This window comes from Schistocerca americana, chromosome 5, assembly GCF_021461395.2.
Source record: "Schistocerca americana isolate TAMUIC-IGC-003095 chromosome 5, iqSchAmer2.1, whole genome shotgun sequence".
NCBI lineage: Eukaryota > Metazoa > Arthropoda > Insecta > Orthoptera > Acrididae > Schistocerca > Schistocerca americana.
Genome location: NC_060123.1, coordinates 163,731,221 through 163,803,309, shown reverse-complemented (window position 1 = coordinate 163,803,309; position 72,089 = coordinate 163,731,221).

Sequence of the window (72,089 nt, the reverse complement as noted above, 5' to 3'; positions counted from 1 at the left end):
AACAAATTAATTACAATTAACATACGTTATTAGCTGAGCGCAATGCTGCTTCATTACCTTGTACAATTTTATACATATCGTCCACCACATTCCTGACCAGACTCGTGGGCAGAGCACACCGCGGACGCATGCCGATTCGCTACACACTAGCACTGACTGAGTACAGCTATCCAACTGTCTACTCCCTCTGCCCACTCGCCACACACTAGGGCCGACAGACTACTACTGCAGACAGAGTGCAACTCGCAACTGAATTCTCGCGCGGTCAAGCGCAGACTAGCAACGATAAATAACTCTCTGGTCAGAGATTCTGTCATGCCTCGCCATCGCTGGTAATGAATACATATGAAACGTACGCGTTTCAAGGTGTAAGACGTGGAAGCAACCTTTCGTTCCTGGTGTTCAATCTCTAATCAAAGCAGCAACGTCGGAAATAAGAGAAGTTCAATAGTGGGATTAGAATTCAGGGTAAACGGATATCAATGATAAGATTCGTTAATGACGTTGCTATCCTCGGTGAAAGTGAAGAAGAATTACAAGTTCTGTTAAAAAAGAATGAAGTTTAATGAACACGAAATATGGACTGAGGTCAAACAGAAGGGAGACGAGAGCTATGGCGGGGACTGCATGAGCCACGAATGTTCTGGCAATGGGAACTGTGCAATGTGACCGAAGGCATTTAACTTTTACGAGATGTTGCACAACTGTAAGCCTCTAACTGCAGGGAAGGAACTTGAGGATCACCTGGAACTTCATTCTCCTCTTTCAGAAGAAGCAAGAATGGTTTCCTTTTATGATGCTTCTCATGACGATGACCCCTTGGTTAGACGCAAATTTTTGAAGTCCATCATCAGGCAAAAAATTGGAGACACGTCATTAATTCTTCGAAGAGAAGCCTCTAAGGCGTCCATCTACACCACGGCAACAAATATGTTTCTAACCTGTAGGATGTTCAGTGCAGTACAAAGAAAAGTATAAATTTTTTTTAAGCGTTTGTCCTGGACGACCTTAATTACGAACAATGAGCTGTTTGCAGGCATCTTAAAATGCTCTTCGTGAGCCTTGACCAACAGGATTCCTATAGCACGTACACAAGGTACCTATGTCAGAGGGACTGTCGTACAAATGGCAAACACTGGTCTGAGGAAAGGTGACAGTTAGAATGCCAGAAGTAGGAAGGAAAAACGCACTGTTACATTCTGCGGTGGTCCCAGAAATAAACATCTGCTTACACTACACATGACACTTCGCATTACGAAACAATTTATTAAAGCCCTACCAAAAGATGGAGACACTCCCTAGAACGTAGCAAGTAAGCTACCGTAACTATCGTAGGCTACTACGAAAGAAGGGGTTTTCGGCGGCCTTGACTTTCGAAAAGTAGAGAAAGATGAAACATTTGAAGATATAGTGGATGAAGTTTTAAGTTCATGTTGAATTTCTTTTAAATCAATTGTTAACTAGTTTCTCAATAATTGCATGATTTTTAATACCTTAATTACGAAAATATAGTAAGAAACCTTCTGGATAACTTTTAAGTATTGGATATCTATGTGAGCATGAAGCAGCAATCTGTAAACTCGCATATCGGATATCTTCCAGAAAATACAGGTGCTGTGTATGAGAATAATGGAGAATGGTTCCATCAAGCTATTAAATAAATGAAGCGGGAGTACAGGCACCGATGGAATTTTATGGTATCTGGCTGCAGGAAGCGTGCACAAGCCAGTGGACAGAAGAAGAAGCAGTGGGGATAGAGAGGAAAGGAAGAGCCATTAAAATTTAAGACGTTGTATTAGCCCTTCATTATAATGTTAGGAGTGCCTTGCATTTTGTTCAGAGAATGTGTTCTATATTAATTTGCTCGTTGTCAATCATTAGTTCGTTGAAAACCTTATCTGAGAGAGCGAAAATCTTAGCACTTCTGAACAGAGCGTATCAAGAAACATGAGGATAACCCCCAATCAGTAGGAATGTAATTGCAAAAGTACATTGTCTCTGTTTTAGCAATACGCAAATCATATTAATTTTTTGAATGTTATAGAATAATTAGATTACGACAGTAATATCATTCGTGATCTATGTTCCACGGGTTACCTACTAAATAAATAAAAAAAGGAACTTTTTATGCAAATATCGGGATTCGTTTACAATTAGAAATATATTTGCATGTTACTACACGTGTAAATAACCTGCGAGTGATTCTTACTCGAAATCTTTACGTGTTTGGGAAAATAATTCCATATTGGCATATTTATGAAATTTCTGAGATATCGAAATTTTCTCTTTGCAAGTATATAAAATACCAGTGGAACCTAATCACAGGTACTTATATCAAAAAGAATTAAAAAGCTATATTCGAAAGTCAGTAAAATTATTCTAGTGCACTACAGGATGCATTATCTTCTTCGTCCTAAAATGGTGCCTTGTGAGGTGAACCATTAGTGAGAAACTTCGAAAAACGTGAGGTGATGAAAGGTCAAACTGTGTAGCACCAGTAACAGAGCTTCAAGTAATTCTAAGAGCGAGGTGTCCATATCTTTATGTATTTTGGCACGTATTACATTCTACACAAAGAAATAGCATTGTCACGCTTCATTTCAGTGTCTGAAGTCATGTTTTAGACATCAATTATGATATTTTAGACGTAGAAACAGTATTTTTACAACAAAGCCTGTTGACAAGTGCAGCTTAACCTCGAAGTTACAGCACTACTACCAAGTTACACCAATACTGTCAATATCGTTTGTAGTATTGATAAATATTCCAGTGCATTTGATCATGGAGCAACTTTTAAGTCACTTCAATTTTACTGAACAAAGGCAAGACAATGGCTATACTCTCATTAGTCTGTTCCATTTCTATAGTCGGTAATCTACTAGGCTGTGTTATGCTGCTTCGTTTGAGTGACTCCTAAAATTCGTAGGAAACATGGATGTCACTCATGATGTCACAGCTAGGTTTTGTGATTTGTTACGTCTTTAGCAGGGCACTGACTTACGTACATGACTTCACAAATCGAAACAAAGTATCATGGAGGCTGCACAGCCAAACTACTATCTATATAACTACCCACATTATTAATACTCTTATTAATCTCCTATTTACCACTGACCTTATCTACATCATCATCTTCTCCGTCAAAACTCTTATGTTCAACAGGAACATAATTTGCTCTTCGTCTTGTCTGTACTTCACCATTTACCTAAACTTATGATGAAGGTTTCTTTGTCCGCAAATAGTTAATCTCAATTGTGGAACATGCAGTTTCTTGTTTATCCCCATCGACATAAAAATGTGACTCGGGCTTCTCATCTACACACAGTTTATATCCATTAAACTGGGATCGACACCACTGCATCCGACAAATCACCAATTTTAACATTCATACGTTCACTCACCTCATTACAGTACAAATTTACTTCACACTGTATAGGAGATGGCTCAGATTATGTTCTCCCACATTCAATTAAAGTTTCGAAGTACGAGAGCGTAATGGAATGGTTCACAACTCAGTCTACCTCGCCGTCACAAAAATGTCGAAAATTTAGCACAGTTTTTCACATCCACTGGCGCGTACAACCAAGTATCCGTGGCCAATAAGATCAAGGCCCTATACAGCTGTAATTTGTATTTAAAAATATCACAAAAATGCTTTTATTGTATACATATTACTACTAAAATAATGCACCTAAATGGGACCTGGATAAACTGACTAAACCAGAGGTTCTACAGGGTTTCAGGGAGAGCATAAGGGAACAATTGACAGGAATGGGGGAAAGAAATACAGTAGAAGAAGAATGGGTAGCTTTGAGGAATGAAGTAGTGAAGGCAGCAGAGGATCAAGTAGGTAAAAAGACGAGGGCTAGTAGAATTCCTTGGGTAACAGAAGAAACATTGAATTTAATTTGTGAAAGGAGAAAATATAAAAATGCAGTAAATGAAGCAGGCAAAAAGGAATACAAACGTCTCAAAAATGAGATCGGCAGGCAGTGCAAAATGGCTAACCACGGATGGCTAGAGGTCAAAAGTAAGGATGTAGAGGCTTATCTCACTAGGGGTAAGATAGATACTGCCTACAGGAAAATTAAAGAGACCTTTGGAGAAAAGAGAACCACTTGTATGAATATCAAGAGCTCAGATGGAAACCTAGTTCTAAGCAAAGAAGGGGAAGCAGAAAGGTGGAAGGAGTATACAGAGGGAAGAGAAGAGAAATTTGTTAACATCGAGTATAGATTTAAGTGTCAGGAATTCATTTGTGAAAGTATTTGTATGGAGTGTAGCCAATATTGTGGACAACATTTTGGAAATGGAAGAGGATGTAGATGATGATGAAATGGGAGATATGATACTGCGTAAAGAGTTTGACAGAGCACTGAAAGACCTGATTCGAAACAAGGTCACGGGAGTAGACAACATTCCATTAGAACTACTGACAGCCATGGGAGAGCCAGCCCTGACAAAACTCTACCATCTGGTGAGAAAGGTGTATGACACAAGCGAAATACCCTCATACTTCAAGAAGAATATAGTAATTCCAATCCCAAAGAAATCAGGTGCTGAGGGATGTGAAAATTACCGAACAATCAGTTTAATAAGCCACAGCTGCAAAATACTACCGCGAATTCTTTACAGACGAAAGGAAAAACTAGGGGAAGATCAGTTAGGATTCCGTAGAAATATTGGAACACGTGAGGCAATACTGACCCTACGACTTATCTTAGAAGCTAGATTAAGGAAAGTCAAGTCTACGTTTCTAGCATTTGTAGACTTAGAGAAAGCTTTTGACAATTTTGACTGGAATACTCTTTTTCAAATTCTGAAGGAGACGAGGATAAAATACAGGAAGCGAAAGGCTTGTACAGAAACAAGATGGCAGTTATAAGAGTCGAGGGACATGAAGGGGAAGCAGTGGTTGGGACGGGAGTGAGACAGGGTTGTAGCCTTTCCCCAATGTTATTCAATCTGTATATTGAGCAAGCAGTGAAGGAAACAAAAGAAAAATTCAGAGTACGTATTAAGATCCATGAAGAAGAAATAAAAACTTTGAGGTTCGCCGATGACATTGTAATTCAGTCAGAGACAGCAAACGACTTGGAAGAGCATTTGAACGGAATGGATAGTGTCCTGAAAGGAGGATATAAGATGAACATCAACAGAAGCATAACGAGGATAATGGAATGTAGTCGAATTAAATGTAGACTGGGAATGGCAAGGAAATCGTTTCTGGAGAAGAGAAATTTGTTAACATCGAGTACAGATTTAAGTGTCAGGAAATCATTTGTGAAAGTATTTGTATGGAGTGTAGCCATGTATAGAAGTGAAACATGGACGATAAATAGTTTTACAAGAAGAGAATAGAGGTTCTCGAAATGTGGTGCTACAGAAGAATGCTGAAGATTAAATGGGTAGATCAAATAACTAATGAGAAGTTATTGAATAGGATTGGGGAGACTAGAAGAAGGGATCGGTTGGTAGGACATGTTCTGAGGCATCAAGGGATCACCAATTTGGTAATGGAGGGCAGCGTGGATAGTAAAAATCGTAGAGGGTGACCGAGAGATGAATACACTAAGATGATTCAAAAGGATGTAGGTTGCAGTAGGTACTGGGAGATGAAGAAGCTTGCACAGGATAGAGTAGCATGGAGAGCTGCATCAAACCAGTCTCAGGACTGAAGACCACAACAACAACAACATCTAAAAATTTTAATATATTTAACAAATTTCCCTTGCACGTTGTTTCGTTTAACATGTGAGATTACGCAAAATCTAATGCAACTGCCAACAAAATCATGCATTCTCTCTCGAAGATAACTCGTGGATCTCCATTTAACATATACTACATTAAAACATATCGCTACTGGAAATGTTACAACGTGAAGCAGGTCAATAATTTCATGAGTGTTTACGTGGAGTCCTTGAATCCTTTGTTAGGGTACTTATTTAGCGATTTATTTGCATTTCAATTATCGGAGCTCCAGATTTTTGCGCTTTCCATGGCCACGTTCACGGCGCTACTCTAATGCGTTTGAAGTGCTGTTCAAATCAGTTAAATACTTTCAATGAGATACGTTTGTGGTGGTTCCAGTTTCTTTGTATATTTTTAGAACGTATATTTTGGACAGTATGTTAAACCACCCTATTATCAGTAACAACAGATCCTGATCATAGCGGATTTTTCTCTTCCGAGTTCATTCTTTTTATATTCTAACGTTAATGCGTATCTCAAACACGGCAGCATAAAGACATGCGAAAGGAGCCAAATTCATTTCGAGATATGGTTAGGAATCGATACACTCACACAGGATAGTTATTTTCATCTCGAATTCTGTCCTTGTGTTTTCAAATAAATTTTACCTTAGAGCCGCTTCACTACATTCACAGTGGGGCAGAAGGCCTTCCTTGAGAGAACTGCAGTATAAAACGACGGTTTATAGTGGAACTTGTTCTATTTTCGTAATCAGGAGGAGATCGCTAAAAATTTCTTGCTTTAATCATCAGCAGATGGTTCTCCATTATCTCCCACAGATTACACTACTGCCCATAAAAATTGCTTTACCACGAAAATGACGTGCTAGAGACGCGAAATATAACCGACAGGAAGAAGATGCTGTGATATGCAAATGATTAGCTTTTCAGATCATTCACACAAGGTTGGCGCCGGTGGCGACACCTACAACGTGCTGACATGAGGGAAGCTTCCAACCGATTTCTCATGCACAAACAACAGTTGACTGGCTTTCCCTGGTGAAACGTTATTGTGATGCCTCGTGTAAGGAGGAAAACTGAGTACCGTCACGTTTCCTACTTTGCTAAAGGTCGGATTGTAGCCTATCGCGATTGCGGTTTATCGTATCGCGACATTGATGCTCACGTTGGTCGAGATCCAATGACTGTTAGCAGAATATGGAATCGGTGGGTTCAGGACGGTAATACGGAACGCCGTGCTGGATCCCAACGGCCTCGCATTACAAGCAGTCGAGATGACAGGCATCTTATCCGCATGGCTGTAACGGATCGTGCAGCCACGTGTCGATCCCTGAGTCAACAGATGGGAGCGTTTACAAGACAACAACCATCTGCACGAGCAGTTCGACGACAACGTTTGCAGCTCGGAGACCATGGCTGCGGTTACCCTTGACGCTGCATCATCACAGACAGGAGCGTCTGCGATGATGTACTCAACGACGAACCTGGGTACACGAATGGCAAAACGTTATATTTCGGATGAATCTAGGTTCTGTTTACAGCATCAGGATGGTCGCATCCGTTTTTGCCGACGTAGCAGCTACTGAGTGTGTTGGGAAAAATCTACTATTATCACCGATATGTTCCACACGCCTCTTCCATTTCAGGGACGACGGAATGCGAACGCGCCTTTCGGCAGTTGAAATCGGCGTTGCTTTCCAATACTTGCCTTACGCCATTTGATCCCCAGAAGCCCCTTTTGCTGAAGGTGTGTGCATCGGATTTCGGGATCGGTGCTGTGCTTGCGCTCAAAGATGGATCGCACGATCGCCCTATTGCCTTTGCGTCCAAATTGCTCTCGTCTGCGCAAAGAAATTATTCACAGATCGAGAAAGAAGCATTGGATCTCGTATTTGGTGTTACAAAGTTTCATGATACCTTGTATGGTCGTCACTTTACCATCATCACAGACCACAAACTTTTGACATCGCTTTATCATCCGAACAAGCCTGTACCTCCACGTACAGCGTAGAAATTCATTCGCTGGTCTATTTTCCTCTCGCAGTACCGCAACGATATCTTGTATCGGTCCTCTGCTAAGCACGGAAACGCCGATGCGTTGTCCCGTTTGCCTGTTGCTGAGGATAGAGCATTCGATTCTTCCGAACTTGCTTGCATGTTCATTGATTCGGAAACCGATGACGTGGTCGAATCGTTTCCGATTGATTTTCGTCGTGTAGCTACAGACACAGCTGCCGACCCTGTCCTTGCTACCGTTCTGCGTTTTGTTGCTACATAATGGCCCTTGTCAAGGTCACGGATCGGGGATCCGTCGGATCGCCGATTTTTTGATCACCAGTAGAGACTTTTTGTACAACGTGGTGTTTTGCTGTTGCGTTCTGATAATGATCAGTCCAGGGTCGTGGTACCACGTTCGTTACAGTCCTCTGTCTTACAGCTTCTCCACCAAGGACATTGGGGTATAGTGAGAACGAAACAACTTGCTTGTTAGCACTGTACTTGGTTCGGAATCGATGCCGCGATTACGAATATGTGCTCTTCTTGCATGGTGTGTGCCGAACAACAATCAGCACCACCGTGGAAATTCTTTGCATGGCCAAAACCCATTTCCCCTTGGCAACGCTTACACATCGGTTTTGCTGATCCATTCTGGAATGCTCGATGCTTGGTTGTGGTAGATTCATCCAGTAATTTTCCTTTTCTTGTCCGGATGTCTCCCACGACGTCATCTGCCACCATCCAAGCGTTATCTGCTATCTTTTGCATTGAAGGTGTTCCACAGACTATTGTTTCCGACAAAGGCCCAAAATTCATGTCCGCAGGATTTCAGTCATTCTGCGAGGCCAATGGTATTCAACATCTGACGTCCGCGCCGTTTTCGCCACAGTCAAACGGTGCCGCTGAACGATTGGTCAGGACTTTCAAGTCACAGATGTTGAAGTTGAAAGAGTCGCATTCTCGGGAGGACGCGTTATTGCTATTTTTGTCCTCGTATCGCTCTCAGCCCCGAGATGGTCGCTCGCCGGCTGAGTTGCTCCACGGTCGTCATCATCGAACCTTGATGTCTTTGCTACATCCGCCCCATCAGGTTCCTGTGCAGCGGCAGACACCTGCTTTTGTTCCAGGCGACGTTGTATACTATCGCCACTATCGAGGTTCACGGCGTTGGCTCGAAGGGAGCATTCTTCGCTGCCGCGGCCGCGCTATGTATCTGGTTTTGGGGGCCTCTGGTGAGGTGCGTCGGCATCTCAATCAGCTGCGCCTCTGTCGTCGCACGGGATCTGCCGCTCCCCGTCTGCTTTCAGCGACGGTGCCGTCCGGTCGGCGCCCTGGGGACTCAACTACTGGCTCGCCTGAGCCCCAGGTGTTGCCGACGCTGCCTTCCATTTTGCCCCATGGCGACGCGGCGCCGCCGCCGCCTGTTCTCCCGCCGGCGACGCCCGCAGTAGACGCTTCGCTGCAGCCGCCGGGCGCCTTCCTGGGTCACGCCCCGCCGATCGCTTCCCGGGAACAGTTGTCCTCCGACATGGAACTCTTGCCCGCTCCGGACCATGTGTCGTCTTCGCCCGTCTGGTGCCCCGGCCCGATGGAGGTCGACCCTTCGGCCCCTCCTGTCTCTCTAAAGGCGCATACACCGCATGTTGGCGTGCACCCTGGAGCAGGTTTTCAAGCGTTTCCTAGCTCACCGCGGTCCGAATGGCAGGGTGCGGGTGGCACAGCCTCGCCTGTTGTTAGGCTCCCCACCTCGTCGCATACGTCAACATGGGGTCCTCCCCACGCCGGGCGGAAGCCTTATACCACAACCGTACGCCGATTTGCGGGGGAGAAATGTGGTGTCACCGCCAGGCACCACACTTGCTAGGTGGTAGCCTTTAAATCGGCCGCGGTCCGGTAGTATATGTCGGACCCGCGTGTCGCCACTATCAGTGATTGCAGACCGAGCGCCACCACACGGCAGGTCTAGAGAGACTTCCTAGCACTCGCCCCAGTCGTACAGCCGACTTTGCTAGCGATAGTTCACTGCCTACTTACGTTCTCAATTGCCGAGACGATAGTTTAGCATAGCCTTCAGGTACGTCATTTGCTACGGCCTAGAAAGGCGCCATTATCCGTTACTAATGATATTGTGAATTATGTACCGTCAAGAGCGACGTTCATCATTAATGGATTAAAGTTAAGTATTCCACCAGCTTCGTCGGTTTTTCTAAATTCTAATTTCCTTGTCCTGTTCCAGACCTCACGCCAGCCTGTGTGAGCTAAAACGCGTGCATTTCGGCTTCCTCTAGTAACACGGTGTTGGCTCTCCTGCCAACATCATTAAATCCAAATAGGCTGAAGGCCTAATACTTAAAACTCCATAACATTAATTTTCTTTAAATACCAAAGGTATTACGTGAAACAGTTCTTTAAATTAGGGTGAAGGCCTAAAGAATCTTACGCTTTAAGGGCAAAACAAGCTTAATTTTTAAAAAAAATCAGCTAAAAGCCATACAAGTACAAACAACTAGAACAAATAAAAAAGGCAGCACACGCAAGACCGCTCAGATGTTAGAGGGTCGGCCAGGAATTCAAACACTAACGCTCACTTAGATGAGACAGGCAGTCGGGCCAACCATTCACGATCCGACGACAACCCTAGTGACCAACAGTCAACGTACCCACCGACAAAATAACTTCCACTTCACCCGACCAGGGCACCGCGGGGAGTTCAACGAAACAACGTAGAATATATTGGCGCCCACATGGGGCTGTCAAACTACACACCGTGCTGAACAGCAACAACACTATGAGGAATCTACACTGCCTGAAATTTACGGCCAGAGCAGGTAACCGGAACGTTAACGGCCACAAGGCAGAAGATTCCCCTGGTCAATTCAAATAACCAAGTGCAGTGAGACTCCACCAGAGGGTGGCTACAATTTTCCAGCTTAAAAACCACGTCGTTGCTCGCGGGAATATCCCAACAGCCGACAACGAAATCCAAACGACACCTAACAATATCTGAAATGGAATGTCCTGTGCTTCTAGTTCCAACTTCCAGTCCGTGGTCAGTACCTCTTAATTTCCGTCATGCGATCGTAATCACGTTGAACACCATTCACAAGTAACATCTGAGAGCAAATAACTACTTCGGCAATGCACTACCTTCTTATACCCCACGCGTTACTACTGTCATCTGTATATTTGCATATCAGTATGACACGATTCTCGTCACCTAACTGTACGCTAGACACAGGAGGTGGTATGAACATACTGGAGGCTGGAAATCTTTATCATGATCTTGAAGGTATTTGGGATGTTACTGAACGGAAGTTAGAGTTTAAAAATAAGGTGTTTTTCGACTATAATCAACAAATGTTGTAATGAAGTAGAGAAGCAGTTGTTACTTATTACTTGTATAATGGGCTTTCATCCTCTTGGATTCCAGCAAAGCTCCAAATAATCGATCATAGCGCCCACATTTAGGCCACCAGCAGTCATAAGCAACAGCAAGGAGCAGTCTGGTGTTGGAAAAGGAAGTGACATCAACTTAGTCATAAATTTCCTTTACTTTACGTTTGTAGTCACGACTTTTTTGTCATCAGTCTACGTTGTCATTATACATCGAAATCGGTAGTATGATGACAAAAAAATTTGTGACCAGAGATAAACTGAAGGAAATTTATTCTATATTCGGGTTATTGTTTCACTCGGGACCGTGTTGCAATTTGTGAAAGTTCGAGCCAGTTCCTGAGAGTATGAGCAGCAGCAACAGTACAGGTCACATGCGGTGTTGGGTCCTGAATGGTGTGCTGACCGAGTATGTTTACATCCTGGAGCGGCTGATTCAGGTAGTTGGCTGGCCACCATTGGTGTATGGGAGGACTGGCGGTAGATGGTGACAGTGGCCCGTGTGTATGGAGGACATGGCGGCCACTTACGTCACAGTGATTGAATGATGACAGAGACACGAACAATCTGCAGACTGCCAGTGGTTTACAGAGGAGTGAGTTGACGCGGCAAGTAGTAGGGGCAGCATGTCAAAGTATGAACCTGAAACAGCAATGACTTAATATGCACGAGGCATCAATTCATGTTCAGGACGAGCAGGCTGTACCTTGCTTCTTAGTTCAGAGAAGATCAGGTTCTTGAGATCTAAGCAGGTGTTAACTCTGATGTGTGATCTTCACCTGTCGTGTGCAAGAGGAGTGGTTTTACTTAATGCAAACACTGATGTGCAGACGCTTTTGTCTGACTATAAATTCATCTTAGGGTGTACTATTTATTCCGATTTCGTGATTGTGGGGATGCTGTAAATTTCAGCAGGAGAGGACTCTATGCAAATTCAAATCTAAAGGTGTACCTTATTTTGTTAATTGTGCTTAACTGATTTATCCTTCCCACATGTGGATTGTAGGTCTTGTTTCGAATTACTTGTCTCATATATTTTGCCTTCAGGGCTACGTAATTGTTATTGGTTGGGTTGCCTATTGTTTCTGCCTCGCCCTCTTATTTTAAAGGTACATACATTTCATGGGGCAACAATTTAACTGTGTAGGGCATGTTATGTTAGTTATAAAATTATTGTGTATTTTTTGGATTGAACAGAAGTAAGTTTCCTGAAGTTTTTATTTTCGTCATGAACTCTGATTTGTTGAACTATACTATTAATATGTATGTGTAAAACTTCTCAAGTATATTCAGTCACAAACGTCCCAGAGCCTTTCACTCCCTCCATCTCGTACGCAAAGCCTCCGGTATATCTTTCAATTCCTCTAAATCAACCAAATCACATTTCTACACAATAGAACACTCTTCCTAATGTTGTAATTCTTGTGAAACCCTGTGGATTTTGCGTATTCGCTAAACGTTTTACATGATTTGCCAAGATATAATCATTTCTATGCTGTTATACCAGCTCAAATCCTCCTGCTGTAAGCTACGACATGTTTCAATATGTGTAAAATGTTTTGTGACAGAACATAATCAGTAAGGAATCATCGATTTCGTCAGATGTGTACGTCCTAGGATGACTGTCTAGCCAATATACTTTGGCCGTTGTCAGCGCTATCAATAGAATCTACCACCCGATCGAAAGTGTGAAATAAGAACTACTGAATTCTAGTTTGCATATAGGAAAACATAAATACATTCAAGAAAACTATTACACTAGTTTAAAGATAGCAGGTGCCGTAGAGCTAGCCCAAGAAGTAAATTTTCGTCCCCACATCCAATGTAACCGATTATGTGTTTGTCTGGAGTTTACAGAGGTTTGGAATGCCTCAGATGTAGTGAGTTACACACCTACGTAGGACAGTTTCATTATTGTTAACCACTTTTGGCTTCGCTTGCGAATGGACTCTGTGCTTCCCTGCTTACCAGTCGGACTTCATTACTCTGTTAGTTAGGCAATGTTTCCATAGTTGTATCCACTGAAACTTCATAAATTTTCTAAGCCTCCCAACAAGCGCTCCTAGAATAACCCAAGCAACTTCTGTGACTGAGTGGGTTCTTTACTCATATTTTTGCTGTACATTTAAAATTCCTTTACGTTTTCTCCTCTGGAGCGTCAGATTCTCAGCAGCCGTCACCGTAAATGTCAATTGGACGCCACTCTCACCAATCCACGAGGCCCATAAAATCCACACTAAGGTGAAGGGACAGCTAATCGGCAGCAAGTTAGGCCAGAACCCTCTCCCTTTCTCGCGGCATCAACTACTTCACCCTTTCGCTGCTAACTTCAGACGCGTAACTTCTTACGTACATAGTTGCCACTTATCGCTCTCAACAATAACACCGTACGCAACTGACAGAACAGCAATGCTGGAATACCTGTTTTAACTCTACAGAAGACGTCAGGTCCAACTTATACATTACGAATGGAAACTACAAATAACTTCTAGTAGGATCTAAACCACGATTAATACTGTCGAAAAGATTAAAATTTTAATGAAGGCTCCATAACAAGGTACTCCAGACAGAATCGTCCAAGTGAAAGAGCCCAAATACTGCTGTAGGCAATATCAATGTCCTCCTACTTGTTGTAGGCTTGAGGATGTAGCTCGGTGTGTCGATGTCAGACTGTGTGTTTCTTGCTCCTGTCTTCTGCCCCAAACAAAGCTCCACAAGAAAGTATTCCAGATAAGAGCTAGGAATATTTAAGGCTTCGGGAAAATAGATGTCATCGAATTTTCTCTTGTGAGAAGACCGGAGGTGCGATCTGTTTTTACTTGCTAAAAAATATTCAACAGCCAAGATCGCATAGATATTTCTTCATTTAAGAGAACCGGTTTCGACAGACTTTGCTGTCATCTTCAGCTCTTATGAAATCCTTTTTCTATGCAACGTGCTCATTTTACGTTGTACCTCACGCCAAGTCGTAAAGTGGATAATTATCAGCACATTATTGTAATAGTTATGAAAAACGTCTTATAATGTGCTGATTTTTATCCACATGACAATTTGTCGTGAAGTGCAACGTAAGCAAAAACGTTGCATAACTGGAAGAATTTTAACAAGCTGCGACATAATCGCGAATACAAATACTGAACCAGGTACTGTCAAATGTTTTTTATTCCAGTCTTTGATCACAATATAAAGTCCTCCGAAGACGACCGGTTCCAGTCAGCAGCGTTCATCTTCAGAACTACAATATAAATAATATACAACTAGTGGGCAGTCTGTCTTTCAAAACAATACAGTGTCTCATGTCAAATATACTCTCATACAAACTGGGAATGTACAGATACAATAAGGCAAAGGGTACCTGTTCTACACCATGTCCTAATCTGATAAAGCCGTAATGGCCTCGTCAGAACGTATTAATACACTCAGCAAAGCATAGTCACTTAGAACCAGAAAATGGTGTAAAATAGGCCACATCGTCCACACAGTGATTGTGCAACTTTCGTTACTGTACAAAACATACTGATGTCCAGTACGTACAAGAAATATGTTTGCTGTCACGATGTTTTGATGAGTGTATTTATATGTTTTAACGATGCCATTACTGCTTTATCACATTATAACATGGTGTAGAACACGTACGCTTTAGCTTATGTTATCTGTACGTTACGAGTTTGTATGACAGTATATGGTGGTATGGAATACTATATTGTTCTGAAAGACAGACTGACCACTAGTTGTATATTTTTTGTATTGTACATCTGAAGATGGTGACTACTGAGTGAAGTCCGTCGTCGTCAAAGGACTTTATATTGGTGATCAAAGACTGGAATAAAGAACATTTGAGATTTTTTAAGACCTAAATATGGCAATAAAGTCTTCTAAACCGGTTGTTTTCAGTAAAGAGATATTTATGCTACACTGGCCGTAAAATTCCTTCGAAAAGAAAAGCCAACATTTCAAGAAGGCAATACGAAGGACAATATTCTCCGTTAAATCACGAAAAACTTATGAAGCAGTGCAGTACACTGTCACTGTCTGCTGTTGGTTAACGTACCACCAAGACTCTAATGTTACTGATCCTTCGAGACGTCTGGAACTTATGTTACAATATTGTTCACAGATTTATTGATAGTGATCGTCCATGTACAGCCTTTGTGCCAATAGCTAATCTCTCTCGTGTTTCCGACAAAGTCTTCCAAAATAACAGTGAACGTTTCGCCTATGCTGACGGGAGATGGAGGAGTGAAGAAATGCACGACCTAGATGTCGCGCCCTCCAAGCCTTCCCTCAACAAGAGGCGCTGCAATTGGTTAATTTTTGCGGATGCCTGTTTCTTCAATGTGCTTAGCCTTTGCTTGGTTCTGAAAAGTAGTTGCAATGTCTATCACAATTTTATATTAGGCTCTATCTTCCTTGTCCTTGTCAAAATTGAACTGTAGATAGCAAGCGCTTCATAATTACACTAGAAATTTGTTAACTGAAAATCTATCGGTACGTTCCCACCAATGAAAGACTTCTCGTTTGTTGCCCGGACCGTTCGCCCCTTCCTGCCCTGGTTCACGACGGCACGGGAACAGAGGCATCCATTTCTGAACCCTTGACACACTGTAGCTCAAGCAACATCTTTTGCTCGCTATTTCTTTCGGTTACGCTATTCGTCTGTAATAATATAAATTATTTTTTAATTAGGCTCGCATCGCAATCACCAACCCAATTACTTTCGACCACCATAGCTAGGTAATAGTATGAACCATATGTTTTGAACGAAAAGCACAAGGCAAATAGGAAGTTACCCTATGTCATGAGGATGAGGGTGCAGCGACTCGAACCACAAAGCTACTGACATCTTCTGTAGTGTATTTGTCAGACATCTGCTCAATAGTCCCACTTAGGAGAGACTGTGTTTGTCTCTGACAGGCTTTCACAGTTTCATCAACTGTGCCTAATGAGGACATCCCCTTCACGGAGACGGTCTCCTTTAGAGTATGACGGTGAATACGCGACGACAAAGTAGGATGTAAACACCGCCTCGGCAGTGGACATTGGAAGCGCAGCGGCGCTCGAAAGCTCTTTGCCTGCGCGGCTGCCTCATTAGCGCACCTACTGCGCGGTGGCGCCGCAGAAGCCTGCAGTACGGGTGCGGTCTGTGGGCGGAGCCCACGTTCCGTGCTGCTCTGCGCTGTCTGCTGACGTCTGCAAACCGAGCACCAGATCGCGGCCCACGCTGACAGCGGCTCTGCGCTACTACCACAGCATTCGTGTCACCAGTCGGAATAACGGCGTAAAATCGGGAACAATAAACAGCGTACGGCACGAGAGAGGAGTGTACTGAAGTACTGTAGCGTAGAACAAAGCCTCCGACAACAAACCAAAGGCGTGGAAATGCCAAGAAGACATTGTTAAAACTCATGGTGAACCTTCACCTGTCCATTACTTTGCACAATTCGCTTCGCTACTAGTTTCGTTGAAATGACCATTGTCAAGTCAAAGCTGGCACAATCGGCTGGAAAGTTATACCATAATAATAGTAATTTGTTCTTTTGAACCCATCTTGGTATTAAAGGAACTCCTTAAAATAGTAGCTCTGTACAACAGTTTTCTTGAAGAAGCAAACTTCACAACAGCTACACTGAAGCGCCAGAATCTAGTATAGGTATAAGTATTGCATGGGGGCTTAATTAAAAAGAAAAAAACCTAATATTAATGAATAAATGCTATAATTTTGGTAGCTGTGTGACCGGTTACGAGGTCTCGTAATCGGTTGATCCTGACTAGTATTAGCACGCAATCTGACTGCATAACATAAAAATAAAGAATGACAACGAATGTCCATTAACACAACTGATTAATTAAGTCCCCTCCAACTATAAAAGCTACGAAACAACAAAGCACAAGTGTAACTGTTCTGTGTGTTGCAGTGTGACTCAACGTACATGTATCTGGCTCGGTTCTTTCTCAATACGCAAAATATTTTAAACACCATTTACAATGAACTAATTGAAAAACCAGAAATACTATAACTGTTCATAGAAAGCAGAATTACAAGTCTTATAAATGACATGCTTTGTTGACTGTACATGTGAGCAAGAGGGATTGTCATTAAAGAAAACTGTAATACCTTTTTACCTCATTATGTATTGACGAAAGTATTCCATTACACCAGCATCATAAATCAAAAGTCCATCTCCTTTCTCAAATATATTCTGACAACTGCAACTTCTTCCATTTATACATTACACCAATCGAACAGCGTCTACGCTCTCGCCCAACAGAAGAGCAACCACTGTCATCGACATCCTCTGAACTACTACTGCCGGCCAGTGGAGGCGGCGGAATAATAATCTTTGGCGCAATCTCTGGCCCTGCGACTCACAAGGGAACCTCCCCATCGCACCCCCTTCAGATTTAGTTATTAGTTGCCACAGTGGATAGGCCTTGAAAAACTGAACACAAAATGGTTCAAATGGCTCTGAGCATTATGGGACTTAACATCTGTGGTCATCAGTCCCCTAGAACTTAGAACTACTTAAACCTAACTAACCTAAGGACATCACACACATCGATGCCCGAGGCAGGATTCGAACCTGCGACTGTAGCAGTCACGCGGTTCCAGACTGAAGCGCCTAGAACCGCACGACCACACCGGCCGGCCAAACTGAACACAGATCAATCGAGAAAACAAAATATACAAACTGAGTAGTTCATGCGCAAGATATGCAACATCAAAGATAGCATGTGCTCAGGAGCGTAGTGGTCCCGTGATGTTGCCTATTTTGATGTTGCCTATTTTGCTCATGGACTACTCAGTTTGTACATTCTACTTATTGTTTCATAGTTCCACACAACTTCTTCCTGTTTTCTCGATTGATCTGTGTTCAGTTTTTCAAGGCCTATCCAATGTGCCAACTTATAACTAAATCTGAGGGGGGTGCGATGGGGGAGGTTCCCTTGTCAGTGTAGCTACCTTTCAGTATTCATGCACAGAGCTATGTAACCAGGCAGGATACGGCGCTGCCGTCGGCCACGCCTGTTTAAGAAAACAAGTATCTGGCGCACTTGTTACATCGGTTACTGCTACAACTATGGCAAGTTGTCAAGACTTAAATGAGTCTGAACGTCGAGTTACAGTCAGCGCAAGAGATATGGAACACAATATCTCCGATATAGTGATGAAGTGGGGATTTCCCCGTACGACCATTTCACTAGTGTACCGTGAATACCAGAAATCCGGTTAAATCATCAGATCTCCGACATCGCTGCGACCGGAAAAAGATCCTGCAAGAACGGCACTAACAACGACTGATGAGCATCGTTCAACGTGACAGAAGTGCAACCCTTCCGCAAACTGCTGCAGATTTCAAAGGTGGGCCATCAACAAGTGTCAGTGTGCGAACCAGTCAACAAAACATCATCGATATGGACCATCGGAGCCCAAGGCGCACTTGTGTACCCTTGATGACTGCACGACACGAAGCTTTACGCCTCGCCTGGACCCATCAGCGTCGACATTGTTCTATTGATGACTCGAAACATGTTGCCTGGTTGGAAGAGTCTCGTTTCAAACTGTATCGAGTGTATGGGCTTGTACGCGTGTGGAGACAACCTCAGTCCTTGCATGTCAGCTGGGGACTATGAAAGGTGGTGGAGTCTCTGTAATTGTTCGGGGCGTTTGGAGCTGGAGTGATATGGAACCCCTGAAACGTGTGGAAAGGACTCTGACAAGTGACACATACGTAAGTTTCTTGTCCGATCACCTGCGTTAATTCATGTCCATTGTGCATTCCGGCGGACATGGGCAGTTCCAGCAGGACAGTGCGACACCACACACGTCCATAATTGCTGCAGAGTGTCTCCAGGAATACTCTTCTGAGTTTAAACACCTCCTCTGGCGACCAAACTCCCCAGACATTAACGTTATTGAACATATCTGGGATGCCGTGCAACGTGTTGTTAAGAAGAGGTCTCCATCCCACCGTACTCTTACGGATTTATGGACAGCCCTGCAGGTCAGTTCCCTCAAGTACTACTTCAGACATTACTAGAGTCCATGCGACGTCATGCTGCTGCACTTCCACGTGCTCGCGGTATCCCTACACGACATTAGGCAGATGTACCAGTTTCTTTGGCTCTTCAGTGTAGTAACTCACATTGACCGAAACTGGTAGCAAAGCGAATTGTGCAAGATAGAGGACATCTGAGGGCTCATCATACATAAAAAGGAAAAGGAGACCGTTGTAATTTTGGGTTGTGTCGATTTCGAGGACCAAAAAGCGAGGTCATCGGTCTCACCGTTTTTAGGGAGGGAGGTCGGCCGTGTCCTTTCAGAGCAACCATTCCGCCATTTCCCTGAAGAGATTTAGGGAAATCACGGACAACCTAAATCGGGATGACCGGACGCGGGTGTCATTTTGAAAGTAAGACTGAAGCGGTTATAGTACAAGGAGAGAAATCAGCTGGTGTATCCAACTTCATCTAATCTATTTGTGATATTTCGGACTAACGTCGCGAGGGTAGAGAGATACTGGCAACGGCAAATCACCATGATGAGAAGAATTGGGGGAAAGTGAGTTTAGGTGTCTGCCATGATCTATTGAGCAATAATTGAGGAATGGGTATGTTAACATACTATATTTTTAATTTTCACAAATTAAGTACGCAACAAAACATTATATCCTCGATCGTTTACATAAGAAGAAATGAAATGTTCGACAGGTGTCGAATGCAGATAGGAAGCAATCACTTTTCCAGTTATCTAGGGTGCTTTTCATTGGAGTTTGAGACCTTCAGTAACTTGTATTACCTCCGTGAGCGTTTCTCACTGCATGGTACCTACGTAGCCAACTCCTTATAAGTCTATGAAGGTCACCCAGCGGTATCCGTTCCCAGCTCCTTGTAAGTCTATCTGTTCCCATTGTCCAATGACGGACCGTTAGAGTTTATGGAGAGTATGCGGTGGAACTGGACTACCACGAACACGCTTGTCAAGCACGTCCCACATGTACACGGCGGGGTTTAGGTTGACTCACCGCCTGAGTAAGTAGGCTGTTTAGGTCTTTTTAGTGGTAACGCCACCTCTGTATGAAAAATGAATGTCTGTGCTGTGTGCAGTCTGTGGCTAGTTTGCATTGTTGTCTGCCATTGTAGTGTTGGGCAGCTGGATGTTAACAGCGCGTAGCGTTGCGCAGTTGGAGGTGAGCTGCCAGCAGTGGTGGATGTGGAGAGAGAAATGGCGGAGTTTTGATATTTGTAAGAATGGATGTTATGAACTCCTATATATATTATGACTTTTGATGATATTAAGGTAAATACATTGTTTGTTCTCTGTTAATATCTTTCATTTGCTAACTTTGCCTATCAGTAGTTAGTGCCCTCCGTAGTTTGAATCTTTTATTTAGCTGGCAGTAGTGGTGCTCGCTGTATTGCAGTAGTTCGAGTAACAAAGATTTTTGTGAGGTAAGTGATTTGTGAAACGTATAGGTTAATGTTAGTCAGGGCCATTCTTTTGTAGGGATTTTTGAAAGTCAGATTGCGTTGCGCTAAAAAATATTGTGTGTCAGGTTAAACACAGTCAGGTATAATTGTTCAAAGGGGACGTTTCATATGGCGACCCTGCCAGGATTCGAACCTGGAATCCTCTGATGAATTGGAAGAAATGCATTGAGAAGATATAAGAAAATGGTTTAGCCAAAAAAAAAAAAGTAGTGTACAGTGGAGAAAAACTAATTTTGAAAGAGGATGTGAACAGAATACAGAAAGCAGGCTTAGATAGTACTTTTGGGAATAATGATGAACAAAGGGAGATCTCCATGCGAAATACTGCAGTAAAACAAACCCTGTCCTTTCCTTTTGTGTCATCCCTCTATATGTTTGTGTACCCTTGCGTATTTGTTTTCTTCCTGTCTCTGTGTACTGTTTCATTGAATTTTTTTCTCTTCTAATACTAAGCTACATTCACTATGATGAGGAATACTGTTATCCTCAAATATAATTTGCATTAATAATATGTCATTTGCTTTGTAAAGATGTTTAGACATCATTTATTCTGTTTTGTTATAATGCTCATGTGAAGGTGATGTTTCAAAAATTATTCTGATCTTTTATGTATTTACTTATGTCATAATTCCTGTAACACTGATGTATATGTTTATATCTATTCTTTTGTAAAGCCCCTATTACCACAAATGTTATCTGTATTATTAAGTCTTTAATGATGTATTTTGTACCTTTGTAATTGTATTCTTATGTTATAAAATTGTAATTGACACCAGTTCATCATTTTATTAACTTGTAAGTTACATTTCACTGCACACATTTCTGTTGGTCATAGTATATGGACAATATGTGAGAAGTAGGGACTGTTAGTGTTTGCACGCATGTTAATAATTCAGCAAGGGACTGGATAACAGCATTGCTGGTTCTAAGGACAATTCCAAAAACTCTGCGTGTGCACAAGTGGTGGTTTATGGACTTGCTATATTCTCTGCAAGACTCTTCAATGGTGATTGTGTACCTGCACAGTCACAACAGATGGCTGCTGGCCATCTCTACAAAGACTACAGTGGGTCTACACCTTTGGTGACCCACCAATACCATTATTTCTACAAGGACTGCAGTGGGTCTACTCTGTGATGACCTACCTACCAATATTCTTCAAAACGTCGAATGACTCTGCTGTGGGTTTCCTCTGTTGTGGCCCATTACCTGTCTGCATGTCAAGAGTCAGCACGGTCTTTTCGTTGGAAGGACAACACTACTTCTTCAAGACTGCATGGAAATCCACTACTTCCGTGTGCATTTTCTTCTACTGCTCAGACTTTGAGAAAAGAAACGGCAGTTATACTGTGATGAATGAACAGGACTATCTTTATGGACTGTGAGAAAATTTTAGCTTTTGACCAACATTGTCTCGATAAGAGTGTGCATTTCATTTCTTTGTTATTGTAATTATGAAAAACTTTTTCAAATCTGTATTGGCCACTGCCCAAAACAATTTGAAAATTTTTGTGGGGAGCATGGGGGCTATGTAAGTAGGCTGTTTAGGTTTTTTTAGTGGTAACGCCACCTCTGTATGAAAAATGACTGGCTGTGCTGTGTGCAGTCTGTGGCTAGTTTGCATTGTGGTCTGCCATTGTAGTGTTGGGCAGCTGGACGTTAACAGCGCGTAGCGTTGCGCAGTTAGAGGTGAGCCGCCAGCAGTGGTGGATGTGGAGAGAGAAATGGCGGAGTTTAGATATTTGTAAGAATGGATGTTATGAACTCCTGTATATATTATGACTTTTGATCATATTAAGGTAAATACATTGTTTGTTCTCTATTAATATCTTTCATTTGCTAACTATGCCTATCAGTAGTTAGTGCCTTCCGTAGTTTGAATCTTTTATTTAGCTGGCAGTAGTGGTGCTCGCTATATTGCAGTAGTTCGACTAACCAAGATTTTAGTGAGGTAAGTGATTTGTGAAACGTATAGGTTAATGTTAATCAGGGCCATTCTTTTGTAGGGATTTTTGAAATCAGATTGCGTTGCGCTAAAAAATATTGTGTGTCAGGTTAAGCACAGTCAGGTATAATTGTTCGAAGGGGACGTTTCATACCTGAAATTCCATTACATCGTTGTTCAGACTCGCGGGACATTCTTTCTGACGCCCACTACTTCAGCACAGGCATTAGACGGAATTCAGGACTACCAGGGTATGCCGAAGGCTCCACATGGTGCGACACTGGTAACAACATACATCGGCGCCTCATAAGACGCCCTTAAAGGATTAAGTAGAAGGACTGGATCTTGGGGGAAGGAGAGCTTCATTCACTTTTAATTGCACACAAAGTTTATTCATGTAAACAATTAATTCAACAACAATTATAATGAAAAATTTTGCCAAATGAGTAGTTTCCACATATCTATACAGCCACAAGTTTCGCCTTGAGGGAATAATTCTGATACAGATTCAATCAGTAAAAGCAACAAACTAGTAATAAAGATTACTTCCCTGAACAATTACTCGTTACAGTGATTACTAGCCACACATCATACGGCAACAGCCGATTTACGCTATTCAACTGTCATAGGATTATTGTAGCATGATTAACAGTAGAATGATCGGGATCAATCTTTACAGATCAATCAGCAGAAGCCACTGTAAGATTCAGAGGATTGTAGAAACGCGATTACATTAAAGTGCTTACGATGATAAAACAAACTGAACAGTGATAAAGTGGGCTTACAGGCAATATATGACACGCTTGGCAAATGCATTTATAACTGAACAAATACAATTAGCAACTTTAAACATGTAAGTAATTCATCTAAAACACAACTTGGCTAACGCCTGAAAAAGAACAGGCAATAGTTACATATACAGAAATTTCTTATTAAATTTGTGAACCTTGGTCCACTACGTGACATTTATCTCACAAATATATCTGAGGTCCAAGCGCCAACCAGGTACAGACACGAAAGCGGTACACAACAGGCAGCGCGGACAAAGGCTAGATGTCCCGCTCAACAGCGAAATGGTGGCTCGACCAGTAGTACGAGGAATACAAGTTTTAGGCCGACTTTGTCTCACATATACTCCGTCAAAAAACGGTTTTAGGTTCAGAACTGGCAACTGTTGTAGGGTGTACCTAGAGCACAAACTGAACTTCAGAATCTACTACGTAAGAAGGACGAGCAAGGACCCGAAGGCGTTGGTCAAACCCACAACGCGGACTCAAAGACACAACAAATCGGAAGAAATTTCGATCCAATAAATCGCTGGTCCGAATGCGATAACGGGCACTCTACAACGCAAACTTCCTTAACAAACGCTTCTACTGTAATGTTCTCACTTCCCGAGCATGGTTTCCCGGGATCGATTCCCGGCGGGGTCAGGGGTTTTCTTCTGCTTCGAGGTGACTGGGTGCTTGTGTTGTCCTCATCATTTCATCCTCGAGTTTGGACCGAGAAACGGTTAGGAATATGTACGGGAGCTGATAAGGCACAGTTGAGTGCCCCATAAACCAAACATCATCACCATCATCATCATCAACTACCGTAATGAACCCAAGACAGTGCACTTAGGACAGTATTAGATACAGCAACGTCAAATTAGCAACAAAACACGTTAGACAAATTGTCACTGCCTCCAAGCAGTAACCGAATCGCACCCAAACCTCAGATATTTAAAACACGCAATTCAAAATACAATAACATAAGGTTACTCCAGGGAAGAGCATAAAATGATAAATTGGCTCTGCAATAATTACACGTCCTTGATGTAACAAAACATTCAAGACACCGCAGAAAAATCTGGCGAAATGACCATGCATTGGTGCATCGATCTGTTCAATGATACACAGAGCTCTCTGAAGCAGACTAAACACTAAAATTAAGAAATAATGCACAGTAATCTCCCAGGTTTTCTGATCAGAATCAGACAATGATGAAACTCCAGGCTGAATAAAACTGATACCTGAATCTGATGATTTCTTTTAACCAACTTATCATTGTGTTTTTTAACTGTCAATCATGTACAATATCTCGTGATTGATTACTAGCTACCCTGTTAAATTTCCTGGAAGATACGACCCTCTCTTTAGCCTTCCTTTATTAATAATAATCGCTGGTAGTTATGAGGTTGAGAGAAGCAATCATGTAATTCGTCAGCCGAGATTACGCCGGTTGATATTTCCTATGCAACACGCAGGTTTTACGTAAGGTTCTTGTAAACATTTAATAAGTCTCTACTAACTTGAAAATTTTGTATCTTACATGGATTCCTTATCGTTACACTTCGGTTCTAAGAAAAGAGCTAACAAGTTTGAAAGATTTTTTTATTTCCATTTGTCTACTTTTTTGTACCAATATAGTTGTTTTACTGGTTCCAAATCTTTTTGTTTTGTATGTGGACTTCCTTAGGTTAACTGTTATACGAATACTATTACTGTCTTCTATGGCTGGCTCCGTAACTTTTGTGGCCTACTATTACTCTCTTCTATAGCTATCTCCGTAACCTTTGCGGCCTACTATTACTGTCTTATATGGCTGTGTCCGTAACTTTATAGATGTGGCCACCTATTACTTCGTTTACCTCCCACGGCCCTGAAAAAAGGAGACGGAATTACGAAATTATTTCTGCTAGCAGGTCAGACGTCGGATTATTTCTCGCTAGTACCCCTTTCTTAATATTTAATGAGCTAATTTCACGCTTTCTGTCACGCAGACATTTCCGTTTCTTTCCATTATTTTCGGTCTGTCCTATTTCATTTATAGCTTACGCTCTCCTGAATATGGAATATTTGCTGCATACTTTGTCACTTCTTCTCTTGAAATTTTTGTCGTTCACCACTTCCAATTTCCTCTGCTGAGTACCCTGACTGTATTGGGCACGAACCCAAGATCTCCTCGAACAGTATAACAAAATGTAATAAATTGTGGGCTTTGAGAAGCAATGAATTCTGGATAGCATTCCTACTCGACTGAGATCACCAATGAAAGGATGATCAAAGATTTATATATCTCTCTCTGTCTCTCCGTCTCTCTCTCGCTCTCTCTCTCTCTCTCTCTCTCTCTCTGTTCCTCGTTCACTTGCTATTCAGCTACCTGTGATCCCTGTTAGCACAAGCTTAACCCTGTGGCAGTTATTTACAACAATTTCCCAAACTATGCCACCAACACTTCTTCTCACTCCGTCCTACTCTTATCTTGCATCCATTAAGATCGTTCTTACCGCTGTCGATCCCTCTCAACGCTTCTCTCTATTCTTCTGCTTTTGCCTAGGGAACTTGATGTGAGCAAGGACCATTTGATTCACATGTGTGTCGGCTGGAGCAAGGAGGGTGAAACGAAAGAACAGGTCTTTGGGCTACTACAAGCTGGCTCTGCCACCTTCTCCACAAGCAGCAGACCCGGTTTCGCGTATTGCCTACCCCCCACTTCGTCCACATTCCACACAGACGTCTGCAAGGCAGCTACACGTCAACAGTAACAGGTAGCAAGCCGTCACAAGCACAAATGGCACAGTACTCCCATACCCTATCAGATTTGGTTACGAAATCTCGCTCTCGGTTGTGTCAGTACCGACTAGGATTTTTCCATGGTTCCAACGCCATGTTCAGGTTATGTGCAACCTCTGTACAGAGCTCTTGTTTGGTTCAGTCTCTCGTTTACCTCTTCACTGGACCTAGTATCGTATCGTGGCTTTTCTGCACGAACTTGGTGCTTAATACACTTGCCGTTCGCTGCCAATTGCGAGGTCAAATTCTAGTGGATTCCAGAACCTTCATCCCATCTGTCTTCTGGCGGCTGCCCTCTTCCTGCCATCCAACGATATTTCCTGTTGCATAAGCGCATAGGCTGCCATGGCAGGCTCACTTCTCGGGGGTGACAGTGATACGGACAATAGTTGCTGACAGGGCTCCAGCTTCCGCTGCACCAGCCATTCTGCAGCTGGCCTTTATCCATTTCCACCATCAACTGTCATCGGGATCATTCCTCCCCTGAGTCATCCATCCGTGGGAACAGCAAGCATCTAGGGTCACCCATCCTTCAGGATCATCCAGCATCTAAGGTCGACTACCTCTATGGTTAAGGAATCAGAAACCTTCAGGACTGAGTGTCCACTGCCTCTCGGTGTCCAAAGGTCAACCTCTTCCAGAGCTCTTCCGGACTGCAGCAACTTGTAACCAAAGGACTCTATGGGTTTACGATTTCCCTTTCATCTGCCCTCATAGGCTGAAAGAAACCTTACACCCCTCATTCCTACCCAAGGACTTCGTCTCCTTTTTTCGTGCTCTCGTGCATGCTATGGCAATGAGCACCAAACGGATCATTTTACCTGGTGTTTTTCCTCTTCCTCTCTATGCTTTCGCAGATGGCAGGGCAGCAAGCTCTCAACAGCCTCCACTCTGACCCTGTCATCATTGCCTCCACCTGGCTTCTCTGGCAGCTTTGTAGTGAAAGAATTCCTCTGGTATTCCAGTGCTCTCCTTTGCACATCAATCCTATTACAACAGAGTATCCTTGTTCTCTTTCTTTCTTCAGTCAAGCCATTTCCCACCCACTTCATTGTTAGCTCTTGCTCCCAGGCCAATCATTATGTAAGCGTGATGATGCCTTTCAGTCTTGGGTACCACTTATAGGGTCCCATTGTGGAGACACATCGAGGCTACTCCTTCCAGCATCCTGAGAGTACTGCTATGTCGGGACTTCTTCCCCTCAGACAGCAACCTGTAAGACATCGGTGTTAAGATGACGGCACTCCGTAGATGACAGCCATAACATTTCTGGCGCAGGCTGGGCTAGTAGACAGCACCGTGATCACAGCAGGAGGTTGCCATCCCCGCAGAACCACTTGCCTCCATGGCCCTAATTGGCCACAATTAGACCTGGCTGTATCCTGGCACCGTCACAGTATTTAGACTGTGCCATGCAGTTCATTCCTAACGAAATCACGGAGCTAGATGCTGACCGCATTTACATCTACATCTGCATGACTGCTCTGCAATATCCAATTAAATGCCTGAAGGAGGGTTAATGAATCATCTTCAAACTATTTCCCTTCCGTTCAGCTGTCGAAGAGTGCATGGGAACGACGAACACCCAATTATCTCCAAGCCAGCTCTGATGTCTCTTATTTCAGTGACCATATCTCCCCATGTTATGTGAAAGCCAACAAAATATTTTTGCTTCTGGAGGAGATAGCCGGTAACGGAAATTTTGGTGAAAAATTAATACCAAAGTGAAAATTACCCTTGCTTTAATGATTGTCAGCCAATCTTGGATATTACATCCGTAACACTCTCACCACTATTCCACGGGAGTACGAAGTGAGATATCCTTCTTTAAGGTTTTTCGGTATCTCCGTCACTCCTATCTGATCCGAATCCCATCCCATACAGCAGTACTGTAGAAGAGGATCGACAAGCGTACTACAAGTAGTAATTGTAGTTGACCTGTTGCACGTTCAAAGAGTCTTTCCAATGAATTAAAGTCTTTGTTTCGCTTTCCTCGCAACGTTATCTACATGATCCTTCCTATATGTGTTTTTCGTGACAATAATCCCTAAGTACGAGGGCAGTTCAATAAGTAATGCAACACATTTTTTTTCTGAAACAGGGGTTGTTTTATTCAGCATTGAAATACACCAGGTTATTCCCCAATCCTTTAGCTAAACAACGCTATTTTTCAACGTAATCTCCATTCAATGCTACGGCCTTACGCCACCTTGAAATGAGGGCCTGTATGCCTGCACGGTACCATTCCACTGGTCGATGTCGGAGCCAACGTCGTACTGCATCAATAACTTCTTCATCATCCGCGTAGTGCCTCCCACGAATTGCGTCCTTCATTGGTCCAAACACATGGAAATCCGACGGTGCGAGATCGGGGCTGTAGGGTGCATGAGGAAGAACAGTCCACTGAAGTTTTGTGAGCTTCTCTCGGGTGCAAAGACTTGTGTGAGGTCTTGCGTTGTCATGAAGAAGGAGAAGTTCGTTCAGATTTTTGTGCCTACGAACACGCTGAAGTCGTTTCTTCAATTTCTGAAGAGTAGCACAATACATTTCAGAGTTGATCGTTTGACCATGGGGAAGGACATCGAACAGAATAACCCCTTCAGCGTTCCAGAAGACTGTAACCACGACTTTACCGGCTGAGTGTATGGCTTTAAACTTTTTCTTGGTAGGGGAGTGGGTGTGGCGCCACTCCATTGATTGCCGTTTCATTTCAGGTTCGAAGTGATGAACCCATGTTTCATCGCCTGTAACAATCTTTGACAAGTAATTGTCCCCTCAGCCATATGACGAGCAAGCAATTCCGCACAGATGGGTCTCCTTTGCTCTTTATGGTGTTCGGTTAGACAACGAGGGACCCAGCGGGAACAAACCTTTGAATGTCCCAACTGGTGAACAATTGTGACAGCACTACCAACAGAGATGTCAAGTTGAGCACTGAGTTGTTTGATGGTGATCCATCGATCATCTCTAACGAGTGTGTTCGCACGCTCCGCCATTGCAGGAGTTACAGCTGTGCACGGCCGGCCCGCACGCGAGAGATCAGACAGTCTTGCTTGACCTTGCAGCGATGATGACACACGCTTTGCCCAACGACTCACCGTGCTTTTGTCCACTGCCAGATCACCGTAGACATTCTGCAAGCGCCTATGAATATCTGAGATGCCCTGGTTTTCTGCCAAAAGAAACTCGATCACTGCCCGTTGTTTGCAACGCACATCCGTTACAGACGCCATTTTAACAGCTCCATACAGCGCTGCCACCTGTCGGAAGTCAATGAAACTATACGAGACGAAGCGGGAACGTTTGAAAATATTCCACAAGAAATTTCCGGTTTTTTCAACCAAAATTGGCCGAGAAAAAAAATGTGTTGCATTACTTATTGAACGGCCCTCGTATTTAGTTGAACCACAACATTTTAGATACATGTGATTTACTGAGTAACCGAAATTTAGTGGATTACTTTTAGTACTGACGTGAATGGCTTCACACTTTTCGTTACTTAGTGTCATTTTACACTCTTCGCATGATGCAGATACCGTGTCTCAATGATTTTTAAATTAATTTTGATCGTTTGATGACTTTGTTATACGGATAATGAAAGCATCACTTGCAAACAAACTAAGAGGGCAGCTCAGCTTGTCTCCCAAATCGTATATATAGATAAGGAACAGCAGAGGGTCAGTAACACATGCTTGGGGAACGCCAGACATCACTCCTGGTTGACTCAGTTACTTCCAGTACATTACAAAGTACTGTGATCTTTCTGACAGTAAATCACGAGTCCAATCGTGAAACTGAGACGGTACTCTGTAGGCACACAATTTGAATAGAAGTCGCTTTGAGGAACGGTATCAAAATCCTTCTGGAAATATATACAGGGTGTCCAGAAGAGGGCACCCTGATTTCAAAATTAAATATCTCGAAAACAAAGATCGATAAAGGAATGCAGTAAAGGTATGTTTATTGTGAAAGCTGTAAGAAGTTTACACAGCAGTTTGAAATAATAGTTACAAAAGCTGCTAACAGATGGCGCTGTACGCTGCACAGCTCATATTAGCATACATAAGTGAAATAATCGTATGAAAACAATCTTTGCAAACAATCACATCACAATGTATTCAAAATGTTCACCATTGGCATTACAGAGGTGGCGCAAACGAAGAATAAAATTCGCCATCACATTTCGTAGTGTCTCAACCGAAATGGATTCACATGCCACAGAGATCGCTGATTCAAGCTCGTCCAGCGTGGCGGGATGCTTCGGGTAGACCATGTCTTTCACTGTGCCCCACAAAAAAAAGTCACAGGGAGTCAAATCCGGCGAATATGGAGGCCAATCCATGCCAGCACCAGTAAATTTGGGATATCCCAAAGCAATGACTCTATTCCCGAAGTATTCCTCAAGAAAGCGAAATACTTGTTCGGTCTGATGTGGTCGGGCTCCATCTTGCATAAACCATTCAGTATCTGGTCGATCCTCTAACACTTGCTGTGTGGCGACAAGTTGTTCCAAAATTGCAACGTAACGTGCACCAGTGAGCGGTTCTCGAATGAAAAAAGGGCCAATAATGCCTCTGCTGCATACTGCAGCCCACACAGTAACTTTAGGAGAATACAGGGATTTCGCTTCGCACCAAACTGGCTTTTCGGAACCCCAGAATTGCCAGTTCTGCTTATTCCCGTATCCATTGATGTGGAAGTGTGCTTCATCTATAAACCAGATGCAGTCAACATCAAATCCTTCACTATCAATCGTTGTGAGCATCTGATTAGCATAGGCAACACTTTGTTGCACAGCTCGTACGGGTATGGCCTAGTGCGTTTGAACTTTGAATGGAAACATGTGTAGGCTCTTTCTCAGTATTTTCTGCGTGCTGGAACGCTTCAAACCAGCCTCAGATGCAATTCTACGGGCGGATGACATTGGATTTCACTGAATAATTCCAGAAACTGTGGCGATAGTTTCAGGCGGAACTGCGGTTTGCTTGCGGCCAACATGCCCCACTAGATCATCAGTTACGCTGCCTGTTCGTTGAAATTTTGCGAAGAGCGTACGAATGGTTTTCGCATCGGGTCCTTTTGGAACATTAAATCGTGCTTGAAAACTTCGCCTTGTTGCCGTAGGACTCTGTTCTAACCTGTGGTACTCTAGCACCAGAAAAACGCGTTGTTCAATGGAGTATATGGATTTAATCTCTTCTTTCGGTACGCTAATCTCCTTTCACGTTTCAATAGTGGAACTGATCGCTCTGGGCTTCGGATCACTATTTGTACTAGGCATTACGTATGGCGATTACAGCGCCATCTGTTAACAGCTTTTGTAACTATTATTTCAAACTGCTGTATAAACTTCTTACAGCTTTCACAATAAACATATCGTTTACTGCATTCCTCTATCGATCTTTGTTTTCGAGATATTTAATTTTGAAATCAGGGAGCCCTCCTCCAGACACCCTGTAAATACGAAATGAATTCGATATCCCATGTCGATAGCACTCTCTACTTGATGAACAAATAGCTACTTGTGTTTAACAAGAACATCGTTTCCTGAATCCTATCTGACAGTTTGGCAATAAAAATTTCCATTCGATGTAAGTCATAATGTTGAAAAACTGTACATGTTCCAAATCGACGTTAGTCAACATGGGTCTGTAAATAAATAGCTCTCTCCTATTTTCTCTCAAGAGTATCAGCACGATCCGTGTGCTTCCAATTTCGTCGAAGGAGTGGTTGTATATGACTGCTAAGTAAGAAACAGTTGCATTAGCATACATGTAACGTGATTGGTGTACAATGTGGAGTAAAAGATTTGCTTCTCTTAATTTAAATTTCTTCTCTACACTGAGAATACCTATTTCTTAATTACTCATGTTGGTAGCTGTCCGTGATTATAATTCTGGAACGTTTGCTTCGTTTTCTTTGGTGAAGGAGTTTTGCAAAACTGTGCTTAGTAACCACTTTAGTGACACTGTCATAGGCACCATTATCGTTGCTATCACGCACCGAACATGTTGACTGAGTCTTGTTGCTGGTGTTTACATACGGACCAACTCTCTCGGCATTTTCTGCCACATCTGGAGACAAAAGCATCTCGTATTGCAGTATTCGCTACATCATTGGTAATTGTGAACGCCATTGTTAGGCTCGTTATGGCACTCCTTACGGATATGGCTGCCAAGGATTCGAAGAAACCCAGTGTGAACTCCGTGAGCATACCAGGTGAAGTCACTCCAAAAGTGGAACGGGTCCTCCTGCATGCCTTGAGGAGCACAGGGTACAGCCAATTGCAGGTGGTGGCTCACGTTAGTACCAATGATGTGCGTCACATTGGATCGGAAGAGATTCTCTCTCATTTCAAGTGGGTAACAGAAGTGGTAAAAGTTACCAGTCTTGTTTGCGAGATAAAAGCAGAGCTCGCAACACGCTGCATAGCCGACAGGACCGATTGCGGACGTCTGGTACAGAGCCGAGTGGAGGGTCAGTCGGTCCGGCGACCGTGTAGACTGCAGATTCCTCGACTTGCGCCGTAGGATGGTGAGGTTTCGGGTTCGGTTAAATATGTCAGGAGTCCTCTAGAAACAAGAGGCGCCTACACGGGTACCAAGGGCTGTGTGGCGTGGACTGAACGGTTTCTTCGGTTAGAGGGCCTCGGGGAAACACGAAAAGGGCTTCAGTCTCAAAAGGTGCATGTAGAACAAAGAAAGAACGTGGATCCAGGACCCATCAGTATAACAGTTGTAAAATGTCGTAGCTATGTTGGGAAAGAAGCAGAGCTCCAAGCGCTATTAGGAAGCGGTGGCGCTTAAGTCGGTATAGGCACTGAAAGATGGCGTGTTTGTTGCTCTTAGTAGTTCATCTTGTAGCGATATTGAAGTAGATAGTTCCTGTGAGATAGAATGATCTGAGGTCATTCTTGGCAACAGGAATCAAGTAATAATTGGGTACTTTTACAGACCTTCTAGCTGAGATGATATAATTGCTGCAAGTTTCAGAGAAACCTTTAGTTTAATTTGAAACCTGTACCCGATTCATAAGTTACATTGGTGGTGATTTCAATTTACTCTTGATATTTGGCGAAAATACAGGTTTAAACCGTGAGGCACGCATAAGACATCTTGCGAAATTGTGCTAAACGCGTCATCTGAAAATTATTTCGAACAGTTAGTTCATGAGCCCGTGCGAAGAGTAAATGGTTGTGAAAAAACATTTGACTGAGCAAGAAGTGATTTTGAGCTAATAACGAACATCAACATGGATACAAGGATTAATGAACAAAGGGTTCTCGTAGCGGGACTGAATATTGTAACCCCCAAATCCTCCAAATATAAACAGAAATGTAGCTATATACAAAACAGATAAAAATCACTTGATGCCTTTCTGAGAGAGATCTCCACTCCTTCCATAGTAACAATGGAATTGTTGAACAGACGTGGCTTGAATTCAGAGAAGTTGTATCGACAGCAACTGAGAGATTTATGCCAAATAAATTAACAAACAAGGGAGATGATCCACCTTGGTACAAAAAAAAAAACGGGTCAGAACATTGTTGCAGAAACAACGAGAAAAGTATGCCAAATTTAAACAAATGTAACATATCCAAGATTGCCGATCTTTTACTGAAGCTCGCAATTAAGCGTGGACTTCAATGCGTGATGGTTATAATAGTTTCCACAACGAAACTTTGTCTGAAAATATGAATGAAATGGAAAGAGATTCTGGTCGTATCTAAGGTATGCTAACGGCGAGACAGAATCAATACTTTCTCTGCGTGATAGAAATGAAAACAGTATCGACGACAATACTGCCAAAGCAGAGTTAGTAAGCACGGCCTTCCGAAAATCCTTCAGTAAAGTAGGTGAAGTAAATATTCGGGAATGATAATGGCGAACAGCTGTCAACATGAATAACTTGACGTAGATAAACTCGGAATAGTAAAGCAACTTAAATAACTTAATAGAACCTAGTTTTCCGCTGAAGACTGTAAACCAATTAGGTTCCTTTCAGAGTGTGGTGAAGCAATAGCCCCACACTTCACAATCCTATGCTGCCGCTCGTCGCTCGACGAAAGATTCGTACTCAAAGACTGGAGAGTTGCACAGGTCACAACAACATCCTAGAAACGTAGTAGGAGTAATCCATTGAATTATAGGCCCATATCATTAAAGTCGATATGCAGCACGAGTTTGGAACGTATATTGTGTTCCATCATTATGAATTACCTCGAAGGGGGTCCGCCCCCGGTAGCTGAGTGGTCAGCGCGACAGACTGTCAATCCGAAGGGCTCGGGTTCGATTTCCGGCTGCCTCGGAGATTTTCTCCGCTCAAGGACTGGGTGTTGTGTTGTCCTAATCACCATCATTTCATCCCCATCGACGTGCGAGTCGCCGAAGTGGCGTCAAATCGAAAGACTTGCACCAGGCGAACGGTCTACCCGACGGGAGGCCCTCGTCGCACGACATTCCATTTCACCTCGAAGGGAACGGTCTACTGACACAAAGTCCACACGGATTTAGAAAACATCGTTCTTGTGAAACACAACCAGCTCTTTACTCACACGAAGTATTTATTGCTATTAACAGCAGATTTCAAATATATTCTGTACCTCTAGATATCCTGAAAGCTTTTGACACTGTACCAAACAAGCGACTTGTAGCTAAATTTCGAGCTTATGAAATATCGTCTGAGTTACGTGACTGGATTCGTGATTTTCTCTCAGAAATGTCACAGTTCGTAGTAACTGACGGAAAATCATCGTGTAAGACGGATGTCTGGCGTTCCCCAAGGTAGTTTTATAGGCACTCTGCTGTTCCTTCGCTGTATAATCGATTCAGGAGACATTCTGATCAGCCGTGTTAGGCATTTTGCAGATGACGCTGTGTTTCATCATCTAGTAAAGTCATCAGAAGATCTAAGGAAATTGTAAAACAGACTTAGAAATTATATTTGTATGATGCGAATATTGGCCATTGACCCGTAATAATGAAAAATGTGAGGTCATCGACATGAATAGTAAGAGAAATCCATTAAACTTCGGTTACACGATAAATCAGTCAATTCTAATGGCTGTAAATTCAACTAATTACCTACAATTACCAACAATTTAAATTGGAAAGAACACACAGAAAATGTTGTGGAGAACGCAAACCAAGGACTGCCTTTTATTGACAGAATACTTAAAAATTGTAACAGATCTACTAAATACACTACCTACACTGCGCTTGTCTGGTATCTTTTGAAGTACTGCTGCGATACATCGACGCATTTAAAAGAACAGGACCAGGTTTTGTACTATCGTGAAATGGGTGACAGAGTGTCACTGACATGATACAGGATTCAGGGTGGACATCACTTTTAAGGCGTCTTTCGTTGCGGCGGAGTATATTCACCAAATTTCAGTTACCAACTTTCTCCAGTGAATGCAAAAATATTTTGCTGACGCCAACCTACGTAAGGAGGAACGATGATCATAACAAAATAAGAGAAATCAAAGTTCACACGGAAAAATACAGGTCTTGGTTTTTTTCTCGCGGTATTCGAGTTTAAAATAGTAGGGGATTATTGTGAATGTGGATCGATGAACCCTCTGCCAGGCACTTATTTGTGATTTCCAGAGCTCCATATACAGGTAGATGCAGATGTAGTTGTACTTACATTTCTTGCTTCAATAAACCATCGCCAAACATGGAGGTCTTGCGTTCTTCTAAATTTTGCTGTTGTATGTACGATCACTTATAAACTTGTTTTTTACATGTCTCTCAACTGTCGCAGTTACCAAATCCTTGAATTTAAGGCACATCATTTCTGCGCTTAAGTGTTTGGAAGGACTGGAGATGGTCTCCATCCGGATGTTTATCTGGTCTTTCGAATAGATATTTCTGCGTTTGTTTATGGTGGATTTGTATGTCACAGTATTCAGTCTTGCCGCAAATCTGTAGCGGTTCATATATTAGAGTCCTGCTATGGAACGAGCGGGATATTCATAGTTGTATTCCAGCCAGCAATACCCGTGGCATGGATCAGTCTGTGTTGTCACCAGCCTTCATCAAGACGTGGCCCCCACACTGAAGTCGTATGTGCTTTGACATTTCATGGAGCCGTCAATGCAAAGTTACTGTGCCACTCAAGCTCAACTCTGACTTAACCAGTGTGGAAACTTACTCCAAGGAGAATATTTCAGTTCATGTATTTACTAATAAACTTGTTCTGCATTGTTTGTCTGGGTTGTGTTCTTATCGGTCTCCAGCAACGCGTTATATATATCGGGTAAAGTCTGTACAACAACGACTTGATGGCCTTACCATCTCTTTCCAAACGGGGAAGGAGACTCATGATCTTCAGCTAACAGCAAGATGGCTCAGACGTCTTCTACACCATGTTCTTTGGGCAGAAACCGTAACACAGCCACACCCGCGGTTGGCCTAGTCTCCAGGGTCATACGCAATCGCCAAAGGCCTCTGCTACGCAGCTCGAAGACAGTGATTCCAGGTAGAAAGCCAAGATAACCACAGTAAATACAATGCGGTTTGGTTCTCAACAGAAACTCGGGGCGCTGACTCTGGAGATGCCACTCGAGCTCCGTAGAAGAAGCATTTCTTTCCCAATAACTTACAAAATTCTTCTGTACCATATTAAACGTCATACAAAGCAAGCATCTCTATTATAAAGGGTAAAAAATGGCTAGTTTCGTAGTGAGAAAGAAATACTTTCCCTGCTGCGAAAACATTGGAACGTTCGACTTAATGCGATGCCTGTGATGTGAAATGGGTTTCGCTTACGAAACGGTAAAAGGTATTTCTTCAAATTCAAGCAAATCAAAATAGGAAAGAAAGAGTAGTTTAAAAAGTGGCGAATCGGCTTGGTATCGGTTTGTATACTGCTGAGAAAGTAGTAAACTACAATTTAAAAATAGAGCCTTTTGGTGTAGAATATATAAAGTTTTGACGACAGCCAGAGATGGACTATGTTCTATCCTCAGGTCACATGCTGAAAATAGTCCACATTGTATAGTTCCTCCTCAGCAGTAACTAGGCCGGTGCACAACTTCCGAGCCGTCAGTCGTTACTGGTAGCTACGCCAGGCAACTGCACCCTTAGCTCTGCACTTCAGAGTATCTCGAAATCAGAGCCAAGCCGCCGGTCCTGGACGTATCTTTACACCCATGCAGGCACCAACTCATGGGCGTATATTAGAGCTTGAAAATGAATCTTCGAGTAGAGTCACATGGTAATCTCCTTGTAACTGACATCAGAGCTGTAATGTAACTTGGTACCATTATTTATTCTCGTAAATATATCCGGCATAAGCCAAGCGATGCTTCCAGGCTGCTGGACTGATATTCTTTCAGCGTGCTGCCTCACCCATGTAGAAACTTTAGAAAGCACTCCCCTAACAGGAGGTGCTACGTAATATGTGCCGAAGGTGAGCGGCATGTGGGGGGAAGTGTCGTGAAAGGTGTTTCAGCGATACCGGGCGACCATCGTGAGTAATATTAGCCTCACACTAGTATGTTCCTGTACTCTTGTGAACCAAAACCTCCCAAACGATAGTGAGAAGAAAATGGAAAACACAGAATGCAATCTAGAAGCTGATGAACTTGATTACACTTCAAACTTCCAAACTTAAGGCTTTTTCCCCGAAGGATCAGGGGTAGTGCAGCCCAAGAAGTGGAAAGCATCAATGACAGGTTGGATCACATAAAGATCAAATATTTTTCTTGGCCAAAGAGGAGGAATCTACGAAAACAGCGAGAAAGGGAAGGCAAACAAAGGGATGGAATTAACGAAAAAGGTCTTCACTTTGAGATCTTTAGATGTGGCACTGCGATCTCGGCCCACTGTCCACACTCAGTGTGCTTCATCCATAATTTGGTAAATTAGAATGAAGAAGAAAATAACTGAGCAAGTTCAAGAATACATCACTGTAGAGAGGCCTTTAATAGAAGAAAGACTGCAGCAGTCGGTTGGGCACTCGCGCCAAAGCAGATGCCATCATCGAACTAGTTCGTCTACCAGAAGCAATGGACGGAGCTGAAGAGCGCAACGAGGTCCAAATAGAAAATCACGAGGCACTCAAGGTTTAATTCAACTGATACGTATCATTTGATAACTGACAAGAGAGCGGTCTCTGCCATTGCTGCAGAACAGGATGGTGATGACCGATAAAACGTAATTCACAGAGACACAGATCAAGCTATGGCGGCTGTCACCCTGCTTTGTGAAGGGCTGGAAGGGTCCGAAGTGACGTGAAATGCCATATAAAAAGTAAGGCCTGATGCAGTTATGAATTGAAATAGTGAAGATATAGTTGAAATGCTGGTAGATGTCATTCGGCAGGTGTATCACTTGGGACTATCATCCGAAGATATTCTAATACCAAAAATTTGAACAATTTTTTTTAAAACGATGATGTGACGCCAATGGCGCAACAGTGGAAGGACGCGCTGCAATCTGGAGAACATGGCTGAGACCTGGAGCACGCGGACAGTTCGTGCAAAACGTTTCCATGGATACGGCAATACACACTCTGTGTCGGCGCACATTACTGGTAATTACATGATTTATTGTCCAATCAAGTTGCCTATCAAATTACTTTATTTGGTGACTGTATTTTCGGTTATTAGCAAATTCGCAGTCTCAGACTACGCCAGAGAGTGCGCAGGGTTCATGCCACTAGCTACACCATTACTACAAGGCCGATAAACAGTTTGGGTGCCTTAACTGTGACAACGTGTACTACATCAGTGTTGTGAATTTATCGTCGTTCACGGCCATTTGATAGAGAGAGGGAGAGAATACAGTTACTTTGTGTTCACTGAGATTGTGTTATGACTTCCTAAATTATCCTAGTGTGTCGCACAGGTATCAAAGACAGTTGATTTGGGGAAGGTTATGATTTGCTGCAACTGTGGTCTAGGGGTGGCGTTTTTTATCAGTATTCAAAACGTTATCGATCCCGGGTTTGAAACCCGATAATGATTAAATTTTTTCTAATAATCAGCATTTGTCGGCCAAAGACTTCCAATATAGAAAGTCACCCTCATTCTGCCAATGGCCTTGTCAAAGAGGTCAAATGGTTCAAATGGCTCTGAGCACTATGCGACTTAACAACTATGGTCATCAGTCCCCCCCCCCCCCCCCCCAAGGAGGTCAGAGGAGTGGGCAGACGTTCATGGCACTCTCAGTCTTGAATGTGGTAAGGAAGCTAGAAAATCGGAAAAGGGAATTCCAAAGGCTCAGTCCAAATATAGTAGAAGTCAGTGAAGTGAAACGAAAACAAGAAAAGTATTTCTCTTGAGATGAGTATAGGGTAATATTAGCAGCAGCAGAAAATGATTTAATGGGAATACGATTCGTCATGAAATGGAAGATAGGACAGAGAGTGTGTAATTGCGAACAGTTCGCATCAGAATCGACAGCAAAGCAACACCGACAACGAAATTTCAGTTACACATTCAACATCGCAAACTGAAGATGAACAGATAGAGAAAGTATGTGAGGACATTGAAAAGATTATGGTGTACACAAAGGGAAATTAAAATCTAATAGTCATGAGGGACTGGAGTGCAGTTGTAGGGAAAGGAGCAGAAGAAGTGGTTACAGGAGCATATGGTCTTGGAACTAGGAATCAGAAAGAAGAACGACTAATTAAGTTAGGTAATAAATTTCAGCTAGTAATACCGAATACGCTGTTCAGTAATCATTAGAGGAGGAGGTATACTTGGGATAAGCCGAGAAATATGGGAAGATATCAGTCAGACTACATTATGGGTAGCAGAGATTTCGAAATCAGCTACGAAATTCTAAGGCGTACGCAGGAGTAGATATGGACTGAGGTAGTAGTGATGAAGACTAGGCTGAAATTTAAGAGATTGATCAGGAGGAATCAATACGCAAAGAAGTGGGATATTGAAATACTAAGGAATGGCGAGTTTTCTAAGGATATAGTCCAGTAGGCAGTACAGATGAAGATTCTGAAAAGAGCAATCACAGAAGTTGGAAAGGAAAACACAGGTATAAACAAGAAAACTGGAAGAAACCATGAGCAACAGAAGATAATGAAGTTTTAAATACATTTTGTGCACTCGATTGGGCTTGCCTCAATTTGGCGTACTCCTACCGCTCCAGCATCCGGTGTCCTCTGCAGTCACCCTTCAAATTCAAGGAAGAAGTTAGGGGTTGGAAGAGCAGTACGTTGGGCAGAAATTAGTTGGTACGACAGATGATCGGAAAGTAACGCACAACAATTTTATTACCAAAATGTTTAATAGGTAACAAAAGAAAAAATCTCATGAGAACTTACATCTGGTCCCTACATTTTTACGTAGTCACCAACTTCCTGAACACATTTCTCCCATCATGGTACCAATTTTAAAATGTCCTCCTCGTAGAAATCCGTTTGGTTGGAGTATGGCCATCTGCAGACTGCTGATTCCACTTTCGCCTCTGCTTCAAAGCGTTGAACTACCGGGAATTCCTTCATGGGGCCAAACATAAAAATCCGGCGGTGCGAGGTCCGGACTGCATTGGGAGTGTTGGAGGATCTCCCGTGTAAATATGGAAACATTCTCACGAACAGGAGCAGCTACAAGGGGGAGAGCATTGTTTTGAAGGAGTCTGACACCGTGAGCTGTAGTGTTGTTGCGCTTGTCACGAAGGGAACGGCGCTACAGAACCCAAGTTTTCATTGCTGGCTGCAGCAATCACAGCGGTCCCGTGTTCAGAAAAGCCCACCAATAACGCACCATGCATTTCCCAGGACACTTTCAAAAGTATTTTCCTAGCAGATAGAGTCACATTGAACCGTTTTCCACTCCATAGAGGCCTGCTTGGTCTCGAGAGTGTAGTGGTACGCCCTCGATTCACGAGCAGTGACTAGTAACAGTTGCACACGCCCATCATTCAAAATTGTTACCTCAATGGTTGTGACTTTATGAGGGGTTGCTATTGATACCGGCAGTGTGGCGAATCGCTAAGGTTCACGTGGCCCTGTCGTAAGAAAGCGCAGCACCAGGAGACATTGCTACGGTCGATACAGTTGTCCCCATAAACAACAGGCATGTCCCAGTGAATTTCACTCGGTTTATGCCCGCTGTCCCACAAATATCGTACTACATCTCACTGCTCTTCACAACTTGACGGCAGTAACATGATCACCATGTTTTTTCGTAGTTCCAGTTTCTCTCCCTAGAACTAGACATCAAAAGAAAATAACCTCTGTAGCGCCAACTTCAAACTATATGACACTGAACTTTGAACGTATCAGCTGTATTACCAGGAGAGTAAAGAATTATTGTCCGTTACTTTCCGATCCTCCTTCCCATATTGCTGGAAAAAACATGAAAATACAATTTCAAAATAGCACATTGTGGTTTGAAAGGATATGAGATATTCGGAGAAAGTAATTAGGAAGTTTCAAAGTATATTAGAATGTAGCAACTGGAGCTGGGCAGGCATCTGACTTGTGGCGAGGAAAACAGACTGCAGAGGCAGTTCGGGCACCTTAGTTGAAACAAATAGCATCAGCAAACGAGGCTGCGGCGATGGTTGGTCCCAGCCGACCTTCAGTAAAGGGGCGGCACCAGAAGGCGGTGCTGTAGGACTGCATGACGGAAAGGTCCTTGCGGCAAAGCTGACAGCGGGCCACTTGTCGGACAACGTGGCGTGTCGGGTGCACTAGCAGATTTTCATATGAGAATGGTTGATTCTGATAGAGACCCAGTAAATTCCACTACACAAGGGGAAACAGTAGGCAAACCCGACGTGGATAGGATTAAGAAAGACCTACCCTCAACAGGAATTTTGGGTGAGGAGAAAACGGATTCAAAATCTCCAAGTATTGTGGGACTGGAATAAATGAAAATGGAAATAATGCAATTTACTGGTTGCAGCCGTGCGGCTGGTCCCGGCGGAGGTTCGAGTCCTCCCTCAGGCATGGGTGTGTGTGTTTGTTCAAAATGGTTCAAATGGCTCTGAGCACTACGGGACTTAACTGCTGTGGTCAGCAGTCCCATAGAACTTATAACTACTTAAACCTAACTAACCTAACGACATCACACACATCCATGCCCGAGGCAGGATTCGAACCTGCGACCGTAGCGGTCACGCGGGTCCAGACTGTAGCGCCTAGAACCGTACGGCCACTCCGACCGGCTGTGTGTGTTTGTCTTTAGGATAATTTAGGTTAAGTAGTGTGTAAGCTTAGGGACTGATGACCTTAGCAGTTAAGTCGCATAAGATTTCACTCACATTTGAACATTTTGATTGCAGACACTGATAATACTCTAGCAATAACAGATGAAGTGGAGAAGCTATAGGCTCCAGGGGTAAAGCCGAATGGTTGAAAAGTTGGGCAGAGTCAAGATGAAACTGCGATCCGATCATAAGAAGGATTTGCAAATCTAGGTAACAAGGGGAAATGATTATATATACTCTAATGTGTCCACAGAAATGGTGAAGATGTACCCTCGAATTGGCTCACGTACGTGTAAAGTGAACCAACGACAAATACGATTTTCTTGTACGATTCCATTGATATTTCACAATTGTGAGGTCCTACCTATTTTTTCGTTATTGCATTCAGTAACACAGTGATGAGTAGTGTTGTCATACGTCCAAGTAAGCAGCGGTAATCAGTATATACTACAAAAGTAAGTTTACAATGCACCTGCCGTTAAACTAGGAAACGAATCCGGGCATGATAAGGGAGTTATGTGGTGTGATTGATCTCTATCCATCATCCATTAAGAAGGTTCCCGTCTTTACCGGAATAGCGTGTTCTGAAGATAAAAGGACCGGGAAGTTTCGCCATCTAGAAATTTATAGAACGTTCCAAAACATTCGAGACTATTCGAGAACATTCCAGAACATTCTAGAGTATCATAGAACAATTCAAAACATTCCAGAATGTTCAGAAATGTTCCTAAATGATTCGAATATTCCGGAATAGACTCGGGCATACTGTAAGATTCCAGAATATTCGCAGACATCCCGGTTCATTCTAGATCGTTGTCGTTCTGGAACACTGTGAAACATTCGAGGACTTTTTGGTATGTTCTGAAATTCTCCACTGGCGGGGCTCCCATTGGTAAGGGAGCGTAAAGTAATAAATTATGAAAAACGGAAAAGTAGTGTAGTGATTGAATAGAAACAAACAGAGAAGTATGAGCAGTCAGTTATACGTCGACTGAATGTAAATCGAAAATGAAGTGTAAAAACTGGGTAAAGCGTACCTAGTATGTTCGGTAAGAAGGGAATAACAAAGAACAAAAGACTGTGAACTGAAGCTAGCCATGAAATCACCGCCCTATGAGAAGCGCGGACGACGACAAATATCAGTACAACCCAACAAACGAAGCATTCCACTACGACCCGATGAAAGATTATCACAAACACATCGTTATCGGAAAAATGGATAACATCTAATGAAATTGCAACGAGAAAAAATTTAGTAGAGAAACCCAAGGATTTTGTTGCATGAATGGAAGAATTCGATTACCACCACTGGAAGCACCTCCGCAGAAATTTTCACTGTACATGACCGATGAAACCCTATAACCAAAACACTCTCTTCGAAATAGGAAAGTTCTCAACACCTGCTTCCAAATGACTTCTGAGATGAAACTGATTATATTTTTTTCCATCCAATGTCGAATTTATCACAATTTGGGATACCCAATGGAGACCATAAATTTATATGAATAACAGTTCCGCATGAGGCATGATTTTGTAGCTTACCGTTCTTTAATACTGTCTGTATTCGTGACACATATTACTGACAGTATGCAGATATCCAGGGCTACTGTTATTGAACTACATTAAGTAAAATCACCATAACTGCTGTACGGTTTGCATTAGGACGTTTTAACTGCACGATTGGCTGTAAGGCGTGGTGAGAAATACTATGCGCAATGATGGTTTGATTTAGCGACGAAACCCTCTTTAATTTGGATACGTTCGTCAGTACGCAAAATTGGCGCTTTTGGGACTGAGAATCTGCATTTCGCGATCGATGAGTATCTTCACCCTCAACGGGTGACTGTGGTGTGGAATGTCCAGTCACGGAATAATCAGTGCCATATTCCTTTATGGCACGGTGACGATCGAACTGTACGTGAAGGTTTTGGAAAATGATTTCATCCCCAATATCAGAAATGAGCCTGATTGCGACAACAGGCGGTTCATGCAAGACGGAGCTCCACCCTGTCGATGCAGGACAACGTTATTGTCCTGGAGGAGCACTTTGGGACCGTATTCTGGCTGTGGGGTTCCCAAAGGCCACAGGCATAGGCCCCTCTTGGGCGCCATATTCTACGGATCTGAACACAAGCAGCTCCTTTTTGTAGGGCTGTATTAAAGACAAGGTGTACAGCAATAACCCGAAAATCATTGCTAAGCTGAAACCAGCCATTCAGGAGATCGTCGACGGCATCGATGTTCCGATACTTCAGCGGGTGATGCAGAATTTCGTTATTCGTCTGCGCCACATAATCGGCAATGTCAGGCATATTGAGCACGTCATAACGTAAATCTGAATATCTGTAGCGACGTTTGCATGTTGAATAAAGTGTGTGCACGCCGTAGTTTGTAACTAACTTACTTTAAAAAAAACAATATAGTTCAATAACTGTCACACTGTAGCACTATAAGTAAGCGTAAAACTATATCATTGTACAACAAATAGTTCAGGAGATATGATTTCATAAACACTAAGATGAATGAAAAACTGCCGCATCGTGCATTGCGTTTACATTCGCTACTTTTTTGCTACTACCTCTACTCGCAAACCGTTTTGCAGACAGTATCCACATATTTCGGTGAACGTTTCTACAAAATTGTATGATTTTCCGTGACGTACTCCAGGGTACACTTAAGCACAAGGCCTGATGCTGCCTAGTACAGACGGGGGCGCACATCTAAGAATAAATACTTGCACACGGGCGGGTTTCTCCGCTAGTGTAAAATAAACAGCGAGTATGTCAGTTTAGTACACAATAAAATAAACAGTGAGTGTGTCAGCTTAGTTTGCAAACTATACCGTAAGCTCGGTCATGTAAGTAATATTTCCTTCACTTTTATTCCGTTACCTTTTGAGTGCGGCCAATTGTAAGACGTAAGCAGCGGATTCCTGTCCCTCTGTGCAGGAGGAGATCAAAACTGACCGACAGTGACCACTAAAAAGGATCTATGGTTTGGCACTGTAACAGAATAGTGCTTAAGACTATTGACTGTGCAGATAGAAACAAATTTGTCAAATCTACACACATAAAAAGAAGTTTTCTATTACCCCAGTTCCCAGAACCCTTGATGATAGACTTTGACTGTGGATATTGTGTAACAGACACATTCCCTTTGACTGTTGAGAGATGTCACTAAACCCGCCTAACTATGTAAACAAATATGCATAAACAGCACCTATTAAACGGAAGGGGTCCGACAGCCGATCTGTTCCATTCATTCACCAGGAAGGAGGTACACGGCCCATGTAGTCTGTAACTCAGCCATGCCTAGACGGCCAGTGCCGCGGATCGATCGAGTCCGCACTGTTACTTTGTACCAGGAAGGGCTGTCAACAAGGGAAGTGTCCAGGAGTCTCGTAGTGAACCAAACCGATGTTGTTCAGACGTGGAGGAGATACATAGAGACAGGAGCTGCCGATAACATGCCTCGCTTAGGCCACCCAAGGGCTACTACTGCAGTGGGTGACCGCTGCCTACGGATTGTGGCTCGATAGAACCCTGACAGCAACGCCACCATGTTGAATAATGCTTTTTGTGCAGCCACAAGACGTCGTGTTAAGACTGAAACTGTGCTGAATAGTCTGAATGGTGCGTAACTGTACGCCCGATGTCCATGGTGAGGTCCATCATTGTAACCACGACATGCAGCGCGGCACAGATGGATCCCAACAACATGACGAACTGGCCGCTCAGGAATGGCATCACATTCTCTTCACCGATCAGTGTCGCATATGCCTTCAAACAGACAATCGTCAGAGACGTGTTTGGACGGAACCTGGTCAGGCTGAAGGCCTTCGTCACACTGTCCAGTGAGTGTAGCAAGATGGAGGTTCTCAACTGTTTTGGGGTGGCATTGCGTGGGGCCGACGTACGCCGCGGGTGGCCATGGAAGTCGCCGTGCCGGCCGCGGTGGTCTCGCGGTTCTAGGCGCTCAGTCCGGAACCGCGCGACTGCTACGGTCGCAGGTTCGAATCCTGCCTCGGGCATGGATGTGTGTGATGTCCTTAGGTTAGTTAGGTTTAAGTAGTTCTAAGTTCTAGGGGACTGATGACCACAGAAGTTAAGTCCCATAGAGCTCAGAGCCATTTGAACCATTTTTGAAGTAGCCGTAACGGCTGAACAATATCGGCAGCATAATGATGAGGCATTTGTCTTCATTGACCACAATTCGCACCCACACCGTGCACATCTATGGAATGAGTCCCTTCAGGATTACGACATCACTCTATTACAGTGGCTAGCATGTTCTCCAGACATGAATCCTACCCAACATGCCTGGGATCGAGTGAAAAGGGCTGTTTATGGACGAAGTGACCCCACAACCACTCAGAGGGATCCACGTCGAACCGCCGTTGAGGAGTGGGGCAACCTTGACCAACAGCGCCTTGATGAACTTGTGGATAGTATGCCACCACGAATGCAGAGATGCATGAATGCAAGTTGACGTGCTACTGGGTGTTAGAGGTATCGGTTCGCCCAGCAATCTGTACCATAATCTCTGAAGCTCTCGTTGTATGGTGATACAACATGCAATGTGTGGTTTACAGGAGCAACAGAAAGGGCGGAAACGATATTTATGTTGATCTCTATTCCAATTTTCTATACAGGTTACGGAACTCTCGGAACCGAGGTGATTCAAAACATTTTTTGATGTGTGTAATACTGTCTTAGTATAGGAAAATGGTGCAATGAAAGAATGTCGTTGTACACTGTGTGCCTAGAAAATTATCAGGCTTGTTTAATATAAGACCGTCTGTGGCAATAGAGTGATACAATGGAAATTTGTTATTGTTCTATTAAACACTGATTTAGCTGATAAAATGTAAAGTGATATTATCGTTACATAATTAAACTAAAATTAATTTGCGATATAGCTCTTACTTGTTTAGTTTGGTAACATAAAGACAACTACATTTTTACAAGTGTACAGAACATATCAAACACCCCGTTGTGTTATGATAATTGGCGCGCCTACGCGAGGGTTAAAATCAGAAGTAAGGTAGGACATGGAAAAGCAGCAAGGCAATGCTGAGTAGAACTAGAGCAGAAGTTTGATGAAAAGTTGAGAAAAGTAAACTGTGAACTCAAGAGTTCACTTCTTCCTTATCATTTTCAGCTAACCTGTCATCTACAGAGATATTATGCCCCGGTTTCGTTGTTTGAAATGATTCACGTGCTGTTCGCTCACACCCAGCAAACATTTAGTTCACATTTTCATCAAACTTATCTATTAAATCAAGCATTACCTTATCACTAGTGTTACTGAAATTTTGGCCGTCTGCCTGCTCATGTTCTAAATACATCTGCTCGCTTTGTTAAGTGAAACTGATGTAGATACACTGTGATCGAAAGAATCCGGACACCCACAAAAAAGTACGTTCTTCATACTAGGTGCATTGTGCTGCCCCCTACTACCAAGTACTCCATATCGGCGACATAAGTAGTCATTAGACATCGTGATAGAGCAGAAAGGGATGCTCCGCAGAACTCAACGGACTTCGAACGTTGTCAGAAGATTGGATGTCACTTGTGTCATACATCCGCACGCGAGATTTCCACACTCCTAGACATCCCTAGATCCACTGTTTCCGACGTGATAGTGAATTCTAATCTTGGAGGAACACGTACAGCACAGAAGCTTACGGGCCGGACTCGTCTGTTGACAGACAGGCTGCCGACTGAAGAGGCTCGTAATGTGTAATAGGCAGACACCTGTCCAGACCATCACACAGGAATTCCAAACTTCATCATGATCCACTACAAGTGTTATGACAGGCAGGAGGTGGGAAAACTTGGATTTCATGGTAGAGCGGCTGTTCACAACCCATACATCACGCCGGTAAATGCCAAACGACGCCTCGCTTGGTGTTAGGAGTGTAAACATTGGACCATTGAACAGTGGAAAAACGTTGTGTGGAGTGACAAATAACAGTACACAATGTGGCGATCCGATTGCAGGGTGTGGGTATGACGAACACCCGGTGAAAATCATCTGCTAGCATGTGTATTGCCAACAGTAAAATTCGGAGGCGGTGGTGTTAGTGTGTGATCGTGTTTTCATGGAGGGGCTTGTAAAAGTTGTTGTTTTGCGTAGCCCTGTCACACCACAGGCCTACACTGATGTTTCAACAACCGTCTTGCTTCCCACTGTTGAAAATCAGTGCGGGGATGACGATTGCATCTTTAACCACAATCGAGCACCTGCTCATAATGCACGGTGTGTGCCAGAGTGGTTACACGACAATAACATCCCTGTAATGGACTGGCCTGCACAGAGACCTGATCTGAACCCTATAGAACACGTTTGGGATGTTTAGGAACTCCGATTTCGTGCCAGGCCTCACCGACAGATATAGATGCCCCTCCTCAGTGCTGCACTCCATGAAGAATGGGCTGCCATTCCGCAAGAAACCTTCCAGCACTGTCTGAACGCATGCCTGCGAGAGTGGAAGCTGTCAGGAAGTCGAAGGGTGGACCTACACCATATTGAATTCTAACATTACCGAAGCAGGGTGCCGCGAACTTGTAAGTCATTTTCAGTCAGGTGTCCGGATGCTTTTGATCACATAGTGTACGAGCTCACAAAACTTCACCGGACTGTTTATCCTCGTCCGCAATACAGCCCGGATCTCGTACCTTCTTGACGTCCACCTCTTTGGCCCAATGAAGGCTGCACTATTCTGGAATCAGTTCTTGAACGATGGACAGGTTATTGATGCAGCGAGACCTGTCTCCGACGTCGACCAATAGAGCGATACCATGCGGGCATACTGGCCCTCCCAGTAAGGAGATTATGCTGGAAAATAGGCTTTTGTAGCCGAAAAAGTGGTGAATACCATGGTGTACTACATTCCTGAATAAAACCAACATTCTCACAGAAAAAAATATTATTGAACGCCCCTCGTGTATTACTTCACTGTAACAGCTGTGCCGTGAGGTAGGTATCCCCTGGAATCTTCTAACCAAAGAAATTCTGATGCGGCGATTTTTTTCCAATTTTCCGTCTTTCCGCGTCAATAGGATCCGTGAGTTTGGGCAGCCTTAAGGTTGACTGAATTGCCACTTTGGAAACTCCTGTCAAGGATTACATTCCGTAACCAAATGCTGATACATACCCTTTTGCAGTCTACATCTTCACCTATACTCTGCAAACAAATGTAAAGTGCATGGCAGAGGGTTTAAATTTTGTAACTTTGACTTGGTTCAGAGTTAGACAAAGCGAACATAATTTTATATGTAAATTTAATTCATTAACTTTTCGAAGGCGTTAACTGGCATCACCTTCAATCATAAAATTATAAAATATCCTTAATGTATGTATCACGTCACAGGCCATAAAATTAGTACTGAGTCATTTACACTCAGTACTTGATCAGCACAGTAGATAACGTATTACACTTTGCTACAACTGAGGACATTGATAGCATCGGTCATATCTATACTGCCAGCCGAAGTAGCCGTGCGGTTCTAAGGCGCTGCAGTCTTGAACCGCGAGACCGCTACGGTCGCAGGTTAGAATCCTGCCTCGGCCATGGATGTGTGTGATGTCCTTAGGTTGGTTAGGTTTAACTAGTTCTAAGTTCTAAGGGACTAATGACCTCAGAAATTGAGTCCCATAGTGCTCAGAGCCATTTGAACCATTTAAACCATATCTATACCACTATACAAAGACAAGTCGTTGTTTCACGTTTTAACAATAATCTCGAAAGCTGGTTGACAGGTTTTATAAAAATTTTACACGATACTCTACAAGCATTCGAACGACATGCTATATATTTCAATACATATAATATACACTGAAGATCCAAAGAAACCGGTAAACCTGCATAATATGGCGTAGGGCCCCCACGAGCACGCAGAAATGCCGCAACACATCGTGCCATGGAGTCGGCTAATGTCTGAACTAATGCTAGAGGAAACTGATACAACTAGTCATGCAGAGCTGTCCATAAATCCGCAAATGTATGAAGGGATGAAAATCTTTTCAGAACAGCGTGTTGCGAGGTATCCCACATACACTCAGCACTCACTAAAGTTAATGCTTGGGGAGTTTGGTGGCCGGATGAAGCGTTTAAAATCAGAATAGTGTTCTGGTGCTAATCTGTAGCGATATTGTACATCTGGAGTGTCCCATTGTCCTGCTGGAATTGCCCAAGTCCATCTGAATACGTAATAATCATGAAAGGATGGAGGTGACCAAACAGGACGCTTAGGTACTTGTGACCTGTCAGAGACTTATCTAGACGTTCAATGTCGGAGTTCACGGGACCAGGTGATGCCAAAAGCTTTGTGTCGTGCAGTCATCAAAGGTAGACGAATGGGTCTTCGGCTCCGGAATCTCATATCGATGATGTTTCTATAAATGGTTCACACGCTGACGCTTGCTGATGGCTCAGCATTGAAAATGCAGCAATTTGCGGAGGGGTTACAATAGTGTCACATGGAACTATTCTCTTCAGACCTCGTTCGTTCTGCTCTTGCAGGATCCGTTTCCGACCGCAGCGATGTTGGAGATCTGATGTTTTACCTGATTCCCAATATTCACAGTACAAGCTTGAAATGGTCGAACGGGAAAATCCTCACCTCATCGCTACCTCGGAGATGCTGTGTCCCATCGCTTGTGTGGCGACTGTAACTCCACGTTCAGACTCACTTAAAACTTGGTAACCTGCCATTGCAGCAGCAGTAACCGATCTAACAACTGCTCCAGACACTTGCCTTACGCAGGCATTGCCGACCGCATAATCGTATTCTGCCTTTTTGCATATCACTGTATTTGGATACCCATGTCTATACCCGTTTCTTTCGCGCTGCGGTGTAGTACATAATATAAAATGGTGAATATCGTATCATATAAGGTGAAACAAAACTAGCGTCGAGGATTGGAGCGTGGAAAGTCGGATCCCTCAATCAGACAGGTAGGTCAGAAAACTTAAGAATGGAAGTGGTAGGATAAAGTTAGATACAGTGGTAATTAGTGAAATTCGGAGGCAGAAGGAACAGGAAATCAGGTTAAGTGAATACACGGTTATAAATAAAAAAATCAAATAGGAGTAATGCAGGAGCAGGTTTAACATTGAATTAAAAAAAATATGAAAGCGAATAAGCTAATACGAACAGCGTAGTGAACGCATTATTGTAGTCAAGATAGACACGAAGCCAACGCCTTCCACTGTAATGCACGTTTATATGCCAAGTAGCTCTGCAGATGACGAAGAGATTGAAGACATGTGTGATGAGATAAAAGAAATTATTCAAATAGATAACGGAGACGAAAATTTAGTAGCCATGGGGGACTGGAATTCGATAGTAGGGAAAGGAAGAGAAGGAAGAGTATTAGGTGAATATGGACTGTACTAAGGAAGAAATGAGGAAGCCGGCTAATAGAATTATGCACAGAGCATGACTTAATCATCGCTTACACTGGTTTATGAATCATGAAAGAAGATTATATTCGTGGAAGAGAGTTGCAGACACCGGAAGGTTTCAGATTGATTATGTAATGGTAAGACAGAGATTTGGGAGTAAGGTTTTAAATTGTAAGACATTTACAGGGGTAGATATGGACTTTGACCACAACTTATTGTCTATGAACTGTAGCTTAAAACTGAGAAATTGCAAAAAATGTATGAATTTAAGGAGATGGTATATGAATTACCTGAAGGAACTAGAGGTTGTACAGAGTTTCATAGGGAGCCTGGGGAACGATTGACAAGAACAGTGAAAAGGAATACACTAGAAGAAGAACATCTAGCTTTGAGAGATGAAATAGTGTAGGCAGCAGAGGATAAAGCAGATAAAAAGACGAGTGCTAGTAGAAATTCTTAAGCACCACATGAAATACTGAATTTAATTGATTAAAGGAATTAGTTTGCTGTATTGTTCAGTGAAAGAACATAATAACAACGGTATATTTAAGTGAAACCACATAGTAACAGTTGTAGTTGGCAGATTATTTATAAAATATGGTTGCCTTTCAAATATACGACTCAGGAACACTTTGTGAAATTGTATGGAATTTAAAAAAACAAATTGGGACAAGTACTTAAAACATTAAAAATTTTACGAAACTACCTCTTTACTTATCCGGATGTTCTGGAAAACTACTGCAGATACACGTCTGGGAGATGTTTTATTAGATTCACCAGATCAATAACAACAAAATAAATGGAAATTGTGCTTTACTTCAACCTCGTACAGTTTTGTGATGGCTTCATATTACCGAAGTTGTTATATATCATCAAAATCCTTTATTAGCCGTAACTCCGAAACAAAACGTTTGCTGACCTTTGTTATTCTGAACTCTTCTCTTTAGCTTTACTTATAGAATAACATATTAAAATATTTGCATATCTTCGTGAATCACCTGTATGGTAGGTCAGTACAATGGCTACGTATTTGAGGGCAATATTATGGAATTGGGAGAGAACGTGGATGAAGATAAGATGGGAGATATGATACTGAATGAAGAATTAGACAGAGCACTGAAATATCTCAGTAGAAACAAGACCACGGGAGAAGACGACATTCCATTAGAACTACTGATAGCCTAGGGAGAGCCACCCATGATAAAACTCCTCCATCTGGTAGGCAAGATGTGTGTGACAGGTGACAACCCTCAGACTTAAAGGAGAATATAATAATTTCAATTCGAAAGAAATAAGGTGCTGACAGTTGTGAAAATTTCGAAAGTGTCAGTTTAATAAGTCACTATTGGAAAACACTAACACGAATTCTTTACAGACAAATGGAAAATCTGGATGAAGCAAACCTCGGGGAAGATCAGTTTGGATTCCGTAGAGATGTAGGAACACACGAGGCTATACTGACCGTATGAGATATCTTAGACGATAAGTTAAGGAAAGGCAAACCTACGCTTATAGCATTTGTAGATTTAGAGAAAGATTCCCACAATATTGACTGGAATACTCTCTTTCAAATTCTGAGGGTGGCAGGGGTAAAGTACAGGGAACGAAAGGCGATTTCTCATTTATATAAGACTCAGAAGGCAGTTATAATTGCCGAGGAGCATGGAAGCGAAGCAGTGGTTGACAAGGGAGTGAGACAGGGTTATAGCTTACCCCATGCGTTGTTCAATCTGTACTTTGAACAAGCAGTAATGGAAACCAAAGAAAAATTTGGCGTAGGAATTAAAATCCAGAGAGAATAAATATAAACGTCGAGGTTTGCCAATGACATTGTAATTTTGTCAGAGACAGCAAAGAACTTGGAAGAACAGTTGAATGGAATAGACAGTGTTATGAAAGGAGCTTATAAGATGAACATCAACAAAAGCAAAACGAGGATAATGGAATTTAGTCGAATTAAAGCAGGTGATGCAGGGGAAATTACTGAAGGAAATGAGACACTTAAAGTTGTGGATGAGTTTTGCTATTTAGGCAGCGAAATAACTGAGAATGCTCAAGGTAGAGAGGATATAAAATGTACACTGACGATGGCAAGAAAAGCATTTCTGAGGTAGAGAAATTTGTTAACATCAAGTATAGATTTAAGTGTCAGAACACGCCAGGTTAGCGGAGAGGGCTAATACGATGCTTCCTGGAGTCGGGTAAGCGCCCCATTCCCAGATCGAATCCGCCTGGTGGATTAACAGCGAGGGCCACAGTGTCAGCAAGCCTGGATTTGGCTTTTAGGCGGTCTTCCGCATCCCACTAGGTGAATACCGGACTGGTCCCCATGTCGAGCCACAGTCACATCTCTCTCAGGCATTTGAAAAACGTTCGCACTATTTCATGGCTTACATTTGACGCAGACAGCGGTGTATGGGGTGGCGACAGGAAGAGCTTCCGGCCACCCCCCGATACTAACATTGGCAAATCCATAATAACAGGGTCGACCCTGTGTTGAAGTGGGACAAAGGCCTAAGTAAAAGAAGAAGGTAGATTTAAGTTTCAGGAAGTCGTTTCTGAAAGTATTTGTGTGGAGCGTAGCCATATGTTGATGTAAAACATGCACTATAAACAGTTTACACAAGAAGAGATTGAAGCTTTTGAAATGTGGTGCTGCAGAAGAATGCTGAAGATTAAATGGGTAGATAACGTAACTAATGAGGAGGTACTGAGTAGAATTTGGGAGAAAAGGAATTTGTGGTACAACTTGACTAGAAGAAGAGATCGGTTGGTAGGGATCGTTTTGAGGGATCAAGGTGCCACCTATTTAATACTGGAGGGAAGTGTGGAGAGTAAAATCGTAGAGGGAGACGAAGAGATGAATACACTAAGCGCCGGCCGAAGTGGCCGTGCTGTTAAAGGCGCTGCAGTCTGGAACCGCAAGACCGCTACGGTCGCAGGTTCGAATCCTGCCTCGGGCAATGATGTTTGTGATGTCCTTAGGTTAGTTAGGTTTAAATAGTTCTAAGTTCTAGGGGACTGATGACCTCAGCAGTTCAGTCCCATAGTGCTCAGAGCCATTTTTTGAATACACTAAGCCGATTCAGATGGATGTAGGTTGCAGTAGTTATTCGGAGATGAAGAGGCTTGCACAGTATACAGTAGGGTAGAGAGTTGCATGAAGCCAGTCTCTGGATTCGAGACCACAACAACGTCATCTTCAGTCTTCAAATTATAAAATATATTTAAAGCGTGTAACACGTCACAGGCTTTCCAGTCAAGTACTGAGTCATTAACACTCAGTGGCTGATTGTGGCAGAATGTAATATGTTACACTCTGCAACAACAGGGGTATTCCTATCGCTGATCACATCTATACTACTATACAAACACAAGTTGTTGTGTAACGTTATTACCAATCATCGCGGAAGGTGCTTGACTGGTTTGCTGTAAATTTTGCGTGACCATTATTAGCAAAGATCTTGAAAAGTTCTTATTCGATGAACTTCTTAGTTTTACACGCTACACTAACTAACATTTAGACGGACGTAAAAAATATACGGCATAATTTTCAAAGATATTGCGCAAGTTTCCTGTTAAAACCAACTGCGAGATCTGTTGTAAAATTGTGTGGTTTCGTTTTCTCTCTCGCAGTCAGGGTTAACTACAATACAAATAGGAGGGCATGCAAACTGCCAGACAAATTGTTTCTCACAGACGTATATATATATTTTATTATCAACAATTTTAAACAAAAATTAAATGCAGAACAGTGTGATGTTCTGGTTTTTTCCTGACTGTTGATTTTATTGATAACCGGAAAGTAATACTTGTGGATACTCAGTTTGTGATCAGGATACTACCACAATATCTGAATCGTCCGAAACTTCGTAAGACTACTCGTTCACAGGTCAAAAGTACATGAGATACTGTCCTTGAATCTGACATCCAGCGGCTGGACAGGCATCTCACACCCTGTGCGCCAATGATTACAAGTGATGAACCCATTCATTCAATTCCCAATGACGGTTTCGTTTGCAATTACAGTAAACTCGGCTCTAGGCCAAAGAGAGGAAAGAAGAGAAAATGGACAGAGAGAGTGTAGGGAAGCAGCCTACTCACGCCATATAAAATTCACGTCAGTCTTTCCATTGTGAGCCAGCCTAGTCTGCTGTAACTAGCTCTGACGTCATAAATGTTGCGCAATACTTTAAAAATCAAGTAAATAACCTGAAACGTTTCTAGCGTGTCAGGAGTAACACTAAATCAATATGTGCTGAATATCAGTGTTGAATAACTTTAACCACATTCGAAATCTGGACGTTTATCTGTAAAAATCATTGGCACAACAGAAAAGAGCTAGAAACTTAAAAATTTATATTTAGATTCCTTTTTCATAATAATTTAGTAGAAACACTATTCTGCAACTCACAAATTAAAAATTTTGTTGATATTCATGATTTCTATGGTTTTTGTCTTAGAAATTAAGGAAGCAAGATAGATTAAGTAGGCGCATAAATAAGACTAGGATGTTTAAAATTAAGTAGAAGGGAGATCCGCTATAATCATAAAGATGTGAGAAGTTTCAAGTGAATAACTATAATACTATAGCGATAGCGTATCTCCAAAGGGCAAGTTCAGAGCTCGTCTACTGCGTGTAGTGTAATTAAATTAATTCTGTCGCCCAAAATATTTGACTTAGCCACGTCAGGCTTTTATTATGATTACTTACCTGTGTGCTGATTGCACATTTAAATTGAGAGCTTCATCGGCCATCAGCGAAGGAAGCAATGATTTATTTAATAACTTAAAATGGTGCACTATTAGCCCAGCGGCTAGTCGGTAGAGCAATTTTGATCAGGCGTTCCCTTAGCCGCCCGCACCGCGGCTTTATGTATAAGAACGCTGTGCGAGAGAAAAAGGCCCCAGTTCTCTCCAGACGCTGATTAGCACACCCTCTGTGCTGGGAGTCACGTCGCGTCAGTATCATTGCTATAAACCGCCTCGGATGCCGTAATAAGTTACTCAGGATACGCGTAACCATGAAATCGTTTTCGAGTGAAGTGTTAATTCTGGGACGACTTTAATGATCTATCTTCAGTTTGCGTATGTCGTATTTTCACGTGCCACTACGGGACAGACATTCTACCATTATTTAGCGTGGCGTTTGATGAACACTATCATCAAATTATGGCGAGCATTCACTTAAACATTTAATTTCAACAGTTATAGTGGCATTAGCGCATTAGACTCTGAACTGCCCTGTTAGTTGGATTGTGTGGATTCTTTTTGGTCTGTGACTTTCAGAATATAGTGAACATTTTTAGAGAATCGTTTTTGATTACGAATCCCAGACGATCTCCTAATTCCTCAGACCTATAAGCTGTAGCTCTAAGTATATTTCTCAGATGAAGTGGGCAATAGGAATTCTAATTACAGGCTTCACGTTTTGCTAATCACATTCTGGTAGCCAATAATGTAGTTAGAGAGCCAGTGTTGAGAATGGCAAAAGACAACATAAATAACAGGAACATTTACATAACAATTAATTCCACCCGCCGCCCCACATATGGTTAATCGGCCAGGAAATGCATCTACATTGCATCTTTTCTACATTACACAAAATATTATTATATGACAACAACTCCACCCGCCGCCCCACAATTGGTGCATCGGCCGGGAAACCAACGGAGTAAAAGTGAAAATGATTTTTATATATTCGGATTCGGGAGTGAAATGCGACACGCAACTGAGTAATAGAACAGTGATAGTGTTACGTGTGTATGTGACGACGCAATTGGATTAACAACGCATCTGGATTGACGGAGCTGGCACTCAGTGTAGGGGCGCTGCCGGCATCGCGAGAAGCCAGTTTCGCCTCACCGCAGTCGTCCGCTGGAGCAACCGGAGCCGCGCCTGCAGTATCGGACCACGCAAGCTCAGAGCAGCCGTAGAAGTGCCGTCTGCAGTTTAACGCGCTGCGTCGCATCAGTAATCCTGGTACGCCGCACCGGCAACGCAATACGTCGTGCAGAAGGAACTAAGTTAAGTTAAAATTTTTACTCACCTGCACTAAAAGACTGTCGGCGATGGAACCGCCAGAAGAATCTGAGGTTAAACTTAAATCAGAACCTATGTCTGTAGAGGGAACTGTAAATCCAGACAGAGATTCAAGTGTAAATATGCATGAAAATAGTATTGTTAAAGTGAAGTATGAAGTGTTGTCTCCTGACAGTAGTGTGAATAGGGGCAATGATTCAATAATAGAGACCCCTGTAGTAAGGCAGAAATCAGAAATTGTTAATTTCTTGGATGATAGTTTATCTGATGAGTTAAAAACGAAATAGTCATCAGAGGTGGTAGAGTTTAATAAGGATAAGTTAGATATGACTGATCAAGCAGAAGTTTCATTCAGTTTTGATGATTCCTGGTGTTGGAGCTAGTTTTTCGTCACCTGAGTGTGATAAAAAGCCAGCTAGTGAGCAACCCAAAGATACTTGGGCTATTGATTTAAATGTTATATTACAAGCAATAGCTGCTAGTAATGCAAAATTGTCAGCCAGTAATGCTAGAATGACAGCTGAACTGAAGTCTGAAATAACTGAGGTCAAAAGCAGTAATGCTTAATCAAAGTATGAGATTGTGGCCGGCGAAACCAATTTTAATAAACGGTTTGAGGCAATGGACGATAAATTAGAATCCAATAAAGCTGAATTAGAAACTTCCTTCAAGGCTGGTTGCAATAAGTTGAAAGAGGATCTGGACAGTTTGAATTATAAAATTAATTACAACCATGAGGACATTAAGAAAAAGGTTGCTCATCAATTTTCTGAAATGTATAAAACAGTAAAATCCGAAGTTGCTGAGGTTCGCAAAGACTTCCAAATGGAAGATGCGAAGCTGGAGCACAAGTTAACAGAAAAGATCGAGGCGGAATCGGAACTGTGCTCAGATAGGTTTAGAGATGTTAATATAAAAGTAAACATATGTCAAGCAGAAGTAGATGCAATCAAAACTGATACTACTCATATTGTGCAAAGAGTAGACAATGTTGAAATGAGAGTAGAAAATATTAGTACTAACATTGCTAACATTGCGGTAAAGTACCTTTAGAAACTTTTGGTAATGGTAGTATGCAACAAGTTGTAGCTGCAAACGCCGCTTTTATCGGGTGTCGGCAGTTCTTACGGTTCGATCCAGATAAAAATATCCACCTGCTAGATTTTTGGAACGATTTTGAAGATGTGATTCCTCCAACTTGGTCTGAACGAGAGAAAATCTCATTTATTAGAAGCCATTTAGCAGGCGACGTCATGCGTTGGTCAGCTGATGTTATGTTGAAGTGTAAAACATTAGCGGAATTTAAAACAGCTTTCATTAATGAGTATTGGTCTAGCAATAAGCAAAATGAAGTGGTGAGAGAATTTTGGAGTGGAAAACGCTTCAATGCAGGCACGGAATCTATTAAAGAGTTTCCTAGTTCATGGATTTCACATTTGGCGGAAAAGCTGAAACCTGAAATGATAATACTAGGTCTTGAAGCCAAACTGCCATGGTATTGTCAAACTAGAATTATATCAGCCCCTAGAGACAGTCTGGATGGTTTCATTGAATATTTGGAACGTATAGAGCGTGTGGCTGCCAATGAGGAGCAAGCACGTAATAACAGAAATGCTAATAACACTAGTAGTAATTTTAAGAACGAGCAGAATGGCAATGTGAACGTCAGAACAGTAGGTGTTCGCCATCCTAAGAGAGGTAGGAATTGGAGAAACAATTATCAGAACCAACAATGGCATCCAAATGATAGTAATTTTGTTCTGAACAAGATTATGCAGGTTACCAACAGTGCGGAAAGCAATGCTGTGCCAGTTAACTATAATGGAAATAAAGGAAACAGTAGTAAGCCGAGGCAGGAAAACTAGTTCCCGTCTATGAGGACACTGGCGCTCACCAGGCGGTTACTTTTCCTAAGCCAGTAATTACAGTAATTGGTAAGACAGATCAGAATACTCAGGCTGAACATGTGGATGAGGGGTCGGTAGCATCTAAGAATACAGCAGAAATATTAGATCACTCACAGTATTTGATAGATACCGTGTTAGAAACGCTTTGTAAGTGGCAAGAGAAAGAGAAGGCGCAGCAGTGTAACGGTAGGGAGGAGCTAAAAAATACTGAATTGTCAGGTGAAGAAGCAGAAGAAATTCATGCTTATATTTACGGTGAGGATGATGTGCTCTTATCTAAAGTGCCTGTGCAGGATGTTGATACTGTACTAATAGATTTAGGACAGGAGGTAAGTGAGAATGTAGAGGATAGCCTGTTGGGGGAAGATGAACCCAGTAGCTGTGATCAGTTGTCACTTGAGAAGGAACCCGACGATAATAATGAAAGTGGTTTAGCTGTAACTAGTGTTATGCCCGGTCTGGAGGGGCAGAATCGCTCATACTACAGTAATTTGCGTCATGTTTAGCAAACTAAATGTAATGAAGTCGTGTGGTGTTTCGATTTGAAACCAATAGACTGACTGGAAAAGGCAGCTGAAAATGTAATTCAGGAAACCCCTACACACTGTGACCTAAATGTAATGCAGACAGATGTCGACCACTTTAGTTGGAGACAAATCCAAAAGGAACTATTGAATGAGTTTGAGAAACCACCTGTAGAACCTAGAATAAGCCACCCTATAATAGTAGTGAATATGTTGGGTATCAATGTACGTTGTCTCTTAGACAGTGGAAGTGAGGTGAGTGCGATATCTCAATCCTTGTTTGATGCGTTACCTGGTAAAGACAAGCTTACAGTAATGAGGGTATCAGGACTAAGAAGACTAAGAATAATTGGTGCTACTGGCAAGGTGTCAAAAACGGTAAAGCAAGAAGCTTTGCTGCCCTTCAACATTAATGGTAATTTAATGGATCATCCATGATTAATTGTAAATAGTCTCAGTATTGAGGTTTTAATTGGTATAGATTTCTCGTCAAAATATCGGAGTGTTGTTGACTCTGAAAGAAGCCAATTAAAAATGGTCTTGCCCATAGCCGGAGTAATTACTGTACCTTTTATTGATAAACATGTAGTAACCAATGATGAAACTTGGGAGCTGCCTATACGAGTTCTGAAAAATAGGAGATATTGGGACGAAGGTGTTAATCTTAGTAAAAGTAAGCTAAACACAGAAGAAGAAGGAGCAATTATTTTGGACAAAATAGAAGCTAAATTGCAGGAAATCGATAAAATTTCACCTAATCAGAAGGAAGAACTGAGACAGGTTTTAAAAAGGCATCATAATGTATTTTCAAATCGACCTGGCGTGGTCAAAGCTCATGAATGTCAATTAAAGGTGAAACCTGGCCAAGTGTTTTTCAGGAAGCCATACCAAATACATGCAGCTAGGAAGGAGGCAGTTCGAAAGGAGATACAGAGAATGCTAGAGAGGGGTGTGATCGAAAAAGCGGTCAGTGAGTACAATAATCCTCTTGTTGTTGTACCAAAAGGAGACGTGAGTGTCAGATTGGTCTTGGACGCTCGTTGGTTGAATGAAATAGTGGTTAGGGAAAGTGATAGACCGCAGAACATGGACGAGTTATTGCAAAAGTTCCGGGGAGTAGAATTCTTAACTTCTATGGACATCACGTGTGGATATTGGAATTTGCCACTGGCGGAAAGTTCAAGGAGGTACACAGCTTTCTTGTGCGAAGGAGTTTGTTACCAATATCGTGTGGTACCTTTCGGACTTATTATCTCTGTTTGTGCCTTCGTACGTGTGATGTGCCATGTTTTAGGACCAGCCTTAAGTAATAAAATAACAGTCTACGTAGATGATCTGTTAACAGCAACTTCTACCTGGGAAGAACACATAGTTTTATTAGAGGAGGTGTTAGAGGCTATTGAGAGAGGTGGCATGAAACTAAAGGTTGAAAAGACAGAGTGCGTTGAAGAGGAAATAGGTTTCTTGGGATATAAGATAAGCGGAAAAGGTATTCTGCCTGACCCAGGGAAGCTAGCAGTCATTGAAAAATTTGAGGCTCCCAGAAACAAGAAGCAGTTGAGATCGATGTTCTTTCTTTTCGGCTTCTATAGGCGTTTTGTTAGTGATCAGGCTTTTAATGCACCCTGTCTTCACCTCCTGCTGAAAAAGAATACCCCTTGGGTCTGGACAGCAGAATGTCAACAGGCTTTCGAGGTGCTTAAACAATCTTTAATTAATAGTCCTATTTTACGTCATCCAGATTTTGAAAAACCATTCTGTATGTCTGTTCATGCTAGTGGCTATGGTATAGCTATGGAGGTATTCCAAGTAGAAATAGAGAACGAACAAGAAGTGCCCTAGACTATAGCTTTCGCAGAACCTTACAGGCAGCAGAGATAAATTATAGCATCTCAGAGCTGGAAGCATTGGCAATTGTATTTGGGGTACAGAAGTTTGAGCAGTATCTATTAGGTCACAAGATAATTGTTTACAGTGACCATAAGGCGTTGACCTTTTTAAAGACCTGTAAGTTGAGGACAGCTCGTTTGGTAAGTTGGTCATTGTATCTCCAGCAGTTTGACCTTGAGGTTAGATATACTCAAGGGAAAGACAATCTGGTAGCTGATGGGTTATCTAGAAGTGCGGAGCTCTGTGATGACGCGGGAATTACAGCAATAGACCTAAGTGAAGCACAATGTTTGCGTTGCACGAAGTAAAGGAAGAAAGTGCATTAAAGAGGATGACTAAGAACTTGAGACGTGAGCAGAATGCAGATGACCAGCTGAAATTAGTAAAGACCTATTTGGGAGATGCGAACTATCGTAAGGTTTCACAATACTACTGTCTGCATAAAGGTATTCTGTTTAGGAGGAAAAAGGTAGATGTGTCTGAGTGGAAGCTGTGCTTTCCCTCACAACATGTAGACTTACATATCAACTATGTACACCTGAGGTATGGTCACAATGGTGCAAAGAAGTGCATTGCAAAATTAAAAGAGAAGATCGTGTTTGGCAACATGTACCGCCGTGTTGCCAAGCGTCTAGCATCTTGTGTAGTGTGCCAGAAAGTCCGTGTTGCTAACACCAGAATACAAGGGGATATGCATTCAGTAGAGTCAACTGAAACCCTAGAATTACTAGCTTGTGATTTATTTGGCCCTCTTCCTGCTTCGAAAGGTGGATGCACCCATGTTTTTGATGTTGTGGATGGATTTAGTAAATATTTTAAGCTACACCCAATTAAAAGAGCAAATGCCAAATCGTTGGTAGAAAAGTTGGAACAAGATTTCTTCATGAACGTTGGCGTTCCGAAGAATTTGCTGTCAGACAATGGGCCTCAATTTACTTCTGATAGATTTAAAGAATGTCTGGATAAGGCCGAAGAGAAACATCTGAAAATATCTGCGTATTTCCCCCAAGGAAATATGAGTGAACGTATTATGAGAGAATTGAATAGGCTTTGCAGGACTTATTGTGCTCGGAAACACTCAAGTTGGGCAGAGCACATGATGTATTTTGAGAATGTAATTAACAACTTAAGGCATGATGCAACTGGTTATGCGCCTTGCGAATTGATGTTTGGCCAAGAACCGCACAATGTGATTGCAGATATGGTAGAGTTCCCTATTCTAACGCAAATATCCACAGACGAGAAGAAGTTAAAGGCTAGGGCAAATATAAGAAAAAGAGCATTAGAAAGGAAGAAGCGTCATGACGCAAAAGTTGTACCCACCAGTTTTGAAATAGGTCAGTTAGTCCTTGTCAAAACCAAGGAAAAATCAAAGAAAATAAATGCAGAAACAAAGAAATTCATGTTCGTATAGCAAGGACCTTTCAGGATCATAGGAAAACCACATGCCAATGCATATAGGCTAGAGTACCCTAAAAGTAAAAAGCTATTAGGTCTCAGGAACGTGATCGACCTAAAGAAGTTCATAGGTAGTGAATGAATTCTGTAGGGAGGAGGTTGTTCCGTAACCACTACACAGTGTGGCAGCTGTGCAGTTCCAGCTGTGTGAGATCTTCTTTCCCATTTCAGATTTCACTCTCTCTTCATCTTTCCCATCCACCTAAAATTTCGACCTCTTCTTTCCAACACATTAAATTTTCCGTTATGGTTATCAAGCCAATAATAAACCAATGAATTCTGTAGGGAGGAGATTGTTCTGTAACCTCTACACAGTGTGGCAGCTGTGCAGTCCCAGCTGTGTGAGATCTTCTTTCCACTTCAGTTCTCACTCATTCTTCATCTTTCCTATCTACCAAAGTTTCGACTCCTTCTTTGCAATACTAAAATTTTCTGTCATGGCTATCAAGCCATGAGTTCTGTAACCATTCTATCCACCGATTAGAGAATAAAATACCTGATGTGACAAACCTAACAGTGACATAAAGAATAGAGAAGTATGGCGTGATTAAGATACAAATGTATTTGAGTAACAAGTATGTATAGAACCATGGTAATATTGTAAGTACGAAGTGTTGTTTTATTGGAAATGGTTCCGCAATAATATTTGAAAAAGATATACAAGTTCGTTTATAAGCAGGATCTGAAGTGGCAATGAGACCTAGTGTATGCATTAGAGCTAACTAATAAATAGTAAGAGAGAGTGCTTAGTGTTATGAAAAATAGACAGATAAGTTGTAAAAATGAACTCACCTTGTGTAGCAAGGAATGGCAGTGTAATAGAACTGAGTAGTGTTTGTGGTTGAGACGCGAAGGACACGTCCCTGAAGTATTTATAAGGTTGGAGCGGGACATTATTTTGGTGTTGGGTGTGTGGTGACACACCTACATGTATTGAGGTTATGTGTTGGAGGCGTGAATGCGACCATAGTTACCCTTATGTTAGATGAGACAGAGCAGCTCATGGTGCCATATAGGTTTAAGGAATTTAGCATTATGCTCGTCCATAATAACTTAATGCACTTTAGTGGTAGGTCGAGACAGACTACCTGTGGTTTCAGCATCCGATCGAGTGGAATTGGATTGCCACGTGAGCAAACTGATCAGCTGGAATACACTATAGATATGAAATAAATGTGGTATCCTATGCTTTAAATTTTAAAGGAGTGAGTATTACTTAAGTTCATACACTAGCAAAGTATATAAGTACATAATTGCAGATGTGGAACTGACACAGCAGCAGAAGAACAATAAGTGGATTTAGTAGTCAACTAAACGTAGTGTGTTGTGAACACCCAAAACTGTACTATTACCACAAGTTACTATCATGTACAAAAAAGCTGAGAGGACAACTACTAATCAAATATACTCATACTATCTCTAAGAATAAGGTAATCGAAGATGAGTCAGCTAAGTAAATAAAATACAAATGTATCAAGAATGTACCGAGCATTGGTTCAGTGTTCTGGCCCAGAAATAATAAATTAAGATTAAATAGGATTCCTGATTGTATGCCTTGAGCATAAATTTTCTCTAGTATGTGACTAACGGCGTTTTGAGCCATTTGTTTACCGATTTTATGACAGTTAAGTAACCACGAGAGTAAAATTGAAAAAGTTCTCTTAACTTTGTTCCAGCAACATATTGAAAGATAAAATGTGTATATATATCCCCATTTAATTGTGACCCACCCTTAGATTTAAATGAACAGAGCCTGAGGCACTCTTTTTGTTTGTTCTACAGGACAAACCAGATAATGGCAGCCTGGTAGTTACGTGAAAGCGTGGAGTGATTTGGACACCACTCATAGAGACCCCTCCCCTTTCCCCATGTAAGTTAGAGTGGACGTGAAAGACGCACACCATAGCTACTTCCCCCCCTCTACCCTTGTGAATGGAAGTGTTGAACCCCAGCCAAAGCGGCTACAACCACGTGTGGAAAAATGAAATTGTCATGATTTGTGAAATTTTCTTTCAGGTTTAGAAAAGACTGCTAAGATATAATTTATATATCTTGAATAACCGTGTTTTTTCTTTGAATTTATGTATTTAAAAAAATATTTTCAGACAATTTTATGAATTTAAGATATTCATAATTCTACATATTATTATGTGTTTGTCTGTCTAAGGCAATATGTATGGCAAAGTGTTTCATTGATTTTGCTTAAATTTTGAGTAATAATGTTGCTTAAGAGGCAGTGAACATGCCAGCAATTTGAATAACTGATGAGGGTAATTAGTTTTCTTTTAATATTTGTATATGTTTACATTTACATTTTAATTTTCATAGGGGGTTAAACCGTACTCTTGCTTCCCTTTTTGTAATTAAATTTTTTGTTCATTCATTAACAATCAAAGAAAATTAAGTAGAGGGTATAGGGAAGCAGCCTACTCACGCCATATAAAATTCGCATCAGTCTTTCCATTATGTGCCAGCCTAGTCTTCTGTAACTGGCTCTGACGTCATAAATGTTGAGCAATTCTTTAAAAATGAAGTAAATAACCTGAAACGTTTCTAGCGTGTCAGGAGTAACACTAAAAATATATGTGTTGAATATCAGTTCAATAACTTTAACCATTTTCGAAATGTGGACGTTTTTCTGTAAAAATCATTGGCACAACAGAAAAGAGCTAGAAACTTAAAAATTTATATTTAGATTCCTTTTTTAATAATTTAGTATAAACAGTATTCTGGAACTCACAAATTAAAAATTTGGTTGAAATTCATGATTTTATGGTTTTTGTCTTAGAAATTAAAGAAGCAAGAGAGATGAAGTACGCACATAAATAAGGCTAGGATGTTTAAAATTAAGTAGAAGGGAGATCCGCTATAATCTTAAAGATGTGAGAAGTTTCAAGTGAATAACTATAAAACTATAGCGATAGCGTATCTCCAAAGGGCAAGTTCAGAGCTATTCTACTGCGTGTAGTGTAATTAAATTAATTCTCTCGCCCAAAATATTTGACTTAGCCACGTCAGACATTTATTATGATTACTTACCTGTGTGCTGATTGCACATTTAAATTGAGAGCTTCATTGGCCATCAGCAAAGGAAGCAATCATTTATTCAATAACTTAAAGTGGTGCATTACTAGCCGAGCGGCTAGTTGGTAGAGCAATTTTGATCAGGCGTTCCCTTAGCCGTCCGCACCGCGGCTTTATAAATAAGAACGCTGCGCGAGAGAAAAACGCCGCAGTTCTCTCCCTCTGTGCCGGGAGTCGCGTTGTGTCGGTATCATTGCTATAAACAGCCTCGGATGCCGTAATAAGTTACTCGGGATACGCGTAACCATGAAATCGTTTTCGAGTGAAGTGTTAATTCTGGGATGACTTTAATGATCTATCTCCAGTTAGCGTATGTCGTAGTTTCGCGTGCCACCGCGCGACAGACATTCTACCATTATTTAGCGTGGCGTTTGATGAACATTATCATCAAATTATTGCGAGCATTCACTTAAACATTTAATTTCAACAGTTATAGTTGCATCAGCGCATTAGACTCTGAACTGCTCTGTTAGTTGGATTGTGTGGATTCTTTTTGGTCTGTGACTTTCAGAATATAGTAAACATTTTTAGAGAATCGTTTTTGATTATGAATCCCAGAGAATCTCCTAATTCCTCAGACTTATAAGCTGTAGCTATAAATGTATTTCTCAGATGAATTGGGCACTAGGAATTCTAATTACAGGCTTCACGTTTTGCTAATCACTTTCTGGTTGCCAACATTGTAGTTAGAGAGCCAGTGCTGAGAATGGCAAAAGGCAGCATAAATAATAGGAACATTTATATAATAATTAATTCCACCCGCCGCCCCACATATGGTTAATCGGCCGGGAAATGCATCTACATTGCATTACATTCTACATTTTTTAAACAATTAACAATAACTCCAACCGCCGCCCCACAAGAGGTCGAAAAGGAAGTGGACAGTGAGATAGGAAAGGAGGTGATGCACAGAGACAGGGGGTGGAAGGAGGAGGCGGACGAAGAGATGTGGGATGTGTTTAAGTTGTATATCCAATACTCATATACATTTACCACTTGCGAAGCGGCCGGCCGGTGTGGCCGTGCGGTTCTAGGCGCTTCAGTCTGGAACCGCGTGATCGCTACGGTCGCAGGTTCTAATCCTGCCTCGGGTATGGATGTGTGTGATGTCCTTAGGTTAGGTAGGTTTAAGTAGTTCTAAGTTCTAGGGGACTGATGACCACAGATGTTAAGTCCCATAGAGCTGAGAGCCATTTTGAACTTGCGAAGCACTGCCGGATTCGCTAGTCATTTCATGAACTCACAATCTAGACAAATAAGCGCCAGTCTATTAAATGGGTTTGTTAAGACCTTGTCTTCACAATCCCTACAGAATAAATGGTGGGTGTGAAAGTTTAAAAGCTGATCTTCCGAAAGTTCACAAATGCGGACCATCTTAATCAAGGGCCAAATTTTTACCGAGGGAGAATAACTGGGCTGATACATTACATAAGTAGTTTATTCTTCCCAAAATGTGAGGTCAAGTTGGTAATGATTCCAAGTACGACGAAAACACACCGAGGACACAATGTCCGTACTTTGTAAAACTGCCTCCACGGGGCAGTAGTAGAACGAAGGGAATAGCCCATGGTGTCTGATTACACGAACCTGACTGAACATGACTGATATGAGTGGAAACTCTGAGTGCGTCATTTTCACACACTGAATGTCCTCAGGGTTGGGACAGGCTTCAACTGCCACATTTCGGCCACCTTGCAGAGAGCATCCCAATGAGAACCCAACGACGAGAAACGGCGAGAGTAGAGCAACAGGCTACTGCACCTTACCGAGCAGCAGATTCTCATTACACAGGTGCGACAAGATGTTCTCTGTCGAACAGATTGCCTCTGTTTAGTTTATTATTTTTTTATTTCCCTTCCTTTACTTTCATGGGTCTCATTCATTGATTTCTCTCTCCTTACTTTCATGGGACTTATTAATCGATTCTCTGCTCAACGTAAAATGTACGCCTTCACACATTATCAGATGCAAAACTTCCGCTTGTGGCTACAAAGGAAATGAAGAATCGCATTTCGGCTTTGGCAAGATCAATGAGTAATTGAATTATATCCGACGTGCCATAAGACTTATCTTAGTGTTCTGTTCATATAAATTTGGAGGAGATAAATCTGTATGTGCCACATTGGACTTTATTTGAAGTAATTTTTGAGTTTATAGTGCGAGTAACGAACATTTCCGTCAGTGATTAATACAATATCATTTATAATTAAGCATCTAGATTCCTCGAATTGATTTATAGAGACGATAATGTAGTGCCTGTGTCGTTCGGAAATACACTGTAAGCCTCCTTCGGACATGCAGTATGCATTGCGACGACTACAACCGTTAGGAAATCATGAAATATATTGTCATTTGCGAATGTGGACAAGCGTCTGTTGCATAATGGAATGACTGCAATGAAAATGTATGCATGTCCGAAATAGCTTTGCAGAAAAAATCAGGCACTGCAATATCATGTTTCCCCGTCGACACCGGGCAAACTACTTTCAGTGAACTTATAATGCCGCCTGTACAAAAATATACATAATGAATGTGCGAGTGAAGGTTTTAGACACATGACTGGTGACATATGGAAGTTTTGGTCTAACTTTGAAGCATGTTTGGATAAGCTAATGCTAAGGCGACCGTTCGCAGTAAGTGGAAAATCCCGAGTCGTGTCCCAGTCCGGCACATACACTCCTGGAAATGGAAAATAGAACACATTGACACCGGTGTGTCAGACCCACCATACTTGCTACGGACACTGCGAGAGGGCTGTACAAGCAATGATCACACGTACGGCACAGCGGACACACCAGGAACCGCGGTGTTGGCCGTCGAATGGCGCTAGCTGCGCAGCATTTGTGCACCGCCGCCGTCAGTGTCAGCCAGTTTGCCGTGGCATACGGAGCTCCATCGCAGTCTTTAACACTGGTGGCATGCCGCGACAGCGTAGACGTGAACCGTATGTGCAGTTGACGGACTTTGAGCGAGGGCGTATAGTGGGCATGCGGGAGGCCGGGTGGACGTACCGCCGAATTGCTCAACACGTGGGGCGTGAGGTCTCCACAGTACATCGATGTTGTCGCCAGTGGTCGGCGGAAGGTGCACGTGCCCGTCGACCTGGGACCGGACCGCAGCGACGCACGGATGCACGCCAAGACCGTAGGATCCTACGCAGTGCCGTAGGGGACCGCACCGCCACTTCCCAGCAAATTAGGGACACTGTTGCTCCTGGGGTATCGGCGAGGACCATTCGCAACCGTCTCCATGAAGCTGGGCTACGGTCCGCACACCGTTAGCCCGTCTTCCGCTCACACCCCAACATCGTGCAGCCCGCCTCCAGTGGTGTCGCGACAGGCGTGAATGGAGGGACGAATGGAGACGTGTCGTCTTCAGCGATGAGAGTCGCTTCTGCCTTGGTGCCAATGATGGTCGTATGCGTGTTTGGCGCCGTGCAGGTGAGCGCCACAATCAGGACGGCATACGACCGAGGCACACAGGGCCAACACCCGGCATCATGGTGTGGGGAGCGATCTCCTACACTGACCGTACACCACTGGTGATCGGCGAGGGGACACTGAATAGTGCACGGTGCATCCAAACCGTCATCGAACCCATCGTTCTACCATTCCTAGACCGGCAAGGGAACTTGCTGTTCCAACAGGACAATGCACGTCCGCATGTATCCCGTGCCACCCAACGTGCTCTAGAAGGTGTAAGTCAACTACCCTGGCCAGCAAGATCTCCGGATCTGTCCCCCAGTGAGCATGTTTGGGACTGGATGAAGCGTCGTCTCACGCGGTCTGCACGTCCAGCACGAACGCTGGTCCAACTGAGGCGCCAGGTGGAAATGGCATGGCAAGCCGTTCCACAGGACTACATACAGCATCTCTACGATCGTCTCCATGGGAGAATAGCAGCCTGCATTGCTGCGAAAGGTGGATATACACTGTACTAGTGCCGACATTGTGCATGCTCTGTTGCCTGTGTCTATGTGCCTGTGGTTCTGTCAGTGTGATCATGTGATGTATCTGACCCCAGGAATGTGTCAATAAAGTTTCCCCTTCCTGGGACAATGAATTCACGGTGTTCTTATTTCAATTTCCAGGAGTGTATTTTCCTTGTCATTCGATGATACAGCTGACGGTTGTCAATACTCGTAAATGCGAAGGCATTTCATCTATATGATTTATCGACTTTCGACTCATTCTCTTACGTATGAAATAAATCTCGATAACAAGTGTTCAGGTTTTTTCCTTGTCGTCTACCGATTTTAAACCTCTTTACTCGATGAAGAAATGTATCCATACTGTACGTAGGCGATCATTCAGATTTGGTACAAATGCGACGTATGAAAAGGTCTTGATCGCATAGTTCTTTATTAAGTTAACGCTGGCATAATTCTTGTAATAAATAATAAAAACTTGTGCGAACAGGGCCTTTCCATATTTCAAAGTCGTGCCGTAATTTAATTACAAAATTAATTCATTCTCAAAACGTATTACAAGAAGAGTGTTGTTTCCTATTCGAATTAATACTGTTTGAAAAGTCAGTCTGCAAACTGTTGGCGGCGATGAAACGAGGAAATCAGCATCCCAACAACTGTGGTGGTCTTTATGGGATATGGCATCTTAAAGATGTATCGTACCGTAGCTTTCTTCAAGTTGCACGTAGGAATACCTGACTTTAGCTGGCATACGGTTTCTAGTAAAATTGAAATATGCACGGGAGAGAAGTAAAAATGCTACAGGCAGCAATAACGCTACGACAGCGGATCCGGGAAGTTCCTCGTACTCTGCGCCGTAAATGCATAATGGATGCGACCCCCGTATATCGGATCTGGTTGCCGCAGAGCTTACACGCGCACATGCGCAGAAGGAAAATCGTACCCCAAACCCCGGCATCAGCCTTTCCGTGTCGGATAATCTTGCAGCCTTCCCCCCCTACCTGAATGTTCTCCGTGCTCACGTGACATTGGATTTCATTTTCATATTTCACTACAGTTAAACTGCTGGTGGGGGTTTTCCTTCCAAATGTCTCTCTGCGTCACAGTTGTTAGGGAATTTCTATAATACCTCCGTACTCTTGCGCCAAATTTTTCATCCGCAGAAACTAAATGGAGATTCACCTTCGTGACTGCCAAGATCTAATCCAAATAGTGCGCACGCCATTCACCACGCTACATACGTTATACTTTACTTCATGTGAATCCTTTTGTTCTTAAGAATGAGAATACGAGGGAATTATTAGTCAGTTCACCGGATCAGTGGTGTAAGATAGACACTTGCGGACATTTTGTATGTACAGGCCTGGTATCAGCAGGAGTACCCGTAATAAAATTTGTATCTGATAAACACAGTGATTCATGATAAATACAGTGATTCATGAATTTTGATATTAATCCTAAAAGGGATTTACCAACTGTGACTCCGAAATTTTGATATATAATAATCTAACTACGTGCTTCAGTTGTAAGTCCTGATGTTCAAATGGAAAACGGTAAGACC